Source organism: Geotrypetes seraphini, chromosome 16, assembly GCF_902459505.1.
Source record: "Geotrypetes seraphini chromosome 16, aGeoSer1.1, whole genome shotgun sequence".
NCBI classification, from domain to species: Eukaryota; Metazoa; Chordata; class Amphibia; order Gymnophiona; family Dermophiidae; genus Geotrypetes; species Geotrypetes seraphini.
Genome location: NC_047099.1, coordinates 3,717,626 through 3,788,305, shown reverse-complemented (window position 1 = coordinate 3,788,305; position 70,680 = coordinate 3,717,626). Strand labels below are relative to the sequence as shown.

The window sequence follows — 70,680 nt, the reverse complement described above, 5'->3', positions numbered from 1 at the left end:
TATATTTTGAACTGACATCTTTTAAGAGTTGGAAATGAGAACAAAGACATTCTATGAGTGAAATGAATTTTGTTTGAGAGATCAAAATGTTTCAAAAGATAGGTAGGTGCAATACCAAATAGTTTTGTACCATAAACCGCCAAGTTTGAATAAAACTGTTGCCTCAACTGGCAACCAATGTAATTTCCTATAATATGGTGTAATGTGTTCAAATTTCTTTAAAAATTAATTGTATAGCTGTGTTTTGGATAATTTTCATTCTCTTGATAGGTTTTTTTTTAAATTCCAGGGATCAGTGTGGCCTTACCTCTCCTGTAGAATTAGGTTTTATGGCTTTGGTGTGGTATATCTCCAACCTTTTATAGGCTTTGCTTATCATACATAGAAAATAAGTCATGTTTTGTCCATCTGGGATATGAACAATATTTGCAGAGAAGAATTAATTGTCTATCTTTAGTTGCCCAAAACAATTAGACATAATTTGATCTATAGTGATCATGTCCCATGTGTCATTTCTTAATCAAATGTCTGGGCTGAATTAAAGAAGTAGTGTGTTGGATTTAGAAACATTCAGGAAGGCTTCGGCCATTGAGAAAAGTATTCAGAGGTGCCCGATTTAACACATATGACAACAGGTATACAGAGCAGTACAGCAGCCTCTTGGTGGATGATTTCACACTGTTTCTCTGAAATTGTCAACTTTATCTCTTTGGCGACTAAATTAGGTGTAATAGTGAATTGGAAAGGGTTATTTATTCTTTTACTATTAAAACCAGATGATTATTGATGGATGATTGGTTAGCAATGGCAGTTCACATGTTCTTATATCCTACTGGTCTCGCTGCAGAAATGCAATGGTTTTCTATGTATTTATTTCTTTTTAATACCACATTTCCCGCAGTAGTGGTGCTTACCTGTTCGCTTTTCCATCCTTGAAGGGCTGTATCTACAAGAGATTCCGTGATAGAACGTTATCGTTCCAAGCAGGCAAATGGAACAAATGTTTAACCAACTTTATTTCAAACACACTTTCCTCTCAAACGTTTAGGAAGTCAATCAAATCTCTTTGATAAATTTATCTGATCCCACTTCTACCTTGATGTATTTCTAAAACACTTCCAGCCAAATTTGACTAACTTTAACATGCTATAGTAATTTCAGAAGTTTTCTGTAATATCGCTGTCTGCGTACGGTCTCTTCCTCTGTAAACCGCTCTGAACTGTTTGTGGTATTGCAGTATATAAAATTAAAGTTATTATCATTATTATTAACAGCTTAACATTCAAAATTAAAAACTAATAATAGAAAATATATTACAATTAACATATGACAAAAATAATAACATGAAAATATCCAGCTTTAGGGTTCAGTGCATTCAACAAAAACATCCCAGATCTCTATTCCTCTAACCAAATAGGTCTAAAAGAGGGAACATCCAAGAAACAGTTTCCAGTTTTTCGCAATGGACGGGGAGGGGCTACATTAAATTACTTAAAGTAATCTCTCATATAAGGGGTCATCGTTATTGAGGGTTTTAAAAGCAAGATTCAACATTTTGCACTAGAGGACATGTAACCGACAACCAGTGTAACTATTGCAATACAGGAGGAATAGGATAAAATATTCATGTGTTAGACAAAATTCAGACTGTCGAGTTCTGTACTAATTGTAATGATTTTAACAAATTAGATGACATACCCAAAACCCAAAAGTTATGATAGCCAAATAATGGCACTACAAGGGTCTCTGATAAAAAAAAAAAAAATCTTTCATCTTCTTAATATCTCAAGTACCTGGAAGGACTGAGCTTTGCTCGGGGAAGTTGTGTTCATTATGCTGATGGTGTTCTAAGTTTCCATTTTTTTTCCTGCTGAGAATTACAGGTATGATAGGTGATGTTTTGCTGTTGTCATATATAAAAATATAATTTTCTACATGTATGTGTTTGAAAAAAGATTTGTCTTTTTTTAATGGAATATATTGTGTTTCATAAGTCTTGATTGGCAATTATTTCTATTACAAAATGTATATTTCTAGTTGATACTGAAAAAAAGTGATGTCGTTCTTCATCTTTACTGTGGAACTGTGGTGTGGTGTGGTGTGGTGGGGTGGTGCTTTGTCATTATCTGTTTAATTTTCCTCAGGTTGCGTATTGAAATCCCTCCTGTGTGTTTGTGAATTGTGTGTTTTGTGTGAAGTGCTCAACCTCATAGATTTATCAATCAACCAAACCTCCTATCTTTTTCCACAGGCTGAGTATTGAAATGTTTCTCAGTGTGTTGTAAGCATCATTCTGGTGCTCCAGTAGCTTTTCAAATCTCACTTTGGTACTCTAGCAGTCTTGATGTTCCAAACTTCATTGTGGTGTTCCAATTGCCTTTCTCAGTGCATTCCAAGCCTCACTCTGGTGCTGCTCCAAATGTCTTTTCAAACCCCAAAAGATCCCCCCCCCCCCCACAATGAATTTTCCCAAACTTGACACCTAGCTAAATCACTTTCTGGTACCCTATAATGTAACCTCTCCCCATTTCATCAAAATCCTTAGAGATGTTTTCAAGATAAAAAATTTCAACAAACATACAATTATTGCTCTCTTTATAGTATAAGATATCTTGAAAAAAAAATCTCTTTCATTTGATAGTCTCTAAGTCAAAGGAGTGATAACACAATGGCTTATAAATTAGACTGACACTGCCTCAAACACTGCCTTGCAGAAATGACCCATCATAGGCACCAGTAGCAGGTAACTCATTGTTCAATATTACGATGACTTATAACCTCATTGAACCACTTTAGTGTAGAGTTATTGCTTTTGTCATTGTGCTAACAACTTTTCCAGGAGTTTCTTCAATGCATTTTTCACTTCCTGGTTCCTCAGGCTATAAATGATGGGGTTCAACATGGGAGTGACAGTTGTGTACAGCACAGACAATATTTTTCCCAGACCTAGAGAAGACACTGAGGCTGGTGTCAGGTAAACGGAGAAAACAGAAACGTAGAACACAGACACAACTGTGAGGTGGGAGGAGCAGGTGGAGAAGGCCTTGTACCTCCCCTCTTTGGAACGGATCCTCAGGATGGCGGAGATGATGTAGATGTAAGAGATGATTGTGAGCAGAAAGGGAATTAGTGACACCAAAGTGGTTTCTATGAGTATCACAACCTGAGTGCTGGCTGTGTCCGTGCTGGAAAGTTTTAAGAGTGGAGTGAGGTCACAGAAGAAATGGTCAATCTTGTTAGAGCCACAGAAGGACAGGAGGGAAACAAAAGCCGTGGTTGGAGAGGAATTTAGAAAAGCGATGATCCAGGAAGTGACCACCATCAGGATGCAAACTCTCCAGTTCATGATGAGTGAGTAACGCAAGGGGTGGCAGATTGCTACATAACGGTCATAAGCCATGACAGTGAGAAGGAAAATCTCTAAACTAGCAAAGCCCATGAAAAAATACAACTGCGCCAGACACCCAGCATAAGAAATAGTGTTGAATCCTAACAAGAATATCCCCAGCAATTTTGGGATGATAACAGAGGTGTAGCAGATGTCTGTGACTGAGAGGTTACTGAGGAAGAAGTACATGGGAGTATGCAGACGGGGGTCAGCGCAGATTAGAGTAATAATCACCAGGTTCCCCAGGAGGGTGATAAGATAGTTGAGGAGGAAGACCAGGAAGAGAGGAACCTGCAGCTTTGGATTATCAGAAAGACCTAGAATGATGAATTCTGTCACCATCGTCATATTTTCAGTGTCTGTAGGTTCCATTTCTCTTGTCCTGGGGACATAGGAATACATCAGATAAGCTCTGGAAATTGAATTCATATTGCATTGATTATTACAAACCCCTGGTCTGCAACTCATACAGCATCGCATATTGAAGAATCATCCCCACATGTAATGGTGGTGTTTTAATTCCATTTCAGAATTAGGGGCCATTTGCACATGGGGATGCTTCCTATATCAAGATGTCAAGGGGATCATGGGTAGGACCAGGAAAGGGAGTGTTCTGGAAGGTTCAACAATACAGATGTACCTCCTCCATTTTACATAGGGAATCCAAGTCTGTCCTGGAAAAGATACCCGCTGTGTGGGGCTGATGTAAATACCGATATTTGGCCCTCTTTCCCCATGGATCCCCCTGATATCCAATTACTCCCGATCATCCCCATTGCTAACAACCCCTGATAGCAGACTACCTGGACAGAAGGCAACCTGTAGCATCCTTTCCTCCAGTATTCTTTACAGCAGAAATCTCTCTCTAGACTGGAGACCCCCCCCCCCCCAATTAGACTCCACGTGTTACCATCCCCCCTCAGTTCTCACATGGGGAGCAAGCACCCACCTTGTGGTTCCCATCGCCTAATTTTCATACGGTTCTACAAGCATATATACACCCATTGTTTGATTACTGTAACTCATTGTTAGTTGGCTTGCCTAAAAACGATTTAAGAGCATTATGAATAGCTCAAAACACTGCTGCTCATTTATCACCCCCCCCCCTTTTTACTAAACCGCGATAGCGGTTATTAGAGCAGGGAGCCGCACTGAATGCCCCATGCTGCTCCTGACGCTCATAGGAATTCTGCGAGTGTCGGGAGCAGCGCAGGGTTTTCAGCATGGCTCCCTGTGCTAAAAACCACTATTGTGGTTTAGTAAAGAGAGTCCTTTGTATAGTTACATTGTGCCAATTCTTCAGTAATTTTATTGGTTGCCTATTCAATGGTCTATTCATTTTTTAAAAATTCTTTATGAGCAACATCCACTTTGTCTGGCTGCAACCCTAAAGGTTCGCGTGCCAAGACGTCCCCTTCATTCAATTAAAAGACACTACTTGATGTTCCAGATTTTAAGCAAATTAGAGATGTATAGGGATTCAATCTTAATTGGTCGTAGGACCTAAGTTATGGAGTTCCCTTCCAAAGGAACTGAGAAAGATTGAGTCCTTGGGTTCATTTAGAAAACTGTTCAAGGCCCATCTGTTTTCTCAGGCATTTTTATGAATTAAAACAGAAATTTTAGACATTGTTCACATTTTTGAATACGGTATGTCTCGAAGAGTTTTAATGTTATATCTATTCTATGTATGTATGTATGTTGTAAACTGCTTAGATTTGTAGCTTTGCAGTATATACAGTAAGAAACGTTTAAATAAATAAAAAAAATAGTTAGTGCAGTGGACTGAGATCCTGGGGAGAAGTGTTCAATTCCCACGGTGGCTCCTTGTGACCCTGGGCAAGTTGATTAACTCTTCATTGTCCCAGGAACAAAAGCTTAGATTGTGAGCCTACTAGAGACAGAGAAAGTACCTCCATAGAATCTGTACAATGCTGTGTATGTCTAGTAACATAATAGAAATGATTAGTAGTAGTAGCTAGCGTGTTAACTACACTCATTTATTCTTAATAATAGTTTGTACCTTTATTTCCAGGATTGATGTCAGGGTCCACTGCTGTATAATTTCAGCCGTTCTTGGCTAAGAGGGAGCAAACCTCTGACTAAAATTCTAGATACTACCAAAGCTTCATTATCTGGAAGTAAGAGGAAACTGTCCTAGGCAGCGCTTGGTGGGGAATGAAAGGAGTTTTAGTGAGGTTTTTATGCATTATATATCATGAATGTTGAGTTTGTGCACCGCCTATAAATAAATAAGATAATGGACATCACACTTCAATATTACACAGAAGGTAATAAATCCCATATTCAGCTCACTTTGTTTTGGGCTTACCTTTCCTGCAGAGTTCAATTCTGCTCTCCACAGTGGATGGGGCAGGGTGAATCTAGGGCATTTTATACAGTTTAATGGTCTGTCCATTGGGGAAGGAATGAGATTCAGTTGAAAGATTTCATAATAATTGACCCATAGGGATCATATTCTCTGAGTTATTCACTAATCTAATATCTTATAAAAATATTCATTTAATTTTTTTTGAAGAGGCTGGACAATATGTTCTGGGCTTTGTGTACACAGAACATTATTCACTGTTTCTAATCTGGAAAGGGGTTATAGAGTTATAATCACCTCCTTTGCTTCTATCAATATCAATCAATATCACATATCTAGACTGTGAGTCTTGCCTCCTATGTTATGGCTAGTGCATTCCTCTGCAACGCTGTGTATATTGATGGTCTCTACCTAGGCCAGTGTTAATGATTATTGCTCATTGCAGTAGCTGGGCATCCTGGAGCTTTCTTGACTGGGTAGAGCTTCAAAAAGAAATTTGTTTTCTGCATCCTTCTCTTCAGAGTCTGTACCAAGCTGCCAATCCTATCATAATATCTGTTCACCTCCTGATGTAGTGCTCCAGTTATTGACCCCACAATAGAAGGCCCAAGCAACTGGAAGAATACCATGGGTGCCACTTTGCAAGACAAGACACCCAGTTGTATTTGGAAGAGTTGGATTGGCTCATCCCAACCCAGGATGGCCAGTGGTTCCTCAAAAGATGAAACTGACAGCCAATGAAAGAACATTCAGTAGGAACCATGAGATGTTTCGTATAACAAACCTGATCAATTTCCATGACAAACTAAGAGACTAGCCTCACGTTGCAGCTTGTTTTAGTGGTCATAGTATACCTGGAGATGGCAGGAAGAAGTTTAAAGAGGAGTCCCTTGCTAATTGCCTTATGTGGACCTAGTGCTTTATGAAGTTCTACTACTAAACTAAATTCCTTCCTGGGTACTGGAATGGTATTATGATGTATTACATTACATTACATTACATTACATTACATTACATTAGTGATTTCTATTCCGCTTGTGCCTTGCGGTTCTAAGCGGATTACAAGTTAGAAGACTGGACATTTCCAGTAGCATTGCAGTACATATAATCAAGAATGCGTTAAGTTACAATTGTTGTTCTGGACTTTTCCAGGATAAATTGGTAGTAGATAGTAGATAGTGATAGGTTGTTTAGACGAATAGAGATAATATTGTCCGGATTCTGCTGTTTAGACGAATAGAGATAATACTGTCCGGATTCGGGTGTTGCTGGTGGTGGTGTTAGGGTAGTCATGAGAGCATTTTCTAATACTTTTGTGAGGTTATGATGATGGGTTTAAGATATTTTTTGCTGTCATTTTAATTCCCAGAAGAACCGGATAATCTTTTGAAGAACTGGACCTAGGCATCCCCAAATATGCAATTCTGCAATTTTGTTTCATGGGCCTTAGTTTCTAAAATATTGTGTGAAATCTCATTCGTAGTCAATGATTTGAGTCTGAAGGGGTTGCGTTGCCATTCAATTCCAACTGCACATTGTTCTGGCCTGAGGTGGACTTGGCTTTCCTTTAACCAATATTTAGATAGAGCGAATCAAAGACAATCCATCTCACACTGACAGTGCCAATGTAATTATAATAGAGATATTGCTATAGAAATGATAAGCTGTGGTACAGCATCTCTTGCCCAAATTAGCATTTGCTCTGAAGACAGTGAGTCCATTTTTTTGCATGTACAATATCCAATAAGGCAAAGTGTATGTTCGCATAGCACAAAATATCAACATGTCCATGCCCTTGTTCAGCTTAATTCTCTTCTGCCTGGTTTAAGCATGGTCTCAGGCACCTTTTATTAGGTCAATTTTATAAAGACAAATAAAATACTACCCTAAAGTTGTACATTCAGAGTCAGACAGGTAGAGGGGCAATTTTGGAAATTGGTCCAAGTCAGAATTGGCATGTCATGCTCATAATGGGGAGTGTGTGGTACAGTGGTTAAAGCTACAGCCTCAGCAACCTGTGGTTGTTGGTTCAAACCCCATACTCCTTCTTGTGACCATGGGCAAATCACTTAATTGCCCCAGGTACATTAGATAGATTGTGAGCCCACCAGGACAGACTGGGAAAAATGCTTGAGTACGTGAAAAAATTCAGGCAAACCAATCTGAGCTCCCCTGGAAGAACAATATAGAAAACTGAATGAATAAATAGTGTGAAAAGTTTCAGCCTCTGATAACCAGAGCTGAATTATGATGTCATAATGCTTCATTCCACCAATAAGAGCCAACCTCATCAGTGATGTCACAATGGCTTGATTGTCCTTTACTTGGCTCACTTTTACTACACTTTGATTTCTAGAGTGGTGCAGTGGTTAAAGCTACAGCCTCAGCGCCCTGAGATTGTGGGTTCAAACCCATGCTGCTCCTTGTGGCCCTGGGCAAGTCACTTAATCCCCCCATTGCCCCAGATACATTAGATAGATAAGGAATAAATTCATGTAAACCATTCTGAGTTCCCCTGGGAGAATGGTATAGAAAAATAAATAATGTCTAAAAACCCCTGTCCAGCTCAAAGATATTTTCTAACAGGAAATACCTTTGAGATTTCTTGTTCAAAAATACTTGAGAAGGCCATCCTTCTGCTGAGATCAATCAGAATGAACATCCATGAATGCCTGGAAACAAGGGACAAACTGACGGGTTTTGGAAAGTTCATCTGGGGTTTTCCTGGACGTCTGGTAACCCTAGCTAAAGTGGGATTTCAATCTGGTTAACTTGGTGTAGAGTCTGGTGCACTGACTACGTGACTACGGTACTCCTCGGCCTTGCTTCCTGCTTTGCTCAGAATGATCATAATACCTGAAGTTGATATAGAACCTGGTTTTCCTTTCCAGTTTTACATTCAAGAGAGAGGGTTAGTTACAGAGGAGGTAATGCCTTCCTTATACCATGGATGTGATTGAAACAAGTCTAACTATAAGTCTTGGATGTTTCTTTTAGTTCAATTATCGCTATTGGATGTCTTGATTTAGAGCCTTCCTTAGTCCCACCAAAACATGCCCCCGACATTCCCCCCTATCTGGATGTTTTGGCAGATGAACCTTTTTTTGAAGGGAATTTTGATACTTCTAAGGTGCTTTGAAAATGAGCTCCTTTGCGTAAGTCAGTCAGTAACAGGACATTTTCGATATACTATGTTTTAAGATTCTTCTGATCATAAAGCAATTGGATGATTCATTTTCTCCTTATCTAAAAGAAAAAACTGCAGCATGGAGTTCAGTACACCACACTGGGTCAGAGTGGAAAGTGTCCCTTAACACTATGTTGCATCACTGGATCAGGACCAGTTCAGAGGGTAGAGTGTCCCCAAACAACATTTTGAGATACTGGGTCAGCACTGGTTCAGAGAGGAGAGGGTCCCCTAACACCATACTGAGATACTGGCTCAGAAGGGAGGGTTCCCCCAAACTCCATACTGGGTCACTGAGATCCAGTACTGACCCAGCATTAGGAGATAGAGGGGAGAGCATCCCCTAACACCATGCTGGGACACTGATTCAGAGCTGACATCCCACACACGACCTTAACACGATAGCTAGTATATGTGTTATTGCCTGAGAAAGTTTTGGGTTGGTGACTGTTGTTTGCTGCTGTTGAATTGTGGACAGAGAATCCTGCTTCTTCCATTTCAGATCAGGACCAGGAGTTCCAGAATGCAACAGGGAAGAAGTTGACAGAAAGCATGGACTGGCCTTGAATTCCTGTCCAGTCCAGTGATGTGACTGGAGGCTGTTAAAGCCCACCCTCGGATGTGTGCAGTGAGAAGCTATTACGGGGGCCTGGACCTATATGCTTTATTGATGAAGGGCGTGAGATGTGATTCTGTGCAGTTTTGAAGACGCATCTCTGCGTAATTAGAATTTCATTATATAATTTCCAGGATGCAGTGTCCTTGCAACCATCTCCCCTGGCTGCTCTCGCATCAGCTGCTCCAGAGAGATGATGGCATGCTAACAGATATTTCTTCTGTAAGATGTGCGAGAGAAGGTTTCCTGTACCTCCGGATACAATTTTTTTTTTTTTAAGTAGATACAGAGTTGATATTCCCAGTGGAACTTGTTAGCTGGTAATTTGCAACCATTTAACACCTGGAATTAATGAGGCCAACATAGTAACACGGATTTCTGCAAAAAGAAAACTTGCTACCTTTCTCCCTCTCAGCTCCTCTTCCCTAGGGAGGTGGAGAACAGAGGGATTTGTATGAGCAGCCATGCCACTGGAAAGAAGCATCTTGCCCTGTTATTGTCTGCCTTGGAGATCTTTCTCTTAGCGTGCATTTTGCTGTGGTGTTATAAAACATTTTATTTTTTATTTCTTTTACATCGTTCTCTAATAAAAGATTTCCATATTTGGTTGTCGTTACAAATCTTACTTTAAATTAACGTCCTTTCCTCAGTCTGCTCCTGCGCTCTGTGAATTAGTGATCCGAGACAGCTATGCGGTTGGCAGTTGGCGCACGATATGTTACAACAGGGCATTCTGCGTTCTCAGTGGCGGCAGCAAGACTGCTGGATAGCTCATTTTATGTAAGAGTATCGAACAGTTCCACAAGTTGCTCAAAACTCATTTATTTGTGCAGATATTTTTGTGTGAAATTACCCCCCCCCCTTTTTTTTGCAAAATCATAAAAGTGGTTTCTAGTGCCTGCCGGCGAGCTGAATGATCTGCGCTGCTCTGACACTCATAGAGTTTTGGAAGCAGCGCAGAACATTCAGCACACTGGCAAGTGCTATAAACCACTTTTGTGGTTTTGTAAAAGGTGCTGGTGGTGGGCGGGAGTAAGTGAGTTGGAATTTTGAACTGGGATGATGTTACTGTTGATGTGAAGTATATGTGAAATGATTTTATGTATGTTTTTTTTTTTTGTAACTCGCCTAGGTTTTTCTAGGTTTTTAGGCAGCAGAGAAATTTTAAAATAAATAAACCAACCAATTCCCAAGGAAATGTGAAGGGACATTCTTCCTTTGAAACCAATACTGACCCGGTGTCCTAGCATGGTATTAGGGCTTCTCTGAAAAGAATTTTTTTTAAAAATACCATATATAGTACGGCAACACCTGACACTTCCCTTCTGATTATTGCTAGTCTAATCAGCATCTGGACTGGTGATTTGCTGCTAAGGCCCGTCTTAAAAGCATCCTGACGTGATGTGTGGCAAGTCTACAAAAAGTGGAGTCACTGATGTAGGCCTCTAGCGCCCTGGAAATCAACGCAGTAAATTATGTTTGTTCATGCAAAACCAAGAATTCCTAAAAATGCACTGCTACCAAGATTAGGAGCATAATAAGCTGCTTTGACCTGCAGATTTCCCTATAGGTCACCTAAAGTTGGGCAAGAAAATCTGGGCCTAATGGTTAGTGCAATGGACTGGGGAATTGGGTTTGACTTCCACTGCAGCTCTATGCACCCTGGGCAAGTCACTTAACCCTCCAATTTCCCAGGTACAAAAAACTTAGATTATGAGCGCACTAGGGACAGAGAAATTGCCTGCCTATAGTGTGTACAGTGCTTAGAGAATGACACGGGGACAAATTTGTCCCCATCCCTGCAAGAACTCAATTTTTCCATCTTGTCTCTGTGAGTTTTGTCCCTGTCCCTCCCCCATTCCTGTAAGCTCTGCCTTAACCGCACAAGCCTCAAACATTTAGGATTTTAAAGCGTTTGAGGCTTGTGCAGATGAGGATGGAGCGTGCAGGAATGGGGCAGGGACAGGAAAAGAACTCGCCGGGACGGGAAAATGAGTTCCCGCAGAAACGGGGGAAAATCGGTCCCCATGTCATTCTCTACTGTGTATGTATGATTGGTAGCAGAAGAAATGAATTAATCAGGCACCAGTAATTGCAGTTAATTGGGATTTATAGATGCGCCTAGGTACTATTCTAAATTTATAGCATGCAGCTCCAAAGGGCCATGGCCATGTTATGTTAGACAATGCTTTCAATTCTGCACCCAACTTCTCCAAATTGGTGCCATTCTCGTACCCAAAATTCACCCTAAGCTAGGATTCCATAAGGGACGCTCCCTACTTTTGGATGTCATTTACTGAATTCACCACTTGGTTTGGTTTCAAAAAGAACGACCGTATTAGTCCATATTATCGTTTCCTTCATTGGCTGCCTTTGGAGGCAAGAGTATTATTCAGATTGTCCTGATATCGGGATTGTCTCCAGCTTACCTTTTTCCTCATTTTGTGTTGCAAAGACCATCAAGAGAAACTAGAAACTTCTACTTATCCCAAAATGAATGGGTGCAGATATAAGACCTTCTTAGATAGGACCCTGGCAACAATCTTGGTTAGGTAAATGTATTCAGCAAGCTACATTATTCTATTGCAGTTTTCGGAAATTAATTAAGACCACTTTGTTCGATAAGTTTATTACCTGGTGAGTTTTATTATTGAAATTCTATTTTACAAATATTTGTATTTTTTTACTGTATTATTGTATTTCGCTGATTGTCCAGCGTCTTTTACTGTAAACCGCCTAGAACTTTTGGTTATGGCGGTATGAAAGACTAAAGTTATTATTATTATTAATATTTCGAGTAAACCAATACAAATATATGCAAAATATGTAAACAGAAAAATCAGCTAACTTTTATACATTAAAATGCACCAATTAGGATTATGCAAGAAACCACACCTGTGAGAGGTATAGTTTAAGGTCTTAACTGTACCTCCCCAGGTATAGTTGTTTCTTGCAAAATGCCAATTTCGTATAAAAATGCCCTTGAATTTGATATCCCTATCATGCAACTGAGCAGTTATCTAAAGAAACTATTCTAGGTTAATGACCTGTTTAGATGACCTGCCCCAAATTAGATCATCTAACTCCTATAGTCTCAATTCCCTTCTGGTCTGTGAGCTAATCCTAAAGCAGTGGAAGTTTAAAAAAAAAACAAAACAAAAAAAGGCAGAAGTGAAAGACTGTAGATTAGAGAATGACATGGGGAAAAAATCTGTCCCCCGTCACCGGACCACCGTCCCCTTCACTGCCCCGTCCCCGCAGCATCCATCCTTCTCTCATGCCACCTCACCGCCCTTCAGCGGCCAGAGAATCTCCCTCCCTCCCCCTTACTTTCACGGCGCTTTCATAAAAAACTTACAAAAGCTGGCGAAGCCTGCCTGCCTGAAGTCACGTGTGTGTGGGTGGAAGCTTCTCCTCACACACACGACTGCAGGCAGGCAGGCTTCGCCGGCTTCTGTCAGTTTTTTATAAAAGCGCCGTGAAGGTAAGGGGGAGGGAGGGAGATAGATTTGGTCGTAGGTAGTTAGGGAGGGAGGTGACCGCGCGCCTTCCCTCCCTTAACTGCGGAGACAAGGCCATTCACCGCTCCACAGGGCGGTGGATGGCCTTATCCCCGTGCCTGTAGTGAGCACTTTTTCCCCCCACCATTTCGGCTATCATTCTCTACTGTAGATCTGAGCTAGAGAAGAGACCCCTCCAAATCAGACTCTTTCAAGAACACTTTTGACTTTCATCAATAGGGCCCGCTCTTGTTAAGAAGTGAGTGAACCATTTACAGACTTTCTAAATTAGCTACTGAGCAAAATAATTTCAACTTCTCTTTATTTTGTTCATCTATGATTCTAGGAGAATTTTCATTACATTTGAAGATTTATAGCCAGCAAAAGTTGGTGATTAGGAGAAACATCTTGGTTTTGTTCAGGTATCTAGCGTGACTACACAATGAATACTAACTCATGACTATTTAATTAATGCAGTGGCTGAAAGTAATGAGATTAACTGAAGAGGCCAGTAGAGTCTTAAGTAGAGATCTGCCCGGGAACAGGGATTGCGGGACTTCCGCGGGATCCCCCCCCCCAGGTCTACGGGACTCCCACAGAGATCCCCCCAGGCTCACAGGACTCCCACGGGTATGGAGCCAGGGTTCCCGAGGCCTGGAAAGAGAATTAGTTGAAGATAGGAAAAAGCAGAAACTGGGACCAAGATGATGGAAAACAAAAATGTCCCACCAGCTACATCAAGGGAGATGTTCATTTTGACTGGGGGGGCTAAGCTCAAAGTGGGAGGCCCAGCCTCCTCTCATAGTTATGCCACCAATTGTGTTTAGGACAAAATGAAGTCCTTGCTGAGTTTGTTTTGGGGTTTCCAGTTCAGTTTTGGCACATTTTCTTATGCGACCCTTGTCCTGAAAAGTGCTTTAAATGATTTTGATGCTGTATTGTTTGATTCTTTACTCATTTCTGCATTAAAAACCATTTGTGGGTCTTGGAAGGACCTCTCACAAGTCACCTATGCCAGATGGTAGAATCAGATTTGTTTGCTCTACAGATATCAGCTTTATATTGCCAAAAAATCCAATTCTTTTATTTCTTTTAACATGAAATGGGCGACCCTACAGTCACATGACCTAACATCTATTCTAATTCTTTCTGGTGATGTATGCATCTCTTATTTGTTTATATTGTATTTTATGTTGCTTTAAATAAACTAAGACTTTAAAAAAAAAAAATTTAAAACTGTCAGAAGTAATTTCTGCTTTTTATGGGGACAGGTAACTTTTATGGGGACGGGCGGGGACAGAGAGAATTCCTTGCAGGGACAGATGGGGACGGGTGGGATTTCTGTCCCCGTGCAACTCTCTTGTCTGAACTCCACCCCTTAGCATGCAGCTTAAAGTTTCTCTGACTTAAACTCGGTATAGATGACATTCCCTTTATCACAGACCAGTGTTGCACATTCGGTTTTCTTCTTTCCACCCCTTTCAATGGTCAGTTGCACTGGCACGGTCATTTTGCTCGTCTTCCTCATCACATTGACGTAGAGCTTGGTGTGCGGTGGGATTACGGCTGGCAAATTGATACTCACTGATTCCCTGGTGGTGGTGGATTCTGTTTTCCCTTTTTCAAAAGTGAAGGAAGTCTCTAAGGACAATTCCACAGATACAAATTTGACATCAAATTGAGTACCTGCCCTTACTGTGGTTGTGTTACTGCATTTTAATTCATATGAGACAGAACCCTCATATTCTTTCATATGCTCGGTGCTAAATGACTGTTCACGATCAGAGTGGTTGACACCGATGACCTGATCAATCATGGAAGCTGTCTCGTGCCCCTTCGTCATTTGGTCCCACAGCACTTTGTACGTCACTATAGGTCGACCAGGTAGCAGAGGGCGGACATACGATGCCATATCAGAGAAACCAACATGTATATACTGTGGAATCTTTTCCCCAGCCCGAGCAAGAAGACGCTTCCCCTCTTTGGTATCAGGTGAATGCTCATATAGAATCCAGGCACCCTTCTGGACCATATGAGAAGAGGCTACATCATTGAAGCTTCCATAGATCAAGTTTTGTTCCTTTGTGCAGACTATACTTTTTCCACCGTAGTTGTCTTCTGAATAGATCGTGATCTTTGGATCTTCCAGGTCATCAGTGATGAGCTTCATTGATGTGGCGCCATCATTCATGGGTATGGTAGGGTACTCGCCTTCTTCAAACTCATACAGATTTCCATGGAAGTTGCCATGCTCAAAGAGGACCCACGGCTGTCCAATCACCTTTAGTGAGGAGATGCAGTCATTGAAATGGGAACTGCGTAGGTCAGGGACATCTGAGGAGAACTCTGCAGACAGTCCTGAAAAATTCTGATTTTCATACACAATGATTTTATTTATTGCCTTGCTCATGATGATTTTGCTCTACAGAGGGGGAAAAAACACACAAAAAAAATGCACAAAATATTATTGCTTTAGGGAGAAGAAGGAGAGATGCTCAGAAGAAATAAACCAGGACTGGGACAAATCTCAAGTTCAGCTTGGAAAACAACAAGGCAAACAATCTGTGGTATCCAAGGTGGGAAACACACAAAAGACGCCAAGAGCAGCACACCTACCTGATTTAGGTGCGTGACTTAATTTTTTAATTGCCGTCATTAGCAAGCAATAATGAGGTCCTAATTGAAAAGAGTTAAAATTAATTGGGTGGTCTGTTTTTAGCTCTGCTTACACGTTTTTACTTCACTTCATTTGGTTTTCTAAGATTCAAGGTTTCCTTTAATATTCACATTTTTACCCAGAACCCCCTTTCCCAGCTTTTTTTTTAAAATTCATGATAGCTCCTCATGGTTTGTTTGTTTTGTACCACCAGAAGAATAGCATCAGTGGATTTTGATCATTTTTATTTGCTGTTTTTAACCATTTTCAGCCTCTGGAGGTTTTGCACTGCCCTCATCCTTTTCCTGTGGTTGGAATGCACTGATGATGTCACTGGAATGCAATGACATCATTGGAATGCACAGCACCAATTCCATAGCATCCTACCACTGTTTTATGTAGTTTGAGATGTTTTAATGGCTTTCTAGATTTTTTTTATGATACTGTTTGACTAGAACAGCCATGTTGAACATCTGAAGGATATTTTGGACTGGTTTACTTTTGGTTTCTTTTTGTTTTTATCACGATGGATTTTCTGCGTTAACAGGTATGTGAATGGACTTCATATAAGGACAGACTATTAAAAACATTTTTTAATTTGAAGAGTGAAGGATGATTGTAGGGGAAGTTAGGAGAAATCTCCAAGAAATGAGGGAAAACATTGCAGTATTACTCTCAGTCATACCTTAAGAGTGCTGATACGAAATAAGAGTATTTGAATGTATTTCTTATGGATGTGGTTGGGTCATCTTTATTATTATTTTAATAGAGTTTCTTTACTGCTTTTGAACGTGATTAAGATGTGGACAGTAGTTGGGAGTAGATAATGAGTCAGGTAAGGCATTAATAGAGATTTAGAACTTATCAAACAGACGTGTCTTTAGAAAATTACTGAAAACACGTCTGTTTGATAAGGTCTAAATCTCAATTAATGCCTTACCTGACTTATTATCTACTGTCCACATCTTACCATGCCACTGTTCCAACTCTTACATTTCAGACTGATGTACTCTTTTAACTGTTATTGTATTTTAGATCGAATGTTCAATCTTGTACCTCAAACACCTGACTGTATGTATTTCTGTTGTAAACCGCTTCGAACTTCCGGTATAGCGGTATATAAGAAATAAAATTATTATTATTATTAAATCATCCATCTTTATACCACGTTTTCATCCAACTTTTCGTCCAAGTCCAAAACGCCTAGAACAAGCCCTGTTGGACGTGGGAGGGGTCTGCAAAGTGATGGACTGAACACCCAGACATGGCACCTAAATAGTACCTTACAGGGCACTACTGTGAACTTCACAAAAAGGGTACCATGTTTTCATCTCAGTACAGCTCCCTTATAGGTCGTGGTGAGCCCCCCAAACCACCTCCAGAATCCCCTAGACCCACTTATCTACCACCCCAATAGCCCTTATGGCTGCAGGAGCCACTTATATGCCAGTAAAAAAGGGTTTTGGAATCTCAGAGAGGGTGAGATCCAGAAGGCCTTGAGCATGCCCAGATGCTCTAGGCTCAGCAGCAGACTGGCGGCAGGCACTTTTATCACCGGCGGTGCAGGGGTAAGGACAGGGCCAGTCGGGGAGGGGGGGGGGGAAGAGGCGATAGAAGCGCCGGTGGCCTCGGGGGGAGCAATACTGTTGGTTCCCGTGGTCAGGTCGAGTCGGGTCGGGTGGGGGCTCGCAAATCGAGTCAATGCTCGGTTTACGAGTCAAAAGTTTGCTGAGTGTTTTGCTCGTCTTGCAAAACACTCGCAAACCAGGTTACTCGTAAACCGAGGTTTGACTGTACATAAATTGAGGAGTACTCTAGCAGCTTCTACCAACAATTATCTGAGTTTCCCTGTTTTTCAGAGTTTAGAGGACGCTAGAGTTGATATGAGTTTGCAGCTCCTAACCGGCAAACTCTCTGTAAGTTTTACAAGTATGCAAACTCTTTTCGTAGACTGGACAGCTGTGCCCCTGCCACTTTCAAGGTTAAACTCCTCAACTGGGTTATCTACTGTCTAATGGGACTTTTCCGGAGGAGTTAGGTCAGATATTGATTACACCAATTGTCAAAATTTCAGAAGAATTGATTACCTTGGCTTCTCATTATAAGCCTATTGCTAGCATTCGTTTGTTTACTAAATTGCTGGAGGGTCTGGTTAACTTGGAACTGACGACCTTTTTAGATAAGTTTATTATATTACATGATAACCAGTAAGGTTTTGATCGGGTTTAAGTCTTGGCTTCCCTGTTAGATTATCTCCACACATGATTTGGTCAGGGTACAAGCGCTTTGATTCTGCAACTTGATTTAAGTCGCGCTTTTGACCTAGTCGACTGCTTAGAATCTATTGGTATTTCGGGAAATGTCCTGAACTGGTTAGTAGATCGTACCAAGTGTTCAAGGATGATAAACTCTCTTATCGTTGGGTAAACATATGCGGGGTTCCTCAAGGTTCACCTTTATCTCTGATCCTGTTCAATATTTGCCTTGCATCATTGGGAAACCTCTTGCAAAGTTTAAATCTTAGGTTTTATATTTATGCTGACGACATCACTATAGTCATCCCTCTAACGTGTCTGACAGAAGAGATAACAAATTTTGTAGCAACTATTTTGAAACAGATTGAATTCTGGATGATTGATTTCAAATTGAAACTGAACCCTGAAAAAACGACATTTTTTCTTGCAAGTCCTTGCAATGATACACTTGAATGGTTGTGACTATCCTAAAGAACGGTTCATAAAAATATCGGGAGTGACTTTAGATCGACACTTTACCTTAGAACAACACACAGGAAATGTTTCTCAGTTCTTTGGAAACTCCAAACCATTAAGAAATATTTTGATACAGCTTCCTTTCGTTTGTTAGTTCAGTCATCGATACTGAGAATCCTTGATTATTGTAATATAATCTACCTGGGCGCCTATAAGAAAATCTTCAAAAGACTAAGAGTGGTTCAAAACACGGACATCCGACTGATTTCTGGTCTGTAAAAATGGGAGCATGTTACTCCTTATTACCAAAAATTATACTGGCTACCGATTGAGGCTAGAGTTTTATTCAAATTTGCATGTATTTGCTTCAAATCAATCTTCGGTATGTCCCCAGGTTACCTTGTTTCCCATTTCTCTTTGAATCACTCCAATAAGCCCACACATAGAGTCCAGTTAGTCCCATATCCTACTGTCAAATCGTGTCATTTGAAGAGATGTCTCGAGAGAACTCTCTCTTTCCAGGCAGCCAAAATGAACACCTGGTTTGGCAAAATCACACTAGAAGTCTCATCCTATTATTTTTTTTAGAAAACTGTTAAAGACACAATTATTTGACAAATTCGTAACCCAAGCTTCCTAATTGCTTTTTAAATATAATGTGTATTGTGTACATTCTAGAAATTGATGTATCTTTTTGAACTGCATATTTGCTGGATGTTCAGCCTTATCTGCTGTGAACCACCTAGAACCATTCGTGGTCTGGCGGTATATGAGAATAAATTATTATTATTATTAAGTAGTCGAGGCTTGTGTGGTTAAGGCAGAGCTTACGGGAATGGGACAGGGGCAAAACTCGCAGGGAGGGTGAAATTGAGTTCCTGCAGGGAGGGGGAAACATTTGTCCCCGTGTCATTCTCTACTTATAGCAATTGCCAAACCTAGTAGAACGAACAGCAAGTCAACAGTTGTAGAAAGTAACATCAAAGTCTTGAATCCGGGAAATAAATACTTATGCCTGACGTGGCCACGTTTTGACGAAAGGCTGGATTAGAGGCAAAAAACTAGAGTGATAAAATCAAGCAAGCAAGCGTCCCTTTGATAAAACGTGGCCACGTCAGGCATAAGTATTTAATTGCTTTAATGTACAGTGCTGCTAGACATATACAGCACTGTACATTAAAGCATTCAAGAGACAGTCCCTTCTTCGTAGAGCTTACAATCTAATCAGACAAGCAGAACAAGTAGAGTCCTTGCGATTACTTTCTACATGTGTGGGTCTGCCGTTTGTTTGGTTGTCCACTGCCTCTCTTGTGCTCTCTTGTAACCGCCAAACCTTCCTGCACTTTTGTACCTATCTACATAATGTAATATAGTTCACATAAACACACTGCCAGGATACCGAGCTGCACAGAAACCCTGAGGCTCGCTGCTGAGGGAAGAAACAGGCATGAACACGCTCTAGACGAGACAGGAAGAAGGGACACGCACAGCCTTGCAGGAACTGACAATGGGAAAAGCAGAACCACCCGTCAGAAACATCAGCCACACTGTGCACCCAGGTTCACACCTCGCACACACACACACTGTGCACATGTGGTACCCTCTCCACCCATCCCAGGAATCTCACCTCCTGGTGTGCCAACAACAGAAGGGAAGTGTTGGGTCCTGTGTCTCCTGGTGTCTGCAGTGCTCCCACTGGTTCAAATTATATAAAGCCCCATTTTCACCTGGGGTGTGGGCACCCCCTCCTTTCCCTGAGCACTCTTCAGGCAGGCCTCCCATCTGACTATTTCCTGCTCAACATCCTGCTGCATTCTGGTTAGGGTTTGTGTTACCTGGGAAGGTGCCAACACATTGTGGTTGGCAAATGCCTTAGGCCCGTTCTTAAGGATGGCTCAGCAAAGCAGGCGGACTCCTTGTGACTCTGGGCAAGTCACGAAACCCTCCATTGTGACAGGTACAAAATAAGTAAGTGAAACGCGTTGATTGTTACCACAGAAAGGCAGTAGATCAAGTTCCATCCTCAAATATCAGCAGATGCTCTCGATACACATGAAAACATCACAAAGCACCAAATATGTGTCTTGGCACACCTCAAAGGATTTCATGATGGGGGTCAGCAATCCAAAAAGCTGCATGTCATCAGCAAACTTAGAAAGGGCTTTCTGCATTTAATCCAAATCTCACTCTTCATGTCCCCTACCCATCTCATGAGAAGGAAGGACATCTGATCAACAGCCTGAAAAAAGTAGCACAAGGGAGACCCTGGGTACGAATTTAGAGGTTAGCTATCAAAGTTATTTCTGTACCTAAAACTCTGCTTTACATGCCAAAACCAACTTCAAGAAAACCGTGTCCTCAATTTATGGGTAAAGCTACGAACAGGTATCCTGCATCTAAACATAAGAAGGGCCATTTTCAACAGGATGTCTAAGTCCAACTTTGTCTCGCTAAGCTTGTGCGAGCTGGAAGGCATGAGAAGGCTCTGGGCTATGTCAGCGAAACATGTCAGGTTCAGCCTCCCCAGACCGCGCAGCAGAACAGCTTCAAAATAAGTACAGCTGGTTCTTCAGAACTATAAAATTCACGCCAAAATTGTGTGGGAAAAGTAAAAAACAGAGGAGAACACAGAACCTTTTCACCTACCCACCTCTCAACGGTATTCGTCGTAAGAAACTATACGCCTACCTTCTGGGGACACAGGCAGCTAAAATCGACTCTGACATCTCAAAACTACTGACCAAAACAACAGACATAAAAGAGTTCCGTAAAGAAATAAAAACACTACTGTTCAAAAAATATCTCCCATCACTCTAACCACCATCCAATGAGTTCCCAATCAACGCCTTTGGAAACACCCACCTATACTATCTCTTTGTCTGTGATCTAGAATGTACTGTAACTCTTTTACACTACACCCGATTTAACTTGATTTAGTTGATATGTATTATCTTCTGTGATATGTATTATCTTCTGTGAAATTGAAGTAATGTAATTCTACTGGAATTGCCCAGATATCTTCTATATTGTAATCCGCCTAGAACCGCAAGGCACAGGCGGAATAGAAATCCCTAATGTAATGTAATGTAATGTAATGTTATTAGAGAAAAATACACATAACGTGAATATTATTAAAATAATTAACATAATTCCAAGACCAGTGAAGAAATATCCATGAAAATCTACCTGCTTCCAAAAACAATGGGGGCGGTGAGTGGTGTCTCTGAGTCTTGGTAATTAAATGTTGAAGACTTTATGAGCGTATATTGTGAGCATATTTTATGCATACTTGGGTGAACAGAAGGTTTGATGATTTATAAGTCCAACTTTGGACATTTCCTGTCAGATGTCCATAGTCTGAGGCAGAGAAATGGCCATTTCTGAAAATGGCAAAACCGTTTTTTTAGAAATCTTTTATTGCCAGGAATTCCAACCTTAGGACATTCATCTTTGTTTGCCATTTTCTACCACAAAAACTTCCAAGTCCAAAACGTCCTAATTCAGACCATTTAGACATGGGAGGGTCCAGCATTGTAACGGACTGTCCACACATACATACGAACAGAGCAATGGGGCACCTTAGAGGGCACTGCTGTAAACTTCACATAAAGGGTGCCAGATATGTATCTCACCATAACCCCCTTCTAATCTATGGTGAGCCCTCCGAAACCTACTATATCCAACAGTCTACCATCCCAATAACTCTTATGGCTGCAGGTGTCACCTCTGTGGCAGTAGAGTAGGGTTCTTTCCACCATAGATGTACTGGTTAGAGTGTCTTATGGGCTTGGGTCCTCCTCTCTATGGTTCCCTAGCCCACCCACCAGGCTATTAAGACACCTGTGTGATGCTGTTCCAGAAACAGGTATGTACTCTTTCATTTAGATTTTGTGGGGTGGGAGGGGGTCAGTGACCACTGGGGGAGCATGGGGGTTCATAACTTAATCCCTCCAGTGGTCGTCTGGTCAGTTTGGGTCCCTTTTTAGCATTTAGAAAGCTGAGGCTAGCCCTGTTTTAAAAGCATCTAAGTTCCGTCCAGGATGTCTTGGGAAAGGTTTGAGTGTTACCGCTAGAAGTCCAAGTCTAAGGCCACCCAGAACACGCCTGTAGTTTTAGACACACAGCGGGTAGAACACCTCACAAGATATCCAGAAACTACGTCCTGGCAATTAGGATGTCCAAGTGTCAATTTATGCTGTTTTTTGGGACGTTGTAGTGTTTTGAAAATGCCCCTAAATATTATAGAGGTGTGCAATTAAGAAAGAGAAGAACAAATTACAGTAATGAATAAAAACTTTAAAAATAGATTAGAAAAAATATATAAAGAGCACACAGACGCTTATTCAGAGGAAAAGAGGGAGAGGAATAGAATTGCAATATTATATGAAGGGGGAAGGGAATGGGGGGTTTGCGTTTTTCTGGTAGTTTTGAAAATTCTTCATAAATGTGTAAAGCAACCTACAAACACCCAAAGTAGATCCACCCAGGAGTGTAACCAGTGGTGGGGTGGGCAGCTCTGCAGGTATTAATTAATTGTTAGTTTATATATATCACTGTGGATTAATTTTCCAACATATTTGGCTTTGGAACTTTTCCAAGGTCTACATTTTTCAAGCACACAGCTATAAAATTATTCCTTCAGGGCAGCACTCTTCACTAATTTGTAAGTCAGAGCCACTTTGAATCCAGTGAACTGAAGGGGAGCCGCCAAATATCTTCCCATGCGAAGTCACGACACAGCCACACAGTACGCCAGTGACATTCACCACAGCAGCCCTCCTTTAAACGGTTTATTGGACGTAGCCTCAAGGAAGTGGATATTTCCAAATGCATTCTCTTCACCTATTGGGAAATACCTTCTCCTTCAAGTATTTGGCTTCCTCCCATCCACTTCCCTCTCTCTGTCCTGAGCTTGGACTCCATTTTCTTAAGCAACAGGCGTCGGAGTATTTAACGTGTTGGCCCGCGCTATAAAGCTTAGTAAAAGAGGGGATTGATTAGAGAGGCAGAGAGTAACAGAGAAAAAGCTAGAATGAGGATGGGAGGGGGGGGGTCAACCCAGAGGTCTCCAAGGGCCACCATTGACCCCCAAGCCTTGCATTGAAGAACACACTCAGAGGCTGATTCTATAAACCAGCATCCTGATTGTAGATAAGGGGGAAGCCATTGCTTGCCCTGTATTGGTAGCATAGAATATTGCTACTCCATGGGTTTAGGCCAGGTATTAGTGACCTGGATTGGCCACCATGAGAATGGGATACTGGGCTTGATGGACCATTGGTCTGACCTAGTAAGGCTAGTCTTATGTTCTTAGGTGACAGTAGGCATCCTACCACCATCTGTCAGTCAATCATGATGCACATACCCCCCCCCCCCCCCCCCCAAGGCAGGCCGCCTACACTGTTGGCATTTGTCACAGGTCTATGGAGACGTGTAGGGACACTTAAGCTTGCCCCAGGCTGGTTGTGGGTGTGGTTTCATCCAGAAGTGGCCTTGGGTGAGCTTAAGTGGCCCTAGGTGTCACCCTAGGGACGTGACAGACACCTGAAATGTAGGCCACCAAACACCTCTCCACTCTCCACTCCTCCATACTTTTAATAAAGGAAGGTCGGCTGGAGGTATGCTTATTCCTTCTGGCTGGGAGGCCCACCTCTTCATAATGGTAGGCCTTCCCCTTCCTGGTGCATCCTGGGATGGAATGGATTTGGCCTAAGACTCCAATAGGCCATATGGGAGGGGCCTTAGGCATTTGAGCCAGGACGCACCAAGAAAGGGAAGGCCCACCATTTTGAAGAGGAAGGCCTGCTGGCTAGAGGAAGCAAGCATCCCTCTGGCCAGCCTTTCTTCATCAAAGGTATGAGGTGGGTGGGAGTTGGGTGTTGGGGTGGGGATCTGGAGGTTTGGAGGGTGCTGGGGTGAGGGTATGGATGTTTGGGGATGTCAGAAGAGTTTGAGGTTTGGGGGTATCACTGGTTGGTGGGGGGAGTCAGGGATCCTGGAGGGTGGTGGGGGTTTGGGGTGGCAGCAAGAGGGAGTGGGCAGCCCTCCTGCTGGGCTACTTTGGAGGGGGTTGGTGGTTCGGGGCTGGCGGCAGGAGGGAGTCGGCACCCTTCCTGCCGATGGTGCTTCACTGGGGGGGGGTGTTGAGGGATTGCGGGCCAGCAGCAGATGAGTTGCCATCCCTCTTGCCAATTTGGGGGGTTCTTGTTGGTAAGTGCCATAGCCACTCAGCTGATTTTGTCAGGAGTATTTTCCTCCTCTGCAAAGCTGCCGGCTCAGCTGATCGGGGATTCCCTTGCCGCGATCAGCTGATGGCAAGGAATTCCTCAATCAGGCAGGCACCGGTTTTAGAATCAGGGGTGGGGCTGGGTGGGTAGTATATCCATCTTTTAAAGACAGCTGCAATTCTGTAGAGGATGCCAGAGTGCGATTTTCAGCCGCTTCTTAGGTGTGCGCTGAGACAGAGTCAGTCCCTCACTTTGTATCATGCTGGCTGAATTCTGCTTCTCGTACGTGTCTATCTATGATACTGGTTCATATTTATTGCATTACTAGGTCTCAGTTTGCTGTTTCCAAGTTCAAGTGTTTGTGCTTAAGTTTTGCCATTTTACTGTTGTTAAAGTTGTTAATAAAATCATGATTTTTATGTGGAACTGTGCTTGCTGCACTCCACCTTGGGCGAATCTTCTCATTAACGGTGGTTAATAGATCTCAATAAATAAATTAAACAAAACGAATACATTTTATAGGGCTATTTTAGCTTAACACCTGGGCAAACAATGTTTCTAGCGGTTAAAGTTTATTGGGACAGGAAAGACCGTTGACCCTCCATAGCCCTCCCTGGGAGAGACAGCTACGCTGACTTTAGCTCTTCTTCCTTGCCGGATCCCACTTGCTCCTTTCTAGACTCTACTGTCTTTAAAAAACAGAAGAAAATAATCCATTGGTTTCATGGTTTAGGTTTCATCTTTATTCAACATGCGGAAAATCACAGTAGGAACTACGGAGCTCATTTCAAAAGATAAACACGTCGAAAAATAGGCATAAAGTGGCACTTGAACATTTTATTCGCCAAAACGTCCAAACACCATTTTTGAAACCTATTTTCTAGATAGTTGTCTTTGCCGTTTGTCGGTAGTTCCTCTAAATTCCAAGGGGTAAGTTAGGCAGATAGACAAGGGCAACCCGGTTGACATTGTATATCTGGATTTTCAGAAGGCGTTTGACAGGGTTCCGTATGTATGACTATTTTGGAAAATTGCGAGCCATGGAATCGAGGGTGAAATACTCATGTGGATTAAAAACTGGCTGGATCATAGGAAATGGAGAGTACGGGTAAATGGACAATACTCATACTGGAAGAGCGTCACCAGTGGGGTGCCGCAGGGCTCGGTGCTTGGACCTGTGCTCTTCAACATCTTTATAAATGATCTGGACATTGGTATGATGAGTGAGGTGATTAAATTTGCGGACAATACAAAGTTATTCAGAGTAGTGAAAACACAGGGGGATAGCGAAGATCTGCAACGCGACATAACCATGATCGAGGAATGGGCAGCAACATGGCAAATGAGGTTCAATGTGGATAAGTGTAAAGTGATTCATGCAGGTAACAAAAATCTCATGCACGAATACAGGATGTCTAGGGCGGTACTTGGAGAGACCTCCCAGGAAAGAGACTTGGGAGTTATGATCGACAAGTCGATGAAGCCGTCCACGCAATGTGCGGCTGTGGCAAAAAGGGTCAACAGAATGCTAGGAATGATAAAGAAGGGGATTATGATCGGAGAAGGTTGTCATGCCATTGTACCGGGCCATGGTGTGCCCTCACCTGGAGTACTGCGTCCAGCACTGGTCACCATACATGAAGAAGGACACGGTACTACTCGAAAGGGTCTAGAGAAGAGCGACTAAAATGGTTAAAGGGCTGGAGGAATTGCCGTATAGTGAGAGATTGGAGAAACTGGGCCTCTTCTCCCTTGAAAAGAGGAGACTGAGAGGGGACATGATCGAAACATTCAAAATACTGAAGGGAACAGACTTCGTAGATAAAGACAAACTGTTCATACTCTCCAAGGTAGGGAGAAGGAGAGGGCACTCTCTAAAGTTGAAAGGGGATAGATTCTGTACAAACGTAAGGAAGTTCTTCTTCACTCAGAGAGTGGTAGAAATCTGGAACGCTCTTCCAGAGTCTGTCATGGGGGAAAACACCCTCCAGGGATTCAAGATAAAGTTAGACAAGTTCCTGCTGAACCGGAACGTACGCAGGTAGGGTTAGTCTCAGGGCACTGGTCTTTGACCAAGGGACTGCTGGGCACGATGGACCACTGTTCTGACCCAGCAGAGACACTTCTTATGTTCTTATGTGTGCTCTGGGCATGACTAGGGTGGGCTTAAGATCTGTACGTTTTGCAGTGATTAATCAAACATTTTCCAAAATGTCCAGGGCACAATTTGGATGTTTGGGGGCTGGACCTGTTTTAATAATAAATAAGTGCAGTGCACTGGGCAATGTCCAACTCTTTGACAGGATGGCTACCCTGGAAAGGAGCATGACAGGGCTGGGCTTCCCAGCATTACTCACTCTTCTTTAAGCTTGGTTCTAGTGGGGGAAGAGGTGGGAGTGGGGGGCAGCATGGTAGCCCAGCAGGGCAAAGGCTCTCATGCACTGGAGCTCTGACACCTCTCATCAAATTCTACTGTCATAGGCAGATACCTGGTTTATGCAGTGACAGAGCCCGCCTTGATCTGGAGAGAGAGAGAGAGAGAGAGAGAGAGAGAGAGAGAGAGAGAGATAGTCCGCCACATATGGTTCTCCCTCAATGCTGTCTCCCTGTTTGCATATGCCTGACAGATTGAACTGGCAATTGATTAGGGTTACCATATGACTCCAGCAAAAAGAGGACGGATTGAGACATCTGGCTTTTACTTCCATTGCTTTCAGTTCTCTTAAGGGGAATAATCTTCCATTTATGATAAAATTTTGCCATCTTGTGGACATTTACTAATTTATACTCAAAATACAGTTTACCTTTCTGGTAATTGAAGCATGGAAACATGATGGCAGATAAAGGCCAAATGGCCCATCCGCAGTAACCATTATCTCTTTCTTTCTCCAAGACATCCAACACGTCTATCCCAGTCCTCTTGAATTCAGAGACAGTCTCTGTTTCCACCATCTCTTCCGGGAGACTGTTACACGCGTCTACCACCCTTTCTAGAAAAAAGTATTTCCTTAGATTACTCTGGAGACAATCACCTCTTAACTTCATCCTATGCCTTCTCATTCCAGAGACTCAACTCATGCGCATTTACACCACGTAGGTATTTAAACGTCTCTATCATATCTCCCCTCTTATGCCTTTCCTCCAGACTGAGATCTTTAAGTCTGTCCCTTATGACAAAGACCACGCACCATTTTAGTAGCCTTCCTCTTGACTGACTCCATCTTGTTTATATCTTTAAGGTGAATTGTACACAATATTCTAAATGAGGTCTCACCAAAGTCTTGTACAGAGGCATCAATACTTGAGGGGAGATATGATTTAAGTCTACAAAATCCTGAGTGGAGTAGAATGGGTACAAATGAATCAAATTTTTCTGAATGGAATGTTGCTACTATTTGAGTTTTTGCCAGGTACTTGTGACCTGCATTGGCCACCGTGAAGATGTGATACTGGGCTAGATGGACCATTGGTCTGACTCCGTAAGGCTTCTCTTATGTCGTTATGAGATGAGAGGAGCATGTAGCGAAGGCTTTGTGACTCCAGTGGAGCGGATTCTCAGAATGGTGGAGATGATGGCGATGTAGGAGATCAAAGTGTGTGGAAAGGATGTGACCCCAAGCCCTCTCCACGAAAGTGGCATTCTCTACAGGGGTGTGTCACTGCAGGAGAGTTTGAGGAGAGGTGTGAGGTTGCAAAAGATGTGATTGATTACATTTGAGTGGCAGAAGGACAGCTGGGAGATCAGTACAAGGTGCGGCTGAGCTGCCAGAAATCCAGCGAGCTCTGAGCCAGCAGCCAGGAGGAGGCAGGCATCCTTGTTCCTAATAAGTGAGTAGCAAGACCAAGACCATGGTAGTTAGGAGAAAGAACTCAGTGCTGGTGAAGGACATGGAGCTCTAACTTCCAATCCCACCTCTGCCACCATCTCTCATTGGGTGATCTTCTCAGAGCTGTGACACCTGGAGTCCCAATTTCCAATCCCACTTCTGCCACCATCTCTTATTGTAGGACTTGAAATGACCCACATTAAAGAACATTTTATCCAGCACGAAATAGGCAGTTAGGCCTTGATTCTATAAATGGTGCCTATAACAGGCATACCGGAAAGCGGCGCATTGCATGTGTCAATCATGAGTTGCGCACATTTTATAGAATCATGTCTAGTAGTACCTAAATTGTACTCAGGTGTCAAACTCTTAGGCACCTCCTATTTATGCCAGGGTTTTCATGGCTTAAGTGCTGGCGCCTAAGTCCAATTTACACACCAATCACACCCAAGACCTTCCCTTAACCACACCTACTTTCTGGTAGGCGCCTTGGACGAGGCGCTTAGCTGAAAGTGATAGGCACCCACTGAGTTAGGTGCCTAGAAAGCAATTCTTTTTAATTGAAGCCAATTATTGAGCCAATTAAGCTTGCTATCGGCACGGATTAAGCTTTTTAAAGAACTTAAGTTAGACGCCTAGAGTGCGCTGATCTTAGCACCTATCTTTAGGCATCTTGTATAGAATCTGGGCCTTTATTTTTTTCAACCATTTTTTAAAAAACATTCTAAATACAAGAATAAATGTATTCATCTAGGCGTGTATGTAGGATCAAAGTTCCTGGTTGCTTCCTAGCTGAGCTATGTGAGAAAGCCTCCAGGGTATGTTTATTCACATCACATAGCATATAGAGAGTCACATGAAATTCAGTTCTCAGTAATGTTACATTACATTACATTAGGGATTTCTATTCCGCCATTACCTTGCAGTTCAAGGCGGATTACAAAAGAATTATCCAAGATGTATTACAACAAGAACTTACAAAAAAAAAAAAAATTGGTCATTTTCAAAAAGAGTGAGAAACGGGTAAGGTTATTTGTTTGGAGTAGTTGGCTTTAGTGAGAGGTGGAGTTTGAGACTTGCGGTATTATTTCTTTTTTCAGAGTTTTCTTGAAGAGTATGGTCTTTATTTCTTTTCTAAAAGTCTTGTAGTTGAGGGATGCCGTCAGTAGATTGGCGATTTGGTTGTCTAGTTTGGCTGCTTAAGTGGCCAGGAGGCCATCATATAGTTTTTTCCGTTTGACCTCCTTAATTGGGGGGTATGAGAATGGGGTGTGAGTTTTCCTATGTCTGGTTGCGGTGTTGTGGATGAGGCGGTTATTCAGGTAGTTTGGACTGTCTCTGTATAAAGTCTTAAATAGTAGGCAGTAGAATTTAAATTGTATTCTTGCTGGGATCGGAAGCCAGTGCGATTGGAGATATGCTTCTGTAATGTGATCATGTTTCTTTAATGAGTAGATGAGTCTTAGTGCTGTGTTTTGGATAGTTTGTAGTTGTTTTGTTATGGTTGTAGGGCATGGGAGGTAGAGGATATTACAGTAGTCAAGTAGGCCTAGTATTAAGGACTGAACTATGAGCTGGAATTGAGTTTTCTCGAAGAATTTCCGAACTTGTCTTAAGTTTCTCATGACTAAGAATGACTTTTGTATTGTTTTATTGATTTGCGGTTGCATGGTGCAGCATCTGTCGATAGTTATTCCTAGCAGTTTTAGGGTGGTTTGTATGGGGTAGTTGATTGCGTTGATTTCAATGTTGGTTATGGTTGGTATTTTGTTGTTTTCTAGGAGGATGAATTTCGTTTTATTTGGGTTCAATTTCAGTTTGTGATATTTCATCCCGGTCATGATAAGGAAAAGATGGCATTTATATCGATCCATAGGGGGCTTAACATGTAATAATAAGAACATAACATAAGAACATAAGCCGTGCCTCTGCTGGGTCAGAGCAGAGGTCCATCATGCCCAGCAGTCCGCTCACGTGGCGGCCCATCAGGTCCAGGACCTGTATACTAGCCCTCTATCTATACCCTTCTATCCCCTTTTCCTTCAGAAAATTGTCCAATCCCTTCTTGAACTCCAATACCGTTCCCTGTCCTATCACTCCCTCTGGAAGCGCGTTCCAGGTGTCCACCACCCGTTGGGTGAAGAAGAACTTCCTAGCATTGGTTCTGAATCTGTCCCCTTTTAATTTTTCTGAATGCCCTCTCGTTCTTGTAGTTGTCGAAAGTTTGAAGAATCTGTCCCTCTCCACTTTCTCTATACCCTTCGTGATCTTGTAAGTCTCTATCATGTCCCCTCTAAGTCTCCACTTCTCCAGCGACAAAAGCCCCAGTCTCTCTAATCTTTCAGTGTATGAAAGGTTTTCCATCCCTTTTATCACACGCGTCGCTCTCTTCTGCACCCTCTCGAGTATTGCCATATCCTTCTTTAGGTACGGCGACCAATACTCCAGATGCAGGCGCACCATCGCCCGATACAACGGCAGGATAACTTCTTTCGTTCTGCTTGTAATACCCTTCTTGATTATTACATCAGTGGGATTGATGATTCCAATATGTTATTAATCTTACCCCATTTTGACCTCCAGAAGCTGAGTATCAAAGGACAATAGAACAACAGATGATCCATTGTCCCTATGTCTAGATGACAGTGCCAGCATCTATTAGATTTAGAACTGTCTAACTTTTGTAACCTAACCTGGGTCCAAAAACATCTATGTAACAGAAAAAACCAAGTTTGTCTCATAGAAGCTGACTCTGTACATTTCAGCCTCCAAGTCCAAATACTGCTTTATCTCAATGCACACTAATTTTAAGAATGTACATTCAAATATTCCAGACACCTTAATAAATTATATACATCTACAAATTAGCACGCATATGATTAATTTAAGGGCAATGAAAAATTCTTATGTTATTTTGTTCCACGCCTGAAGAACTGGACCAATCAAAGGATGTTATTCGTTTCTATATAGAGAAAGGACTCCAATGGGGCTTTTCACTAGTCTTCAGCCTCTATCTGACTTCCAGATCAGATGCAAAACTTAAAGACAAAGTTTTAAAAAGTTCTAATTATAATGAAAAGGAGTCTGTGAAATGGATCAAAAATAAATATTTGGAAATTTGGAAAAAGCCCCCCCAATTCCCAAATCTTTTTTTGCTGTGGACATTTCTAATTTGTACCTGTCTAGAACATTTCCTTGCAAAGTTTCCCATATGGTCTGTCTCTTACCTCATGTGTAAGTTTTTCCAAGGTGTCTCCCATTCTGGAGTGCTGAATTCTCAGACCTCTTCCCCTCGGCAGCAAGAAAGCGAGTTTCCCTCCTCTGTTCTTTGTGGGACTGAGGCACTCAGGTGTCAATGAAGTGGTTTCCCAGGTTATCGCCTCCTGAATTTCATTTTAATCTTAATTTCCCATTTATGTAGGGACAGCATTCAACAACATTTTGACAATAATAACAATTCTAATAAAGGATCTGAATTTATTATCTTATCTGCAAAGTGGCTGACTCTGTTGCTTACTATGTAACTATATGGCGCAGGCAGGGATGCTTAAATGGGTTTTTAAAAACCTATTGAGATTAGTTGCTGAAGGCAACGGAATATACTCATAAGCTCTGGCTTTAGGACTTCAAGATGGCTCCAGAGGGACAAAGGAATCTGTCAGGGAGTTACAGGCACCAGGTGTTAGGAGACACCTGCCAAATTTTAATTTTGCTTACCAGCTCATCTTCTCTGTGTAAGATTTTATTTTCTTAGGAAACCAACTTGAACTAACAGAGTAGGTGGATAAATTTCCCTTGGACCCCAGTTCAATAGATATAATGCTCCTTGGGACCTGGATTGGCCACTGTTGGAAACAGGATACTGGGTGTGATGGACCATTGGTCTGACCCAGTATGGGGAGTCTTCTTCTGTGAGCCAAGTCTAGGAGAATGAAGCCATTGTGACATCACTGATGAGGTTGGCTCTTGGACATTGGTGGAATGAGGCATTATGACATCACAATCTCAGCTCTGGAATGTTGCTACTCTTTGGGTTTCTGCCTGGCAGCTTAAGCCAATTTAATGCTGGCCCACACTGATATTCCTTTTAATTGAGCTCAATCATTGCAGCAACTATGTTTACTTAGGCCCGGGTACTGTGGATCCTTCTAGAATCGTGCTGCTCTGGGCTCTGAATCCCGCCTATAATAGACATCACTAAAGAATGACACTTCCATCCTATAACTTCCAGTAACTTTCAATCTCTATAGCACAGCTAGATATATGAAGCAGTCAGAGACATGTCAGAGAAAAACAAATGGGACAAATAAGGGATCAGAGTTATATTTATTATAGGTATTGTGAACATGTTTCTGCTACATCTGAAGCCCAACAGACTTGGGGGAGAAGAAACCTGTCTTAAAGATCCAGCCCCTCTGAGAGGAAGCCACTGGGAGGTTTTTGAAAATATTACTTTTATAACTTTATTAAATACATCATGAAGACACATACCAGAGAATTCCCCCCCCCCAAAAAAAAGGTGAACAAATTAAAAGGAAAATAAAAAATTGTATGGGGTTGAGAAGTCACATAGTTAAGAAAGAAATGAAAAAAGAAGAGAAAATATAAATGTATACTTTGAATATTTAAATATTGCAACATCAAAGGTCCACAGAATAGTATTAGGTGATGCTGTGGTAGATGAAGAGATGGCCATGTTCTCTTAAATGGACATTGCACCATGGGTCAATCTTGCCTGAGTTGAGGTTCAATTAGAAACCTAAGTTAGAGGGGGGGGGGGTAACATCACAAACCCTGACTAGAATTACTGGTGTTAGCACTCATGCTGAGAAGGCACTATCAAAGATGTCATCTTTCCATGCGGTGAAGCTGGAGAATACCAGGCCACAACGTTCCAAGTTGCAGGACCTCATATTGTAGCATGCTTTTCTTCTTTATTTAAGAAACAGTCAACAAATAGAGGCATTTAATGAAAAAATTACAAATTTAGGGGTCTTTTTATTAAGGTGTGCTAAGGATTAGCGTGTGTAAACGCTAAGGCATCCATTATATGCTAAGGCACCCATAGAATATAATGGATGCCTTAGCATTTAGCATGCACTAATCTTTAGAGCACGCTAAGACGGTTAACGCACCTTAAGCCAAGTTTGAAATTATCTTAAAGATCCGACCTAACAGAGATGATATGGTTTGAAAGAGGTAGTAAAAATTAAGCTTTGTTAGTGATTCTGTTACCAATGAGAATTTTAATTAGTGTGAAATTGGGGTGACCAGGTTACTTATTCCAGAAGGGGGACTTTTTGGCCAGTCCTGGTTTTAAAATCACATCCCAAAGCAGTGTGGTATTTGTAGTCCATGATCCTATCCATTGAAATCAGTGCTGTAGGTCCCATAATGCACCAGGATGAAGCTGGCAGAAATCCAGGACTGTTCAAAAAGCCTCCCTTCTGGAATGGATAACTTGGTCACTCTACATGCAATAGAAATGTAAATAAATAAATAAATGCTACTGCGTACACTGTGGCTCATTTGAACTCTTGACAGCTGAAGTTGTGTAAATCTACGATGCAACCGTCCATGCGCGTAGCACGTTTTTTGCGGATGGGCAGACTAGATGGGCCATTTGGCCTTTATTGCCATCATGTTTCTATGTATCTACCAGTCCAATGTCTTCCTCTGTTAACATGTTATATGAAGAGGCAAAAACAAAACAATGTCAGCATTAAGTATGCATATATCAATCTTTGTCACATCTTGAATTCCGAAATCTTTGGAAAAACTTCACTGAACCTCAATCTCTACAGCTCAAGGGCATTCCAGTGGGCTACAGCCCATTGAAGTCAAATAAGAGTGGTTAATTGTTTTGTGAGTGTTATGCAACCTCAGAAGGACTTTTTCGAAATCTAGACATCTCTTGTAGGCGTTCTTTCTCTTTTTCAGCTATTTCTTTTCTAAAAAAAATTCAGTGTATGCTGGAGCAATGAAAAATTGATTTCACACCTCGTGTTGCTAAATACCACAACTATACCGTCTGAGTATTCTGATCATTCAGCCTGCGGTTGTCACCCTTAAGCCCTTCATCAGGGCACCTTTAACATCTTTGTTCCTCAAACTGTATATCATAGGGTTCAGCATGGGAATCACGGCATTAAACAGTACTCCGTACAGTTTGTCCTCAGGCCGTGTCTCCATGGACAAGGGTCTCATATACACAAAAAGTACTGCCCCAGAATATATAACAACAACCGTGAGGTGGGAGGAGCAGGTGGAAAAGGCTTTGCGCCTCCCCTCCACGGACTGGATTTTCAAAATGGCAGCAATTATGTGGATGTAGGATGTCAGGATGAAAAGGAATAATCCCAGAACCAAACACATGTTTAGAGTGACCATCAACAGCTTAACACTGGAGGTGTCACTGCACGAGAGCTTCAGAATTGTCTGGAAGTCACAAAATAAATGGTTGACCATGTTGTGCCCACAGAACGAAGAATTAGAAATGGATACAGTGTGTGGTAGCACATCCAGAAACCCAGCTATCCAGGAACAGATGGACAGCACAACGCAGAGCCTCTTGTTCATGACGACAGAGTAACGCAAAGGGTTGCAGATAGCCACATAACGGTCATACGCCATGGCGCAGAGCAGATACAGCTCCACGCCAGTGCAAGTCATGATCAAGTACAGCTGAGTCATGCAGGCCAGGAATGAAATGGTCTTGGTCTTCGTCAGAGATATGACCAGTGCTTTTGGGAGCGTGATGGTTGTGAAGCAGATGTCCAAAATGGCCAAGTTGCTGAGGAAGAAGTACATAGGTGTGTGGAGACGTGAATCGATGCATACGAGTGTCAGTATAGTTAGGTTTCCTGTCAATGTGATCAGGTAAATAGACAAGCACAGCAGAGAGAGCAAACCTTTGAGATTTGGAAGATCCGAGAACCCCAGGATGATGAATTCTGTGACCTCCGTTTCATTTTCCTTCTGAATGTTCCTCATACTCAAGGGAGGAAGAAGAGTCTACAAGATCAACGAGACACCAAGTAATGTTTCAACAAGATATTTGGGATTCAGTTGAACCCATTGATTTAAAAAAATGGAGCTGACTGCAATTAGATTATAATTATTATCAATATTACCAATAATTGTAAATAATAATGATTGCTACAATTAATATTAGTTGTAATTATTATTTTTAATGTTATGGATAAATTTCCCCTTCTCTTTTTCCAACCTTTGAACGTGTTATGCAGTCAGATATCGGAGAACTGCATGATTATCTTGGGATAAGACAGACTAAGGTCACCTTTCACAAGCCGCAGTAGCGAGTCCTGGCGTGACAAATGAGATGTAGCCTATAGGAATTGAATGGACTATGAAAAATCAGATAGATGCAGTAGTTCAGAAGGGTTACTATACCTTATGGAAACTTCGTACCATCAGATCCTACTTTGATGCTACCGCCTTCCCACTCATAGTTCATACATTACTTTTGAGCATTCTAGATCAGTGGTTCCCGAACCTCTCCTGGAGGACCACCAGCCAGTCAGGTTTTCAGGATAGCCCTAATGAATATGCATGGCGGAGATTTGCATGCCTTTCACCTCCATTATATGCAAATCTCTCTCATGCATATTCATTAGGGTTATCCCCAAAACCCTACTGGCTGGTGGTCCTCCAGGACAGGATTGGGAAAAACTGTTCTAGATTACTGTAACATTATTTATGGCCTGAGGAAGTAGGACCATGTAACTCCTTATTACTGTAAGTTGCATTGGCTCCCAGTGGAGGCCTGGGTGATTTTTAAGTTAGGATGTTTATATTATAAAGTCACTTTTGGTGTGGCCCCACTTGTTGATAGATTTGTTATCATGACACATGAGAAGAGTAGAAAATCTCATGCCCTATTTACGTCCCCTTCAGCTAAGGGCTGTAAAAGTAAGAAACATCACGGGCATTGTCTTTCTTATCAAGCAGCCTATTACGACAAAGATTTCCGCCCATTATTGATCAGATCTACATCTTATACACATTATAGAAAACTTCTGAAGACTTTTCTCCAAATGTTTGGCTAACTAAATCTCTGTGTATTACATTATCTTTGTATTTTCTCATAGCATAATCTTTTGTCAACCGCATTGAACTTAGGGTTATGCGGTCTAGAAATTTGTTGTTATGTTATGTTACATCGCATTTGCCACATGGAAATCACTTTTACAGCTTTGTAAAAGGAACCTAAGTTACAACGGGAGCTTGTTAAATGAACAGACACAAATAAAACCGTATCATTCTGCATATTATTATTATGAAGGGCAGTATGGTTTGGTTGCAGGGCCAAATCTCACTCCAGACACTGTAATAGAGACTCCTGTGGAATGACACTGTTTATCAAAATGTTCTCTTTCCGTCTTTTAATCACTCCATTTGTTCACCTTAAACTTATTTTATCCCCCCCAAAAATGATCCCCCCCTTGTACAAAACTATAATAACGGTTTTTAGCACTGGCTTCGGCAGTAACAGCTCTGACTTCATAGAATTCTGTGAGCGTCGGAGCTGTTACCACTGTGGCTGGCGCTAGAAACCGCAGTGCAGTTTTGCAAAAGGTAGGGATGTGTGCTAGCCGCACAAATCAAAAAGCATAAACAAAGCAGGACAGATGCTTAATAGTAACATTACAATAAAGAAATAATAAGAATAACCCTCTCCCCTTTTATCAAGCTGCGCTAGGGTTTTTTATTGCTGGTCGCTGTGATAAAAACTTCGATGTTCATAGGATTCCTATGTGCGTTGAAGCTTTTACCGCAGCAGCCGGTGCTAAAAAAAATTGACGCAGCATCATGAGAAAAGGGGGGTATGAGGAATTAACAATTTAACCATTTCATGACCTGTGTGGCATATTTAATTTCTTGGAGAACTATAAAATCAGATTTTTTATTTTTTTTTTTAAATCAGTATTTCAAAATCACAAGAGGAAAAGATACTGTGAAGTACTATATTCAATCCAGCAGGCAGCAACAGCCAAAAATGTAAACAGGATGCCAGGAATTATACGAAAGGGATGGTAAATTGTAAGACCAAAAGTATGTGAGGAGTGTGTGACACAGTGGTTGGAGCCAAATTCCCTTCACAACAAAAGTCACCGACTAATTACTCTATCAAAAAAATAGATGGACTTTCCTCCTCCTTATTTTTAATGCTTCAAGTTTTCTTTAAACAACCATTCTGGTATATCATTTGATGTGGGAGAAGGGATACCTCCAGTGCTTGCAGCTATCATGACGTTGGAACTAGTCTTGATGGTCCCTTTCAAATCCCCTTTCTTATTATTTTTGATATTTCTCTTTTTGTAAATACCAGATGTTTTTAATTAATGTCTGCTGTAGTCAAATAAATGAATGTATTTTCCAATGTGGTAACTTTAACAGACATTATTAGGGAAAAACACGCTTTCAATTTAACCCCTGTTCTTAGCTTTGTTTTTCTGGCCGGTTTTATGGGCGGCTGATGATATGATCTTCTTGTTAGATTAGACGATAACTTTCAAGGGCTCGACGGAGCGTCCCCGTTTCACTCTGCAGGAGAATTGCATCTGTTAGCTTAAACGCAATGTTCCGTGTTGTCGCGTTTGTCAGTTTTCTAGCTCATAACGGATACGCAGTGGTTAGAGCTACGGCCTCAGCGCCCTGAGATTGTGGGTTCAAACCCTAATCCCCCATTGCCCCAGGTACATTAGATAGAGTGTGAGCCAGGACAGACAGGGAAAAATGCTTGAGTACCTGAATGTACAGCACTTAGGTTATAAGTGCTATATATATATATATATATATAGTATGGTAAAATTAAACAAATCACGTATAATGCCTCTATATTGCTCCGTGGTGATCTCACCCAAGTGCTGCATTCAGTTCTGGTCACCCTATCTCAAAAAAGATTTAGCAGAATTAGAAAAGGTTCAAAGAAGAGCGACCGAGATGATTAAGGGGATGGAACTCCTCTCGTATGAGGAAAGGCTACAGAGTTTAGGGCTCCTCAGCTTGGAACAGAGACGGCCCAGGGGAGGCAGGATTGAGGCCTACACAATTCTGAGTTGTGCAAAATGGGTAAAAGTAAATTATTTTTGAACCCTTGAAAAAGTACAAAGACTAGGAAACGCTCGATGAAGTTAAGCTCTGGAACTCGTGCTGGGGGACATGGTAACAGTTAGTGGATCTTGGTTTTGGACAAACTCCTGGTGGAGAAGTCCATAATCTGCTATTGAGACAGACCTGGGGAAGCCACTGCTTGTGCTGGGAACGGTTGTAATGAATCTCGCCCCTCTTTGAGACTCAGTAGGAAATTCTGTGGGTTTCTGCCCGGTACTTGTGACCTGGAAGCTAGATGGAGCATCGGTCTGACCCAGTATAGCCCCCTTACCATCAAGGATATAATAACTTCACTTCATAGCCCCCCATCATGGAGAAACGCAGGTAAACAAAGCAAAATACAAAATTACATTAAAAAGAAGAACCAACCCCCCTTTTAAAAAACTGCGATAGCGTAGACCAGCGTGCTGACTGCTCTGCGCTGCTCCTGACAGTCATAGAGTTCCTACAAGCTTCAGGAGCAGCACAGAGCATTCATACATTGCAGTTATGAAAAGGAGGGGGGAGAAGATAGCTGATTATTATTTTTTTTAAATATTAATCCTCCTGATATCTCTCCTCACCTCCACTATAACCCGTATTGTGTTCAATACTCCGTCTCTTACCTCTTGTGTAAAATTTCCATTTTGGAGCGCTGAAGTCTCAGACTTCTTCCCTTCAGCAGCGATGAAACACCAGCAAGAACCAGTACCGGGGAAGAGAGTTTCCCGCCTCTACTCTTTCTGGGATTGAGGCACTCAGGTGAAAATGAACTGGTTTCCCAGGATTTCATTTTAATCTTAATGTACCATTTCTGTACGTTCTGCATTCAACTAATTACAATTCATATAAAAAACCCTCAATGTAATTTACCTGCAAAGTGACCTGCTCCTGGCTCCTTCCTCTGTGTACCTGTAGAGCTCAGGCAGGGATATTAAAATGGGTTAAAAAAAAAAAACCCTTTGGGGATCAGTTTCTGAAATCAGTGGAAAACACTGAACAGTCACTAGCTCTGGCTTTCTCCAGAGGTCACTTATCACACTGCAGTTTGAAGACGAGGTGCAAAGGTGAGTGAGTCAGGGAGTTGCAAGCACCAGATGTAGGGAGTTGTCTGCCAAATTTTAATTGTGAGTGCCTGTGATTGTCTTTTCCTAGTAGACCGACTGGAACTGATTTGGACGTGGACAGTTTCATATGAAAACAATTTGGGATGGATAAGTCTGGGGAAGGCACATAAGATAGGGCCAGGGGAGGGAAATGATCAGACGAGGGTCTTTGGGGTGACTATGCCTGATGGCCTCTGAATGGGGAGATGGTGATCGGAGTCAGAGAAATGCTGAGGTGCCACAATTTATTTATTTTTCAGTTTCAAGTTTTATTAAGGTTTGTTGTACACGCAATGTCAAATGCTTCAATGCGTAGAACATCTTAAAAATAGGGGACAAAACAGAACAGTTTTATACAATTAAATACAAAATATATATACGTACAAATAAATAACTGGTACAGAAGGTGAGGGGGGGATGAACGACAATCTTTAAAGAAAGAGAAGAAACATTTAGGGAAAAAACACGTATGGTGGGTAACACAAAAGAAAAAAAAAGAGATATAAAGGCAGAAATAATCATAGAAAGACAGAAGATAAATTTACAACCTACGCGTAGGTCTAATTAGGATCTAAGAGATTTAATGATTGATAGGTTATATTAGCTCTATTTCAAATGCATCCTTACACAGGTACTCAAGCATTTTTTCCCAATCTGTCCCAGTGGACTCAAACTCTAATATACCTGGGACAATGGGGGGATTAAGTGACTTGCCCAAGGTCACAAGAAGCAGCATGGGTTTGAATCCAGAACCTCAGGGTGCTGAGACTGTAGCTCTAACCACTGCGCTACAGAGAAACCTAAATCTATGTGAGACTTGTTAGAAGAAACTCTCCCATCTGTGCTGGTACTGACCCAATGCTCCATCATGGTGTGAGCAGTCACACTCCCTCTGAACAAGTAGTGACCCAGTATCCCAGCATGTTGTTATAGGACACTCTCCCATCTGAGCTGGTACTGGCCCAGTGCTCCAGCATGGTATAAGCAGACACACTCTTCTCTGAACCAATACCAACCCAGTGTCTTAACATGGCATTAGGGGATACTCTCCCATCTGAACCAATACTGACCCATTTAAAATAACAAACATTGGGGAAGAGGTAGGTGTTGGGTGTCGGGAGCTGAAGAGAGAGGTCGTGCGGCATACGGTCCTGCTAGGGGGGAAGGAAGGAAAGAGCTTGTGATAGACGCCACAGGCTCGGGGTAGGGAATTGGGAAGGCAGGGAGGACAGATGCTCAGGGGCGTGGGGGGGGGGGGGCGGTTGAGAAAGACAGATACTGGGAGAAGGTTGAGATGGGAAGGCAAGGAAGGACACGGAATGAGAGAGAGGCCAGAGGAAGAAAGGGATTTCAAGAATCAGAGGCTGGGAACTGGTGGCAGCAGACACTTAGGAATTGGGTAAAGTGTAAAAATAAACCGGAACTAGGATGAGGGGAAAGGAGATAAGGGATGTAGGGAGGGCAGGCCTTCAAACCTATTCCTAGCCCCGCTTCTAAAAAGAAGGCACAATTGTTCCCTCTAAGCTGAGCAGGTGTCCTCCAGCTGCATTGCTACCACTAGGGGGTGGAATATTTTCAGTCGCTAAGGACAGGTATGTTCCCTGGAGTCCTGCAGAACTTGCCTGTCCCTCACAATTGAAAAATGTGACAGTAAAACAGCACCCTCTATTGGTGAGACTGTGGGTGGAGGACTCCTGCTCAGCTTAGAGGGAACAGTATGACCTTCTGCCTTCTCAATAACTTCACCCCGCTCCCAGCAAGTTGATAATCTTTCAATCAAATGATTAAAAAATCCCAAACCCATTACCAAATTATTTTCCTTATCAGTAAAGGCACAACTGTACTCTAAAACCATTTCTGCGTTTGACAATTTTTAGCATGTAAGACATTGATTTAAAGTAAAGCTTCTCTGCTCCTTTCTTTGGGTTAAAGTTGAACGAGGCCCATCTCCTTGAAATGCATCCTCTGTAGCCATGGCCTAAAGTTTTTCTGACTTATACTCAGCATAGATGATGTTCCCTTGTGCACAGGTCAGTGTCGCAGACTCGGTTTTCTTCTTTCCGTTCCGGTCAATGGTCAGCTCCACTGGCACAGTCACGGTGCTCGTCAACTTCATGATATTCACGTGGAGCTTGGTGTGTGGTGGGATCTTGGCTGGCAAGGAGATACTTACTGCTTCCCTGGTGGTGATGGTTTCTCTCTGCTCTTTTTTAATGTTGATGGAATTAGAAATAGAAGTGCTCACAGACCCCAGCGGGATATTCAGTTCCATTCCTGCCTCTATGATGGTTTTGCTGCTGAATTTGAATTCATATGTGACAGAGCCTTCGTATTCTTTGCTATGCTGGGTGGTAAACTCCTGTGGAAAATCGGAGTAGTTGACGCCAATGATCTGATCAATCATGGCGGGAGTCTCCTCTCCCTTTATCATCTGGGGCCAGAGTACCTTGGAGGTCACAGTGGGTTGACCTGCTTTCAGAGGGCGGACGTATGATAGCCTATCCGAGAAATCAAAGTCTGAATAGTGTGCAACATTTTCACCAGCCCTGGCCAGGAAACGCATCCCTTTTTCATTAGGTCCATTCTGGTATAGAATCCAAGCGCCACTCTGGACAGTATGAGAAGAGGCTTCATCATCGAAGTTTCCATATTCAAGGTTTTGCTCACTTGTGCAGGGTAGGCTCTTGCCTCCGTAGTTGTCATGCTCATAGAAGGTAATCATTGGGTCCTCCAGATTTTCTGTGATGAGCTTCAGTGATGAGATGGCATTATCCAGGTGTATGGTAGAATACTTGCCTTCTTCAAATGCACTCACCTGTCCCCGGAAATTATTCCTCTCAAAGCCAACCCAAGGCTGCCCAATCACCTTCACCGAAGAGATGCAGTTATTAAAATTTAAAGAAGCCAGGTCAGGGACATCTGAGGTGAACTCTCTGGTTAATCCTCCAAAATTCTTGTTTTCATATACAATGATCTTATTTATCGCCTTGCTCATGGTGATAAGATGCTCTAAAGAGAAAAATATACAGAATAGTCTTACTTTAAGGAGAGGAGGAGAAATTCACATAAGAAATATCTACCGGGACTGGAAAAAATCCAAAATCTTCACACTTTATGCAAGAGTAGCAGAGCCTCCCCGACACTTCAGTGAAGGGAATTAAGAAACTTTAGTCAATTTTTCGTCTTCAAATTAAAACAACTTTTATCTTAAGGGGTTCTTTTCAATTTTTTCGTAAAACTTTAAAAACTATTTTGTTTGCTAAATATTTTGGAAATCATCCACATTAATATTTTTCCTGACTTTGGTTCTTCTTTTCGTATCTTTTTTTTAATCATTGTTAACCGAGTCGAGCTCCTTATTTGGTTGATGACCCGGTATACGAAGCTAGGGGCCTCTTCTATCAAACTGTGCTGAATGGCCCGTGCTGCTCCCAACGCTCAAAGAGTTGCTATGAGTGTCAGGAGCAGCGCAGGCCATTCAGCGCGGCTCTCTGCGCTAAAAACTGCTAGCGCAGTTTAATAGAAGAGGCCCTAAGTTTTAGTTCAATTTAGAATAACGACTGACTTTAGTCAGATTTGAACCTCATGGTTTTGCAAGCTGACATAATTTTTTCAAATCAATTAAATGAGCATGAAATTTGGAAAGGACCTGTTTAGCAAAGATATTGTAAGATGTCTCACTGGTGGGGAAACCAGTTAATTACTCTAATACTTTTGCGCTGAGCTGTTTTGTTCATGAGGTCTTTTTCCTCCAATCTTAAATTCACACATTTCCTAAGTCTTGAAAATTATATGAGATTATTCTGTTATTTTGTGACATAAGAACATAAGAATAGCCTTCCTAGGTCAAACCAATGATCCATTAAGCCAAGTTGCCCGTTCTCACGGTGGCCAATCCAGGTCACTAATATATTCCATGCTACCAATCCAGGGTAAGCAGTGGTAATGCAAGGGTTGGCTATGGCTTACTGTCCTTTGCCTGCCCTGTATTTATGGACTGGTTCTCCATGAGCTCATCTGGACAGATGTTCTTGGAAGAAGTGAGGAGTGTTTCTATGGCCAGTACACCTGAATTCCACCCCCCTCTTCTCTAAATTCCCAAACGGAAGCGGAAGGAGGTGAGCATAGTTAGCTGGTACCTCATTTGTTTCTCTGTTCTTCCACCCCCTTCCAGATCTGCTTTCTTCTTAATCAATATTCTTAATTAGTAATGAAATCATTTCCAAACTGGTGTAGTATCTATGTTTCTCTTTCTTTCTCCTTGTCTCTAATTCTTGTTTTATTTCTTTCTGGTCTCCTCCTTTGGTTTTCTTTTCTATTTCAGTCCTTTCTCTTTCTCATTTCCTTTGGTAAAGAATGCCTGACACATTCTCTTTTTGTCTCCTTCTGCATTTTTCTTTCTTTCTTCTTCCTACTTGTTATTTTTACACATTTCTCTTCCTCCTCCTCTTTTCAATCCATGAACCTCCTGTTCTCCTTTTACTGTCATCCCAGATCTTTTCTTTCCCCTCTCAATCCTCTTCCACCATCTCACCTCTACATTTCATCTTCACCCATTCAACCCTTTGCCCAATTTCTCCCCTTCCTCTTCCTCTTACGTTTTCTTGCTTCCTCTTATGCTAGCTCAGATACACCAGACAGAACGGGTACCCACACACGTTACAGACATGCTTTCCCCCACCTTCCAAAAATCTTACCTATCAGTGTGCCACAGACTGGAAGAAGATTTTTGCTGAGTCGTGTCTCACTAAAGGAGTCTCTCCCAGTGCTTCACTTCTTATAAAGTCCCATATCCGTCTGGTGCAGGAGTTCTCCCCTCCTTCTCCTGGGCATCTCTTGCACCTGACTCATGCCTCTGGACATCCTGTTACATTCTAAGCAGTAGGTCACAAAGGAAAGAGGGAAGGAGAGCTAGCACATTGTTGAAAACACATTTTATTTGGGAAACACATTAGAAAGCTAGAACTTTTTTAGTTCAAAAGATTTTATTGAATTTATAGAAAACATAGGTATACAAATGTTAACTAAGACATCATACAATCAGGTCACATGTGTATGCATAATATACAGAGAAAATTCAGTAATCCAGAAGCAATATAACTGATAATCTCAGGGTTGCTTTAGGCATAGCAGAAATCACCCATTGCATTAACCAATGAGACAATCCTCAGCAGACTCCCTGCGTGACTTGGCAGCTGTTGAGGATCTCGTGAGTAACCTCAACTGCACCAAACACGTAAAGTCAGAAAACAGTTTTCTGCATTTAACTCTAATTTTTTTCTTTCTGCATGGATATTTCTTATTATCCTCACTTCCTGCATACATATATATAGCATGAGGAGGGAGAACAATTGATCACAGTTCTCATAGGCATAAAAGAAAAGGGTGACCCTGGATAATATTTCAGAGGTAACTGCAAGAAGCATTTCTGTGTGTAGAAAGTGGCTTACATAAAAATGTGCATCAAATTTGCAATCTATCCACAAACGGTCACTAGAAACCGAGTGGAGGTGATTCTGGGGATGCTGCTGAGGAGGGCTTTGCATTTACATTAAAAAACGCACATAAATGGTTATTTGTGTAAGTGTAGAAGATTGTAGAGTGATGAGAGGGGAAAGAGCAATATTTATCGGTAAGTATAGAGGGAATAGATCAGAGGGAGCAGGGTTATTGTGTTTCCTATGGGTGTAAAGGGCATGATGTGAAGAGCGATAGGAGGGGGTTTTATCTCTAGCTGAATTGGAACTGGCATCAATGGTGGGTTGTGCCAATGATAGTCTTAATCTGAAGCTACTTGGGTATCACATAAATATTTTGTAACTTTTCCCTACTTATATTAACTTGTCTGTCATTGGTCATGCACCTCAGCTTCCTCCATTTGTGTAATTTTCATTCCTGGTTCTTGCAGATAGGTGTCACTGAGTACTAGTGGCTGAGACTTCCTAGAGGCAGCGGAGTCCTGTCTCAGGAATCTAACCCAGATCCTGAACCAGCGAGCCACCACGGCAGTGATACAGATATTCTGGATTTAATTTCATGGAGAATGGAGTATGAGATTATGTACCTCTAAATCTATCAGCAGAACCTCACCTTCTAGTACTAGTCTGGTTGTGCCTTGATTTGAATGATAACTTGTGTTACTGTTGGTATGATCATTGTAGATGATCAACGTCTTACTACACCTCCCAAGATGGTGACATTAATGTAGATCATGTCAGCTGACGTTATGTCCTAAGTTCAATGGATTCTTGGATGACAGAATTTAATCTGAAATTAAATCGTAAGACAAAATTCTTCTTTGCTTCTCCCCGAAAGACTTCTTTTGAACCATCTATTACCTTAAATACTATTCAATATATGAATCATTCCCCAATTAAAATCTTAGGAATTATCTTACATCAAAATCTAACCATGAAAAGTCAGATTGATGCTGTGGTCCATCAGACCATATTTTGATATCCCTATTGTAATATTGTTTACCTTGCAAGCGCCAAGAAAAATATTGCCAGACTGAGACTTATTCAGAACACTGTGGTAAGACATACAGTATCTATGGACTAAAGAAGTTCGACCATATAATTCCCTTCCATCGGGAGCTGCATTGGCTCCTTTTGGAGGCCTGTATAATTTTTAAATTAGGCTGTATATATTATAAAGCTGCCTTCGGTCAGGCTCCTCTATACTTTGCTAACATATTCTCAATGGCCTCTCAAAGAAATAGTAGAAGATCTCATGCCCTTTTTGTATTTCCGCCCGTCAAGGGTTGTAAAAATAAGAAATACCATGATCATACTCTTTCCTTTCAGGCAGCTTTTTACAACAAGGACTTTCGACACCTTCTATTCACGGCTTACTCTTATTTACATTTCAGAATTCAAAAACTTAACTTTTCTCAAAATTCATAGCTAATAAGATCCTTATTATTCATTTCAATTTGTTTATTAATTTAATCTGTTGTAAACCGCATTGCACTTCAAGGTTATGCGATTTAGAAATCCAATTTTATGTTGTGTTATGTTTGCATAGTTGTAATGAAACCTTTCATTGGCCAAGTCTGCAACAGTCCTCCGTCTGCATCACAGATTAGACCTAGCCCTAGGAAAGATAGGACGCTTGAGTGGAGCTCCTTAAGAACCCTTGACAAAGCCTTTATATGGTGAAACGGGTCCCGTCGGGGCAGGCTAGTGATTCTGCACATTCAAAGATAAGTGAAAATACTTTCTGTTGTGATGTTATTTGAAGTGGTTTATTGAACTATGAAACAACAGTAAGTGTTAAACAAGACATCAAGGAGGAGGTGGAAATAAGGGCCAAGGATGTATATCATCACCCACTAAAAGCTTGAAACACACAATTGGTGTGCAATCGAGTGGCTGTTTGAGACCCTCTAGACCTCTTTACAAATTGGACACTCTGAAGTGGGGCGATTTGCCGTTCTGGATGTTTCCAGTTTACCTCACTTCATTATCTTCTGGATCTTGTTAGGGTTATTGTTTACCCATCATGCAGCCCTGGATTTTTAGTTCAATCTTTATTAAGTTTTAACATCTTACAGAAAAATGCAACACACAAATATATTGTAAACATACATTGGAAAATTCTTAACGAAAAACATGTCATTATCTACCCATCCCTCCCTCCCTAACCCAAACCTCCACCCTCCCTCCCTCCCATATGTCTGACAGGTCAATCATTCCATCATGCACATTGTTTTACGAAACCCTCTAAAGGGCTCCAAACATCCTGTCCTTTACAATTGTGCAGATCACAGTATATTCTTTGTTTTCTTGGTCTCTTCTACTAGACGAAAATTTGCAGAAAGAAGGACAAGTTTCAAGAGATACCGAAATTGTGAGTGTGCCCACACTCTACAAACTACTCGAACACATCTCCTCTAAAGTGGTATAAAAGTACACACCTAACTACACCATGGCTATTTATGAATGTATACTGGAATACACGTGCAAAATATTTTCTATAAAATTACTTCCAAATGTTCCAATTTCTCAAAATCCTCTTCCCCATTACCTTCTGCAAGGCAGCTTTGACATCTTTGTTCCTTAGGCTGTAAATGATGGGGTTCATCATGGGGATCAGAGTACTATAAAGTGCATCAAACAATTTGCCAACTGGTCTTGAGTTCATGGAAAGCGGTTTCATGTACACAAAAATTACAGTCCCAATGTATATATTAATCACTATGAGGTGAGATGAGCAGGTGGAGAAGGCCTTCTGTCTTCCCTCCACGGACTGCATTTTTAAGATGGCTAAAATGATGCGGACGTAGGATGCTAGGATAAACAAGAGGCACCCCAAGCCCAAAGACAAGTTTAAAGTATTCATCATCTCTTTCATGGCGGAAAGGTCACTGCATGAGAGTTTCATGACTGTTTGGAAGTCACAGAATAAATGGTTGATCACATTGTGCCCACAGAAAGAAGAATAGGAAATGAACACAATGTGTGGTAGAGCTTCTAAAAATCCAACTATCCAGGAACTGGCAGACAGTAGGGCACAGATCATCTTGTTCATGATGATCGAGTAGCGTAAGGGGTTGCAGATGGCCACATAACGGTCATAGGCCATGGCGGTGAGCAGATAGAATTCCACCCCGGTGAAGGACATAAGCAGATAGAGCTGGGTCATGCACATCTTCAAAGAGATGCCTTTGTTATCCATTAGGAAAATCGATAACATTTTTGGAATAGTACAGGAAGTTAAAAAGATATCTAAGAAGGCCAAGTTGCTGAGGAAGAAGTACATGGGTTTGTGGAGGCGTGAATCAATGCACAGTAGTGACAAAATAACCAGATTTCCAATTAAGGTGACCAGGTAGATACACAGAAACACCACAAAGAGCAGAATCTGAAGGTCTGGATAATCGGAGAACCCCAGGATGATAAACTCTGTGTCTTGACTTTGGTTTTCCCTTTGTATGAGCCTCATACTTATGTTTTGCTGAAGGAGGAAGAGAAAAGACAGTACTGAGAAATCAGGAAATGATAACACAAAGCCAGAGTGAGGAAAAGGTTTACACATATATATAATACATGAATGATGTTCTTTTTCTCTTAGACGCTTGAGGTTAGATTGTGAGCTCGTTCGGGACAGAGAGTGAGGTCCAAAGTTCAAGCGGTTTATCAAATATTATAAATACAATACAAATTCTACAAGCCAGCTTGAACTAGATCCTGAATATTCAGTTTATCTTTTGATTTTACCGTGAAGACAACTGTAATTAAGTTAGACTTCTTTCTCAATTAGCAGCATTTCATAAAAAGTCAAAAACTCAGCTGTTTCAGAAGTCTTAAAAAAATATTTTGGCGATTAATTAATGACCTTCTATCTGTCAATCACGATTATCTGTGTTATGCTTCTTAATATCTGTAAACCGCGTCGAGCCCTCTAAGAGCGATGAATCGGAATATAAAACCAAAGGATTGGATTAATAAAATTATTATTAATAACAAAATAATAATTAATATTAGTAGTAATTAATACTGCAGTTATTAGCGAATCCTTTTCTTCAAGTGTCATGTGGTAAGTGGTCTTCGGATTATTAAACTCTAAATTGCACTGGGCTTCTACATTCCTACTCAACAGCTTCGGGATCCCTAGGAATCACCTAAAAGTGGGGTGATGGTGCTACGATATCACACTTTCAACTTGGCTACTTTCCACCTGGATGAACGCTGGTGGAGGTCTTCCAGGCAGCTCAAAGCTGTTTAACGGGGATCACATAGAAATGAAAGGAAACCGGAATATCTACATTATTATGGATAAGACCAACACTGAAAGGTTTATTGGCCAGATAATATTTATCCTGTCATAAATGGATGCTGATTTGGGTCTTCTAAGGGTGCATCTGGTTTTTAGCCAGATAGCAATAAATATTTGGGTTTTTGGCAGGTACTTGTGACTTGGATTGGCCTCCGTGAAGACGGGCTACTGGGCTGGATCCAGTATGGCTATTCTTATGTTCTCATCAGAGCTACCCAGCTCAGCTTAACCAAGTAACTTAGTTTTCTGACAACCAAACCAGTACCTGTGGACATATATATTCAACAGCACTTATATCCCAAAACAATTGCAGTTACCTTGGTAATGAGTATCACGGATTAGTCATACAGTATGTTTTGATTGAAGTACACTGCACAGACCTCAATTTGAATAAAAGTCTTTATCATGCCCTACTCCACCTCTTCCCAATCACCCCTGATGTCCATCCCTCATTTTTTAGCTGTTCAATCTTCTGTCTACTAAAGATATTATTGGTCAAGGAAACACCTTGTGTGTTGATGGGACACTGTACATTGAGGGAAGGGGATCAGATCTGACACTCGATTATTTCCTAGTTTTTATACCCGAGTCTGCCAAAATGAAATTACTTTCACAAGGACTGTATGTGTGTTCTGCCGTGTTCCTCTCCTTTCAAATTGCAGCTGGCAGGGTTGTACTATACCCGGGTCAATGAAACTTACCCAGATGCAGTACAAGCTGGACAACCGCGGTGATCCTGACACCAGACACGGAAGTCGGAATGGATTTATTGCATTGGAGCATTTAGCGCTCCGGGCCAGGGTAGAAACCTCTACCAGAGCTTAGTAAAAGAAGGCGAATGTCTTCCAGTGATAATTCCAACTATCCAGAGACCTCTGAACATCACATAGAAAAAGATTTCTTTTCTAATTTTACTTTTAAAAACGTAGAATGAAATTAATGAACACCCCCAAGCTCTGACCATTTCCTCCACAGGAAAGATGACTGACTTTTAGTATTCAGTAAAAGAAAAGCAGGAGATTGGTTTTTTTCCGGCTGAGAATTATTTATTTTCCTTTTCATTTTCATAGAGACAGGACTGAACCAAGCACTTACAGTTATAACAATTTACTCATGTAATCACACTCTCTTATGTGTGAGGTGACAGGCTCTTTGCTTCTTCAGCTGTGCGTCTGTACGTCTCAGGCTCAGGGATATTTAATTGAGTTTCCAGAACCTTTTGGGACCAGTTTCTGAAGGCGGTGGAAGAGCACCGAACAGCCACTAGCCCTGGCTCTATTTTCTTGAGGGACCCTGGGATACCTTGTGACTGGATGCACAGAGGCAAAACTACAGGGAGCAGGAGAGAACCAGGAATTCTCTGCTGACTTGTAATGGAGCATCTCAGTTCGGTTTCTTTCTGTGTGATTCTCTTTTTGTCTCTCTCTGTTTTATTAGGAAACCAAATGGCGTTTAGGAAAAAACACTGACTGCATCACCCATATAATGCTCTCTGTTTCTCTCCATTCTTTTCCTAATAATTCCTAACCTTCCCTGTGCTTTCATGGCTGGTGCTACACACTGAGCCACGTTTTTTCAATGCAGAACGATGCCCAGATGATTTTCTGGGCTGGGGACCCCTAAGGTGGAACCTTCCATCATGTTGCTGTTCCTCCTTACCTTTGCTTGTCCCCACTAAATTTCATCTGCCATTTGAATGTCTCGCAGTCTCCCAAGGTACTTTGGCCATTTCTCACGATCCTCTTGTGATTTTGTGTCATTTGTGAATTAGACTCACGGAATTATCCCTAGAAGTTCACGAGTGTGAAAGCCCCGGGAACTTCTAGGGATGAACTCAAATTCACAGATGACACAAAATCAAACAACCTTGTTAAATCACAAGAGGATTGTGAGAAATGGCCAAAGAGCCTTGTGAGACTGGAAGACATTGAAATGACAGATGAAATTTAATGGGAACAAGCGAAGGTAAGGAGGAACAGCTACATGATGGAAGGTTCCACCTTAGGAGTCCCCAGCCCTGAAATGCACGAACCGTCTTTATTCAAAGCCTTTACAAATTCTTTCATCAGGCCTCGCTTTATATGTAGTGGTGGCAGTAGGATTCTATTTTGTGCTACTAAAGGTTCATCGATTACATTTTGTCCTCCAACCACCATATATTCCCTCGGAGGCCAATCTTTTTTTGCCCAATATTCATGTTTGGCTCTTCTATCCTAAAGGCATAAAAAGCAAGGATACTTTGTGTAGCAACTTTGTTGACCAAGAAGAAAATTAACCATCTTCAAGTCTATACAAATCAAACATTGATATCCTTGGTAATTTATCTTTTCCAAGACTAAAGAGATGGCCTTGTACTCTTCTTTCAATCTGGTGGAGTGACTGATTGGAATAGAACCATATTTGCTACCGTATTTAAGAAACTAGAGCTGATGCGGTCTATCCAATGCAATGTTCTGAATTAGTACCCCAAATAACCCCAGGAACAGGTCAAAAACATAAGGCAACAAGAAATTTTTTTTCCCTGTTGGCCTTGAAACATAAGAACATAAGAACATAAGAAGTTGCCTCCACTGGGTCAGACCGAGGTCCATCTCGCCCAGCGGTCCGCTCCCGCGGCGGCCCATCAGGTCTGCGACCTGTGAAGTGGTTTCTGACCACTTTTATAACCTACCTCAAGTTCTATCTGTACCCCTCTATCCCTTTATCCTCCAGGAACCTATCCAAACCCTTCTTGAACCCCTGTACAGAGTTTTGGCCTATCACTTCCTCCGGAAGCGCGTTCCATGTGTCCACCACCCTCTGCGTAAAAAAGAATTTTCTAGCATTTGTTCTAAACCTGTCCCCTTTCAATTTCTCCGAGTGACCCCTAGTGCTTGTGGCTCCCCTCAGTTTGAAGAATCTGTCCTTATTTACTCTCTCTATGCCCTTAAGGATTTTGAAGGTTTCTATCATGTCCCCTCTAAGTCTCCTCTTCTCCAGGGAGAACAGCCCCAGCATTTTTAACCTGTCAGCGTATGAAAAATTTTCCATACCATTTATTAGTTTAGTCGCCCTCCTCTGCACTCCCTCGAGTACCGCCATGTCCCTCTTGAGGTACGGTGACCAGTATTGAACACAGTACTCCAGGTGCGGGCGCACCATTGCGCGATACAGCGGCATGATGACTTCCTTCGTCCTGGTTGTAATACCTTTTTTGATGATGCCCAGCATTCTGTTTGCTTTCTTTGAGGCTGTCGCACATTGCGCCGATGGTTTCAGTGATGTGTCGACCATCACCCCCAGGTCCCTTTCAAGGTTACTCACCCCTAGAAGTGTTCCCCCCATTTTGTAGCTGAACATCGGGTTCTTTTTCCCTACATGCATGACCTTGCATTTTTCTACGTTAAAACTCATTTGCCACTTTTTTGCCCAGTCTTCCAGTTTCGTTAGGTCCCTTTGCAGGTCTTCACAGTCTTCCGTGTTTCTAACCCTGCTGCAGAGTTTGGTGTCGTCAGCAAATTTGATAACCTCACATTTTGTCCCTGCCTCCAGATCGTTAATAAATATATTGAACAGTAGAGGTCCCAGCACTGACCCCTGAGGAACTCCGCTCGTGACCCATTGCCAGTCTGAGTATTGGCCTTTCACTCCAACCCTCTGCTTCCTGCCCGCCAACCAGTGTTTGATCCATCGGTAGATATCCCCTTGTACCCCGTGGTACCACAGCTTTTTAAGTAGCCGTTTGTGAGGTACCTTGTCGAAGGCTTTTTGGAAGTCAAGGTAAATGATGTCTATGGATTCCCCCTTATCCATCTGGCTGTTTATTCCCTCAAAGAAGTACAGCAAGTTCGTGAGGCATGACCTTCCCTTGCAGAAGCCATGTTGGCTCGCCTTCAGTTGTCCATTGTTTTCTATGTATTCGCATATTGCGTCCTTTACCATTGCTTCCATCATCTTCCCTGGAACCGAGGTCAAGCTCACAGGCCTGTAGTTTCCCGGGTTACCCCTTGATCCCTTCTTAAAGATAGGCGTGACATTCGCTATTTTCCAGTCCTCTGGGATCTCCCCTGTTTTTAGGGAGAGGTTACATATTTGGTGAAGTGTCTCTGCTATTTCATTTCTCAGTTCTTTTAGTACCCTTGGGTGGATGCCGTCCGGGCCTGGTGATTTGTCGCTCTTTAGTCTGTCTATCTGCCTGAGGACTTCCTCTTTGCTCACCTCTAGTTTTACCAGCCTTTCATCTTGTTCTCCGTTTATAATCTCCTCGGGTTCTGGAATATTGGTTGTGTCCTCTCTGGTGAAGACTGACGAGAAGAATTTGTTTAACCTGTCAGCTATCTCTTTTTCCTCCTTTATCGCTCCTTTCCTATCTCCGTCATCCAGTGGTCCCACTTCCTCTCTGGCTGGTTGTTTCCCTTTCACATACCTGAAGAAGGGTTTGAAGTTTCTTGCTTCTCCTGCCAGTCTTTCCTCATATTCTCTCTTTGCTTTCCTGACCTCTCGATGACATTCTTTCTGGTGTCTTTTGTGCTCTTCCTGGTTTTCCTTTGTTGGTTCCTTTTTCCATTTCTTGTAGGATGATTTCTTGTCGCTTATCGTCTTTTTAACTGCAGATGTTATCCATGCTGGGTTTTTAGTTCGATTTTTTTTGCACCCTTTCCTAAACCTTGGGACGTACAGGTCTTGTGCCTCGAGCACTGTGCATTTAAGCAGTGTCCAGGCTTCCTTTACGGTCTTCACCTTTCCTGAGCTGCTGCTGAGCTTTTTTCCTACCATTTTCCTCATGTCCTTGTAGTTTCCTTTTCTGAAGTTGAGTGCTGTCGTTGTGGTTCTTTTCACCTTGGTTGTTCCCATGTTTAATTTGTATTGGATCATGTTGTGATCGCTGTTCCCTAACGGTGCTAGTACCTCCACTTCCTTTGCGGGTCCCTCTAGCCCATTGAGGATTAGGTCTAGAGTGGCATCCCCTCTCGTTGGTTCTGTGACCAGCTGCTCCATGAAACAGTCCCTTATTGCCTCTATGAATTTAGTTTCTCGCATGCACTTTGAGTGCCCAATGTCCCAGTCTATTCCCGGATAGTTGAAGTCCCCCATAACCACCACCTTTTCTGTTTTGCACACCTGTCTCAGTTCGGCCTCCAGGTCTAGGTCGTTTGTTTCTGGCTGTCCTGGTGGGCGATAGTATAGTCCCAATTTGATGTCAGCTCCTTCCCCTCCTGTCAGCTTAACCCATAGTGACTCCAGACTGTCTGCCCTTATTGTTGTTTCGATTCTGGATGAGACAATGGAGTCCTTTATATACAGTGCTATTCCTCCCCCCTTCTTGTGAGCCCTGTCCTTCCTGTAGAGTTTGTACCCTGGCAGGGCCACATCCCATTTGTTGTCCTCTGACCACCATGTTTCTGTGATTCCTATTATGTCTATGTCCTTTTTTCTGGCTATAACTTCTAGCTCCCCCATTTTAGTTCTTAGGCTTCTAGCATTTGTATATAGGCAATTTAAGTCCCAGTTTGTTACCTTTTCTTTCGGATCTACTCTTGATTTGTTGTTCCTGCTGGTCTCCTCGCGTGTTGCCTCCTGCGGTGTGTCTATTCCGTCCTCTGCCCGCTTCTTTGTTCTTTGATAGCCCTCTGGTTCCGGCTGTTTCCTCCTTGTTTTGCTCTTTAGCTCTAAATGCCCCTCGGTTCCCTGTGCTGCTTCTTTGGGTTTATGTCCATAAAGTGTCCATTTTGTCTCTAGTCCTCTATTGCCAGTTTCTGTCTCAGTATCTTTGCTCGATACTGTGGTCCGATGTGTCGAAGTCAGATCGACTATCGGCTTTCCCCTTGTTATCAGTTTAAAGTCATGTCTATGCAGGTCTGGATGTTACGTGCCAGCATCCTTGTCCCAGCCGTGCTCAAATGCAGACCATCTCTCCTGTAGAGCTTGTTTTTCCCCAGGAAGGTTGACCAGTTCCGTACAAAGAGGAAGCCCTCCTCATCACACCATCGCCTCAGCCATCCATTTGTTGCTTGCAGCTCGGTCTGCCTCCTCGCATCTGCCCTTGGTACTGGCAGGATCTCAGAAAAGGCTATCTTCCCTGTCCTCAGCTTCAGCTTCCTCCCCAGGATCTTAAACTGTTCGGTCAGTGTAGTCATGTTGAAATTCCTTCTGCTGACGTCATTTGTTCCGACATGGATTATCACTGCTGTGTCCTCTGTCTCAGCTCCCTCCATGATTCTCTCGATTTTGTCGGAGATGTCCTTTGTCCTCGCCCCTGGGAGACATGTCACTAGGCGATCCGCTCTGCCTCCTGCTATGTGACTGTCCACCTCTCTCAGGATTGAGTCTCCCACCACGATAGCAGATTTTCCTCTCCTCAGCTTCCTCCTGGGTCTCAGGTCTGTGTCGGTGATGATTGGGTCCTCCAATCCTTCCTTCTCCTGGTTGGTTCCTCCGCAAGGTTCCTCTCCCTCGGCTCCTGGTGGGTCCTCCAATCCTTCCTTCTCCTGGTTGGTTCCTCCGCAAGGTTCCTCTCCCTCGGCTCCTGGTGGGTCCTGATGGGTCCTGATGGCTCCTGGCGGGTCCTGTCCTCCATCCGTTTGTTCCCTTCTGAAGAGCGGGTGATCCTGTGTCTCTACCATCCTGCAGGCCTCCTCGATGAATCTTTCGAGCTCTTTGACCTGTTCATTGAAACCTTTCTCAAGACTTGGTCTCTTCACACTCCCCCTAAATCACTGACCCCATCCCACTTCTACCCCCTCATAGATGTAAGAGAAACAGTACATACCAGGTTCTGTGACAGCTGCAGAGCAGCAAACAGGTGTCTGGAGTAGCTTGCTGGCCAGAGAGGGGAATCCTGGACCAGCTACCCACTATATTTATAATGGAAAGTGTGAACCCACCAAAACACATCCAAAACCTACTGTATTGCCTTATAGGTGACACTTGCAGCTGTAAGGGTGGTAGACAGGTGGGTATAGTAGATCTGGGGGGAATTTTAGAGGGCTCACCATCTACTATAAGGGGTTATGGTAATGTGTACCTGACACTCTTTATATGAAGTTCACAGCAGTGCTCTCTAAGGTGCCCCACTGCTCTGTTGGCATCTGCATGTGGCCAGCCATTACCGCGCTGGCTCCTCCCATGTTGAAATAGTCTGGTTTTGGCCATTTTGAACTTGGACATTTTTGTGGCAATAGAGTAGACACTCCTGATGGTGTGAATAACATGAAGAAGGACCAATCAAAGCTTGAAGAATAGTCTGAAATTCAGCAGCTAAGATTTAATGCTAAGAAATGCAAGGTCATGCATTTGGGCTGCAAAAACCAGAGGGAACGGTACAGTTTAGGGGGTGAAGAACTTATGTGCACGACGAAAGAGGGGGACTTGGCTGTGATTGTATGTGATAATGTTAAGGTGGACAAACAGGTTGAAAAGGTGACGGCAAAAGCTAGAAGGATAGTAGGTTGCATAGGGAGAGGTATGGCCAGTAGGAAAAAAGGAGGCATTGATGCCTCTGTGTAAGACTCTGATGAAGCCTCCTTTAGAATATTGTGTTCAATTCTGGAGGCCACACCTTCAAAGAGATATAAAAAGGATGCAGTCGGTCCAGAGGAAGGCTACTAAAATGGTGTCATGTTTCTATGAGCTAAGGTTGGACGTCCTGATGGGCAAGATGTCTAAATAGAAGATTAAAAAAAAAAAAAAAGTCATCTAGAGATTTTGCTGGTTTCAAAGATGACTTTGGGTGTGTTGCAGGAAATGTCCAAAGTTGAACTTAGGGTAGACATTATATTGAAAATGCCCCTTCATGTAAACTAAAGTAGAGTCCTGTCTCAGATCCAGTGATTACAACTTCTATAGTTCTACCATTGACACACAGCGTTGGGCATTAAACACATAAGAGATGGTCCCTGCTTAATAGAGCTTACAATCTAATTATGAAAGACACACTGGGCAAAAATGGTGAATCAACATGTGAGAAGAGGTAGAGAGGGTAAGGGGTAACAGAGGGAAGGACAAACAAATGTGGTGCTTTACAAATTGATAGGTTTAAGACTTATGTTCCTCTAAATCTCTCGGTAGAAGGTTGTGTCAACCTCATAATCTGCTACTGGACTGGTTGTGTTTTGATTTGAACATATAACCTGTGTTGTTACTGGTATGAATATTGGAGGTGGTTAAACCAATATACCATCCTGCGATTCCTGATTCTAAGGATTGCTTCCAACGGAGGTAGATCTATGATACAACTCTTCATGCAGCAGTCCTTGCCAATCCCATTGAATCCTTAGCCAGAACATTATCCATAAACACACAAAGAGAAAAATATCTCTTTTCATCTAAAATGATAATTTAATAGCAAAACTCATTAAAAATAGAGAGCTACAGATCATTGAACTCTAGGAGGTTATCATGGCCATCTGCAACCCCTTGCGTTACTCGGTCATCATGAACAAGAGAGTCTGTGCCTTGCTGTGTGCCACTTCCTGGTTAATGGGTCTTCTGGATGCTCTTCCATATGGTCTGTCCATTTCTTATTCCTCTTTCTGTGGGGACAATGTGATCAACCATTTATTCTGCGATTTTAGGACATTGCTGAAACTCTCATGCAGTGATACCTCTGTCATTAAACTGCTGATAAGTACGTTAAATTTGTGCTTGGTCTTGGTGTGTCTCGCCCTCATCCTGACCTCCTACAGCCAGATCTTTTATTCCATATTGAAGATGCAATCAGTGAAGGGGAGGTCCAAGGCCTTCTCCACCTGCTCATCCCACCTGATAGTTGTCAGTATGTATCTGAGACCCTTGTCAAAGACCGTAAGTTCAGTTGACAAACTGATTGATGCATTTTATAGCACTGGGATCCCCCTGTTGAACCCCATTATTTACAGCCTAAGGAACAAAGACATTAAAGCTGCCCTGAAGAAAGGAACTGACAGGAGAACAGGGGGTTAAGAAACTTCTTACTTTTCCCTTTCTCCCTTTTTCTTTCTTTCCCACTTTATTTCTTCCCTTCTCCCTTTCACTTCTGGATTATACTATTGATGTTACTTGGATGGTTGATCTGAGCTTATAACCATTATGTTCTTATCTCTTTTTATGTAATTCTCCATCCGCCATGTTATGTAGTTTTCTTGTGTTGCGTTTTCTCCTTTGTATTCTAAAATTTTCCAATAAAATTTCATGGGAAAAAAAAAAAAAGAAACCGGATCATTAGAAGTAGGAATGTGATACTTAGCAGTGAAGCTTGATTGGAGGCAAACCCTACTTGGTTTGTGTTTCAGCTAACAAGCCTTCATCAAGACTCTTGATAATACAGTACCTTGGACTCCATAACAAAAAGTCAAAGGTTATTTCTAATTCTAGTGACTAATGGTAGAAGTCCATTTACTACCAAGTGAAACATGAGGCATGAGGTTATGTTAAGTTGCAAAATCATCGTATCGAGCTCTTGTACTTTATTTCACAATTTGGGATTGAGTGTTAATAAAGGATTTATCATTTTCCTCCTGGAACATTTGTATGGTCATTCTCACTCATTAATAGATTTTGCAGCAATAATAATTAAAAAAAAAAAAAAGAGAGAGAGTGAAAGCCTGAACTGAAAAAGAGAAAAAAATGTATTGAGAAGAGATTTCCTTAGAGATCACCAAATGCTTTGAAATTCAGTTCTCAAAACATTCCTCAGTAGAGTGAACAAACTGGGCGGGATCCTTTTCTGTGTCACCTTCATAGCACATGAAGGTCAATAATGTTGCTAAGGATATTGATCGTTTATGAAGCCTCCTATAGATTAGAGAACGACACAGGATCAAATTTGTCCCTGTCCCCGTGACTTTTGTCACTGTTCTTGTCCCTGCCCCATTCCTGTAAACTCTGCCTTAACCACAGAAGCCTTGAAGTGTTTGAGGCTTGTGCAGATGAGGACGGATCTTGCAGGAATGGGGCAGAGACGGGAAAATGAGTCCCTGCGGGGACAGGGAAAAATTAATTCCCGTGTCATTCTTTAATATAAATGACCTTGTCTTAGGAGGGTACGGTGATTGTTTGAAGAAAAACACCTCTTAATATTGTTTCAAGCATTAATTCTTTCCAAGTTAGATTACTACAATGGTCTCTACTAGTCTGATTTCCAACATATATATAAACTCTGTGAACAGTGCAGAAAACCGCTAGAGTCAAGCACAATGCAGAAAACAGAGATGCCCCTTTGAATTTGTCTAGGTTTTTTTCCATCAGTGAACGGCCATATTGACCCGGAACAGAGCGTGGTTCGCTACTCGACCATAGATAAAGCAGTGGAGATGATTCTCAAGGCTGGCCCGGATGCTCACCTGGCAAAGGCTGATATAGAATCGGCTTTCAGGCTGCTTCCAGTTCACCCTAATTCATTTCGGTTACTAGGCTTTATATTCGAAGGGAAAATGTATTATGACAAATGCCTGCCCATGGGGTTGTTCTATTTCCTGTAGATATTTCAAAACGTTTAGCACATTCGTGCACTGGGTAGTGGAGCACATACTCGGTTATACGGCTGTTGTACTCTACTTGGATGTTTTCCTATTCATTGTGAAGTCGCGTGAACAATGTAATGAGGTCTTGGGGGTTTTTTCACGGGTAGCAGTACAATTTGGGATACCGCTGGCCCCAGAAAAATCATTGGGACCCTCGCAATGCTTGTCATTCCTAGGAATAGAATTAGATGTGGTCACCCGTGTTTCTCGTCTTCCACAGGATAAACTAGATACACTGAGGATGGAGATAATAACGGTTGCGGGAATGAAAAAAGCTCCGCTAAAGCAATTTCAATCTCTGTTGGGACGCTTAGCCTTTGCATCATGTATTATCCCCATGGGTAGAATATTTTCACAGAGAATGGCCTTGGCCATGGTGGGGTGCGCTGGAGTAACCATTATATCAGAGTCACCGAGTCAATAAGATCGGACCTCCAGGTCTGGTGTAATTTCCTGCAATCCTTCAATGGGTTAGCGTTCTGGCAGAAGCATTCGGCGAAAAACGACGAGTTACGAGTTCACCGATGCCTCTGGCAGTACAGGTTTCGGGGTCTATTTTAAAGGGCCTGGTGCACGGAACGTTGGCCCATTATGTGGCATCAAACCGGAATTACCCGAGATACTACATTCTTAGAACTATTCCCGATACTGTTAGCTATTGCATTATGGGCCCCCCAGCTAGCCAATCACCACATAGTTTTCCGAACAGACATCGCAGCGGTCGTGGAGGTTGTGAACCATTTATATGCCAGATCACAGGAGGTGGTATCCATTATGAGGCAGTTGGTTTTAAAGTGCATGTGTTTTAATATTACTTTTAGGGCTCTGCCTATACCCGATATACAAAATAACATAACGGATGCTCTTTCTCGTTTTAACGGGACCCCGTTGCTGTCAGAGCTCTGGAAGTTCCCTCCCACCCCCTCTCCCACATATGGCGAATGATCTTCGCATCTCTTTCAGAGGCAACACAGAAAAAAATACAACGCAGGAATTGCATCCTTCATACAATTTTGCACAGAGAGCCGGCATGAGATATCCTTCTCATCCCCCGAGGTTTTGCTTCAATATCTACTCCATTGGAGACAGCGTGGGAGCTTCGAGCCCTTCCAGAAATATGTTACATTTGGAGGCATCGCTCTTTAAGGCTGCATTCACCTTGGCCTTTTTTGGAGGCCTCAGGTTGGGCGAGCTGGTCCCACCCAATACATGACAGAATACAGGGCTAATGCTGGCCGATCTTATACGTAGGTCCAAGACAGACCAGATGGCAAGAGGAATTACTCTGCGGGCAATTCCGGGCAGCGGCATGTGCCCTGTTAGAGCTCTGGGAAAGGCGCGGTCCATCTATTGTGCCTTTCCAATACACTCCCACTGACACCAGAATCCTCACTAGAGTCCTAGAACACATAGGTCTGAGCAGCAACCAGTACAGCTCACACTCCTTCAGAACTGGGGCAGCCACCTCGGCCAGACTACAATTCAAGAAATTGGCAGATGGAGGTCTAAACGATACCAACTTTACGTTAGATCCCATCTGGCATAATATAAACGTCTCAATTTTGTCTTGCCTTTTAGGAAGGAAAGTAGTCTGTGGATCTGCGGCCATTCCTACATACACTGGGCGAGCAGGAGAGCTCAGTCCCGCAATGCGGATGTTCGACTGGGCCTGTTCGCGTCTGGTGTCACGCTGGAATGGTTCGGAATGCGAGGCATGAGGTGGGACCAGTTGCGACCATCCATCTCTGATTTGTTAATGACCCAACCTCGGCCATGGGCGCTCAAAGTGCATCTCGGAGGCAATGATATTACTTCCACGCACAGTACTGAGCTCATAAAAAAGATGCAACGTGACATGCTGGAGATTGCCGACACGTGCAGGGGTACAAGGCTAGTGTGGTCCCACATCATCCCTCATCGGGTGTGGAGAAATGAAAAATCACATAAAGCCGTCGAAAAAACAAGACAAAAACTGAACAAGTGGATGGGCAAATTTATACACTTCTTAAGGGGCATCACTATAAGCCACGAAGATTGCCCGGGCTTATATCGGCCTGACGGGGTGCACCTTTCTAATTTATTAGTAACATCCAGGACGAGATTGACACTTTGCTAATGCAGCATGAGGCATTTGGTGGGTAACTCGCAGCAAGTGAGGTGTCACTGCCGTGAGTTGTGGCAAGGTTAGTGCTTAAGAAAAAGGGGGGGGAACCCAACACAAGCGGGGAGGGGGAATAGTTGGGAGGGGGATAGGATTGGCCACTCTAAAGTGAGGGCTCCTAACCCCTCATGAGTGAGAGATCCCTCTTGGACGGAGGGGCAAGCAGAGGATGGACCATCACTACCCCCCAATCGCTTGGACGGCAATCAGGGGGGGACAGCCAACGGGGCCCGGGACGCTTGGACAGCGGCTCAGCCCAAGTGGGAGTACAGCATTCACTTGAACGGCGGTGCCTACTTATATGTAGTGCTGATGGACCCCCAGTTTGGGCCCCGCTTGGTAGGGTGGTAGACCCCCTCCCCGAGGGCTAGTACAAGTTAGGATGATTTGAAGTTCGGTATCTTTTCAAGTTATGATTATTCAGAATGTTATCATATTAATCAAGTTAATTATGAACATAAAAGTGATTATGTTAAATATTATTGCGTTGTAACCATGCTGTGGCCATAAATAAATAAACTCCTTAGTGGAAAGTTAACCCTGGTGTCGGTCTCTATTTGGGGGGAGGGGTAGACTGGTATCCCCGGTGATGCCTCCCCAACCTTAAGTGTTTACAAAATTCCCTTAGGATCTGAGATGTTATTTCATGGCATCTTTCTACATTGAAAATTACTACCCTCAGCACCTTGCAGGTGTCTAAAAATAGGGTAACTGTTCCTAGCAGTTACATTTCTGGTTTTCCATTTTCCAACTCCTGTATTTGCTGCGATCCGTATCTCCCGTAATGCACTGTCCTGGGTTGCAATTTCCAATTTCTTATCCTTTGGTTTCAGTTCTCCTTTCCTTAAGTGTGTCCAGTTTTGTTTGATTTACATTTCCCACTCTCTTTCCACATTAACCACCTGTTTTTTTTCATGATGGTGGGGGTAATGTTGAAACTCTGCTCAGGTAGGGGAAAAATGGTTCAGCCGTTATGCTATATGTTTGCCACAGGAGGGCAGCACTGAGCATCTTTTCTTTTTTTTTTTATTTTTTTTTATTTTTAAACATATGTTTATTGACAGCGAGTTTAAAGGTTCTGAATATGATAAGTATAAAGACATACTGAAGAGATACGATTTCAAAGTTCTAAATGTAGCAAGCATAAAATCAATGAAGAGATACCTTTTAAATGTTCTCAATGTGATAATCATAAAACCAATGAAGAGATACCTTCTCAATGTTCTGAATGTCAAAAGTATAGAAACAATGAAAAGATACCTTCTAAAAGTTCTGAATGTAATAAGTATAAAACACTGAAGAGATACCTTCTAAAGGTTCTGAATGTCACAAGTTTAAAAACAATAAAGAGATACCTTTTAAATGTTCTAAATGTGATAAGTTTAAAGACACTAACTAGAAACACTTTAACTGTTCTGAATGTGATATGTATTATAAGCATGCTTTGTCTCCGCAATATCATATAGACACATACTGAAGAGATACCTTTTAAATTTTCTGAATGTCAAATGTATAAAAATAACAAGCTGAACAGATACCTTTTAAATGTTCTGAATGTGATAAGTATAAAGACATTGAAGAGATACCTTCTAAATGTTCTAAATGTGATAAGTAAAAAGACACTGAAGAGATACCTTTTAAATGTTCTGAATGTGATAAGTATAAAGACATTGAAGAGATACCTTTTAAATGTTCTAAATGTGATAAGTATAAAGACAATGAAGAGATACCTTCTAAATGTTCTGAATGTGATAAGTATAAAGACACTGAAGAGATACCTTTTAAATGTTCTAAATGTGATAAGTATAAAGACAATGAAGAGATACCTTCTAAATGTTCTAAATGTGATAAATAAAAAGACACTGAAGAGATACCTTTTAAATGTTCTGAATGTGATAAGTATAAAGACATTGAAGAGATACCTTTTAAACGTTCTAAATGTGATAAGTATAAAGACAATGAAGAGATACCTTCTAAATGTTCTAAATGTGATAAATAAAAAGACACTGAAGAGATACCTTCTAAATGTTCTAAATGTGATAAATATACAGACACTTACTGAAGAGATACTTTTAAAATTTTCTGAATGTCAAATGTATAAAAATAACATGCTGAACGGATACCTTTTAAATGTTCTGAATGTTATAAGTATAAAGACATTGAGGAGATACCTTCTAAATGTTCTAAATGTGATAAATAAAAAGACACTGAAGAGATACCTTTTAAATGTTCTGAATGTGATAAGTATAAAGACATTGAAGAGATACCTTTTAAATGTTCTAAATGTGATAAGTATAAAGACATTGAAGAGATACCTTTTAAACGTTCTAAATGTGATAAGTATAAAGACAATGAAGAGATACCTTCTAAATGTTCTAAATGTGATAAATAAAAAGACACTGAAGAGATACCTTTTAAATGTTCTGAATGTGATAACTATAAAGACATTGAAGAGATACCTTTTAAATGTTCTAAATGTGATAAGTATAAAGACAATGAAGAGATACCTTCTAAATGTTCTGAATGTGATAAGTATAAAGACACTGAAGAGATACCTTTTAAATGTTCTAAATGTGATAAGTATAAAGACAATGAAGAGATACCTTCTAAATGTTCTAAATGTGATAAATAAAAAGACACTGAAGAGATACCTTTTAAATGTTCTGAATGTGATAAGTATAAAGACATTGAAGAGATACCTTTTAAACGTTCTAAATGTGATAAGTATAAAGACAATGAAGAGATACCTTCTAAATGTTCTAAATGTGATAAATAAAAAGACACTGAAGAGATACCTTTTAAATGTTCTGAATGTGATAAGTATAAAGACATTGAAGAGATACCTTTTAAATGTTCTAAATGTGATAAGTATAAAGACAATGAAGAGATACCTTCTAAATGTTCTAAATGTGATAAATAAAAAGACACTGAAGAGATACCTTTTAAATGTTCTAAATGTGATAAGTATAAAGACATACTGAAGAGATACGATTTCAAAGTTCTAAATGTAGTAAGCATAAAATCAATGAAGAGATACCTTTTAAATGTTCTCAATGTGATAATCATAAAACCAATGAAGAGATACCTTTTAAATGTTCTGAATGTGATAAGTATAAAGACATACTGAAGAGATACCTTTTCAAAGTTCTAAATGTGATAATCATAAAACCACTGAAGAGATACCTTCTCAATGTTCTGAATGTGATAAGTATAAAGACACTGAAGAGATACCTTCTAAATGTTCTGAATGTCACAAATATAAAAACAATAAAGAGACACCTTTTAAATGTTCTAAATGTGATAAATATAAAGACATTGAAAAAATACCTTCTAAATGTTCTGAATGTGATAAGCAGAAAAACAATGAAAAGATACCTTTTAAATGTCCCGAATATGATAAGTATACAGATATACTGAAGAGATACGATTTCAAAGTTCTAAATGTAGTAAGCATAAAATCAATGAAGAGATACATTTTAAATGTTCTCAATGTGATAATCATAAAACCAATGAAGAGATACCTTCTCAATGTTCTGAATGTCAAAAGTATAGAAACAATGAAAAGATACCTTCTAAAAGTTCTGAATGTAATAAGTATAAAACACTGAAGAGATACCTTCTAAATGTTCTGAATGTCACAAGTTTAAAAACAATAAAGAGATACCTTTTAAATGTTCTAAATGTGATAAGTTTAAAGACACTAACTAGAAACACTTTAACTGTTCTGAATGTGATATGTATTATAAGCATGCTTTGTCTCCGCAATATCATATAGACACATACTGAAGAGATACCTTTTAAATGTTCTAAATGTGATAAGTATAAAGACACTGAAGAGATACCTTCTAAATGTTCTGAATGTCACAAATATAAAAACAATAAAGAGACACCTTTTAAATGTTCTAAATGTGATAAATATAAAGACATTGAAAAAATACCTTCTAAATGTTCTGAATGTGATAAGCAGAAAAACAATGAAAAGATACCTTTTAAATGTCCCGAATATGATAAGTATACAGATATACTGAAGAGATACCTTTTAAATGTTCTGAATGTCAAAAGTAGAAAGACACTGACGAGAAATCTTTAAATAGTCTATGTGTCATAGGTATAAAGACATATACTGAACAGATACCTTTTAAATGTTCTAAATGTGATAAGTATAAAAATAACATACTGAACAGATACATTTTAAATATTCTGAATGTGATAAGAATAAAGATACATACTGAAGAGATACCTTTTCAAAGTTCTAAATGTAATAAGCATAAAAACAATGGGTACTTTTTAAATGTTCTAAATGTGATAAGTATAAAGACAGTGAAGGGATACCTTCTAAATGTTCTGAATGTGATAAGTATAAAGACACATCCTGAAGAGATACCTTTTAAATGTTCAGAATGTGATATGCATAAAAATAATGAAAAGATACCTTTTAAATATCCCGAATGTGATAAGTATACAGACATACTGAAGAGATACCTTATAAATGTTCTGAATGTCACAAAAACAATAAAGAGATACCTTTTAAATGTTCTAAATGTGATAAGTATACAGACACATACTGGAGAGATATCTTTTAAATGCTCTGAATGTCACAAGCATAAAAACAATAAAGAGATAACTTTTAAATGTTCTAAATGCGATAAGTATACAGACACATAAACCAGAAGAGATACCTTTTAAATGTTCTGAATGTGATAAGTATAAAGACATTGAAGAGATACCTTTTAAACGTTCTAAATGTGATAAGTATAAAGACAATGAAGAGATACCTTTTAAATGTTCTGAATGTGATAAGTATAAAGACATTGAAGAGATACCTTTTAAATGTTCTAAATGTGATAAGTATAAAGACATTGAAGAGATACCTTTTAAACGTTCTAAATGTGATAAGTATAAAGACAATGAAGAGATACCTTCTAAATGTTCTAAATGTGATAAATAAAAAGACACTGAAGAGATACCTTTTAAATGTTCTGAATGTGATAAGTATAAAGACATTGAAGAGATACCTTTTAAATGTTCTAAATGTGATAAGTATAAAGACAATGAAGAGATACCTTCTAAATGTTCTGAATGTGATAAGTATAAAGACACTGAAGAGATACCTTTTAAATGTTCTAAATGTGATAAGTATAAAGACAATGAAGAGATACCTTCTAAATGTTCTAAATGTGATAAATAAAAAGACACTGAAGAGATACCTTTTAAATGTTCTGAATGTGATAAGTATAAAGACATTGAAGAGATACCTTTTAAACGTTCTAAATGTGATAAGTATAAAGACAATGAAGAGATACCTTCTAAATGTTCTAAATGTGATAAATAAAAAGACACTGAAGAGATACCTTTTAAATGTTCTGAATGTGATAAGTATAAAGACATTGAAGAGATACCTTTTAAATGTTCTAAATGTGATAAGTATAAAGACAATGAAGAGATACCTTCTAAATGTTCTAAATGTGATAAATAAAAAGACACTGAAGAGATACCTTTTAAATGTTCTAAATGTGATAAGTATAAAGACATACTGAAGAGATACGATTTCAAAGTTCTAAATGTAGTAAGCATAAAATCAATGAAGAGATACCTTTTAAATGTTCTAAATGTGATAAATATACAGACACTTACTGAAGAGATACTTTTAAAATTTTCTGAATGTCAAATGTATAAAAATAACATGCTGAACGGATACCTTTTAAATGTTCTGAATGTTATAAGTATAAAGACATTGAGGAGATACCTTCTAAATGTTCTAAATGTGATAAATAAAAAGACACTGAAGAGATACCTTTTAAATGTTCTGAATGTGATAAGTATAAAGACATTGAAGAGATACCTTTTAAATGTTCTAAATGTGATAAGTATAAAGACATTGAAGAGATACCTTTTAAACGTTCTAAATGTGATAAGTATAAAGACAATGAAGAGATACCTTCTAAATGTTCTAAATGTGATAAATAAAAAGACACTGAAGAGATACCTTTTAAATGTTCTGAATGTGATAAGTATAAAGACATTGAAGAGATACCTTTTAAATGTTCTAAATGTGATAAGTATAAAGACAATGAAGAGATACCTTCTAAATGTTCTGAATGTGATAAGTATAAAGACACTGAAGAGATACCTTTTAAATGTTCTAAATGTGATAAGTATAAAGACAATGAAGAGATACCTTCTAAATGTTCTAAATGTGATAAATAAAAAGACACTGAAGAGATACCTTTTAAATGTTCTGAATGTGATAAGTATAAAGACATTGAAGAGATACCTTTTAAACGTTCTAAATGTGATAAGTATAAAGACAATGAAGAGATACCTTCTAAATGTTCTAAATGTGATAAATAAAAAGACACTGAAGAGATACCTTTTAAATGTTCTGAATGTGATAAGTATAAAGACATTGAAGAGATACCTTTTAAATGTTCTAAATGTGATAAGTATAAAGACAATGAAGAGATACCTTCTAAATGTTCTAAATGTGATAAATAAAAAGACACTGAAGAGATACCTTTTAAATGTTCTAAATGTGATAAGTATAAAGACATACTGAAGAGATACGATTTCAAAGTTCTAAATGTAGTAAGCATAAAATCAATGAAGAGATACCTTTTAAATGTTCTCAATGTGATAATCATAAAACCAATGAAGAGATACCTTTTAAATGTTCTGAATGTGATAAGTATAAAGACATACTGAAGAGATACCTTTTCAAAGTTCTAAATGTGATAATCATAAAACCACTGAAGAGATACCTTCTCAATGTTCTGAATGTGATAAGTATAAAGACACTGAAGAGATACCTTCTAAATGTTCTGAATGTCACAAATATAAAAACAATAAAGAGACACCTTTTAAATGTTCTAAATGTGATAAATATAAAGACATTGAAAAAATACCTTCTAAATGTTCTGAATGTGATAAGCAGAAAAACAATGAAAAGATACCTTTTAAATGTCCCGAATATGATAAGTATACAGATATACTGAAGAGATACGATTTCAAAGTTCTAAATGTAGTAAGCATAAAATCAATGAAGAGATACATTTTAAATGTTCTCAATGTGATAATCATAAAACCAATGAAGAGATACCTTCTCAATGTTCTGAATGTCAAAAGTATAGAAACAATGAAAAGATACCTTCTAAAAGTTCTGAATGTAATAAGTATAAAACACTGAAGAGATACCTTCTAAATGTTCTGAATGTCACAAGTTTAAAAACAATAAAGAGATACCTTTTAAATGTTCTAAATGTGATAAGTTTAAAGACACTAACTAGAAACACTTTAACTGTTCTGAATGTGATATGTATTATAAGCATGCTTTGTCTCCGCAATATCATATAGACACATACTGAAGAGATACCTTTTAAATGTTCTAAATGTGATAAGTATAAAGACACTGAAGAGATACCTTCTAAATGTTCTGAATGTCACAAATATAAAAACAATAAAGAGACACCTTTTAAATGTTCTAAATGTGATAAATATAAAGACATTGAAAAAATACCTTCTAAATGTTCTGAATGTGATAAGCAGAAAAACAATGAAAAGATACCTTTTAAATGTCCCGAATATGATAAGTATACAGATATACTGAAGAGATACCTTTTAAATGTTCTGAATGTCAAAAGTAGAAAGACACTGACGAGAAATCTTTAAATAGTCTATGTGTCATAGGTATAAAGACATATACTGAACAGATACCTTTTAAATGTTCTAAATGTGATAAGTATAAAAATAACATACTGAACAGATACATTTTAAATATTCTGAATGTGATAAGAATAAAGATACATACTGAAGAGATACCTTTTCAAAGTTCTAAATGTAATAAGCATAAAAACAATGGGTACTTTTTAAATGTTCTAAATGTGATAAGTATAAAGACAGTGAAGGGATACCTTCTAAATGTTCTGAATGTGATAAGTATAAAGACACATCCTGAAGAGATACCTTTTAAATGTTCAGAATGTGATATGCATAAAAATAATGAAAAGATACCTTTTAAATATCCCGAATGTGATAAGTATACAGACATACTGAAGAGATACCTTATAAATGTTCTGAATGTCACAAAAACAATAAAGAGATACCTTTTAAATGTTCTAAATGTGATAAGTATACAGACACATACTGGAGAGATATCTTTTAAATGCTCTGAATGTCACAAGCATAAAAACAATAAAGAGATAACTTTTAAATGTTCTAAATGCGATAAGTATACAGACACATAAACCAGAAGAGATACCTTTTAAATGTTCTGAATGTGATAAGTATAAAGACATTGAAGAGATACCTTTTAAACGTTCTAAATGTGATAAGTATAAAGACAATGAAGAGATACCTTTTAAATGTTCTGAATGTGATAAGTATAAAGACATTGAAGAGATACCTTTTAAATGTTCTAAATGTGATAAGTATAAAGACATTGAAGAGATACCTTTTAAACGTTCTAAATGTGATAAGTATAAAGACAATGAAGAGATACCTTCTAAATGTTCTAAATGTGATAAATAAAAAGACACTGAAGAGATACCTTTTAAATGTTCTGAATGTGATAAGTATAAAGACATTGAAGAGATACCTTTTAAA

At 40.7% G+C, this 70,680-nt stretch overlaps 4 protein-coding genes across 4 annotated transcripts; all 4 read right to left on the bottom strand.

Moving 5' to 3' along the window:
• Positions 1–2,815: 2,815 nt before the first annotated feature.
• LOC117350361 (olfactory receptor 1L4-like) lies at positions 2,816–3,766 on the bottom strand. The gene has a single exon (XM_033924630.1). It carries the CDS (start codon positions 3,758–3,760, stop codon positions 2,816–2,818), a length of 945 nt encoding a protein of 314 aa, XP_033780521.1. The 5' UTR covers positions 3,761–3,766.
• A 10,506-nt stretch (positions 3,767–14,272) lies between these two features.
• Positions 14,273–20,148, bottom strand: LOC117349897 (epidermal differentiation-specific protein-like). Its single transcript, XM_033923591.1, has 2 exons — positions 20,015–20,148; positions 14,273–15,442 (listed from the first exon to the last, which is right to left on the bottom strand). Exon 2 carries the CDS (start codon positions 15,428–15,430, stop codon positions 14,411–14,413), a length of 1,020 nt encoding a protein of 339 aa, XP_033779482.1. The 5' UTR covers positions 15,431–15,442; positions 20,015–20,148; the 3' UTR covers positions 14,273–14,410.
• Positions 20,149–34,489: 14,341 nt separating this feature from the next.
• On the bottom strand, positions 34,490–35,434 carry LOC117350360 (olfactory receptor 5V1-like). The gene has a single exon (XM_033924629.1). It carries the CDS (start codon positions 35,432–35,434, stop codon positions 34,490–34,492), a length of 945 nt encoding a protein of 314 aa, XP_033780520.1.
• Positions 35,435–41,641: 6,207 nt separating this feature from the next.
• On the bottom strand, positions 41,642–42,658 carry LOC117350359 (epidermal differentiation-specific protein-like). Its single transcript, XM_033924628.1, has one exon. The coding sequence runs from the start codon at positions 42,656–42,658 to the stop codon at positions 41,642–41,644; it is 1,017 nt and encodes a 338-aa protein (XP_033780519.1).
• Positions 42,659–70,680: the final 28,022 nt, after the last annotated feature.

Excerpts from the sequence above, each read along its gene's own strand:
- LOC117350360 (XM_033924629.1), bottom strand. The coding sequence starts at position 35,434 with ATGAGGAACATTCAGAAGGAAAATGAAACGGAGGTCACAGAATTCATC.
- LOC117349897 (XM_033923591.1), bottom strand. The coding sequence starts at position 15,430 with ATGAGCAAGGCAATAAATAAAATCATTGTGTATGAAAATCAGAATTTT.
- LOC117350359 (XM_033924628.1), bottom strand. The coding sequence starts at position 42,658 with ATGAGCAAGGCGATAAATAAGATCATTGTATATGAAAACAAGAATTTT.
- LOC117350361 (XM_033924630.1), bottom strand. The coding sequence starts at position 3,760 with ATGGAACCTACAGACACTGAAAATATGACGATGGTGACAGAATTCATC.